This window comes from Triticum aestivum, chromosome 4D (assembly GCF_018294505.1).
Source record: "Triticum aestivum cultivar Chinese Spring chromosome 4D, IWGSC CS RefSeq v2.1, whole genome shotgun sequence".
NCBI lineage: Eukaryota > Viridiplantae > Streptophyta > Magnoliopsida > Poales > Poaceae > Triticum > Triticum aestivum.
In genome coordinates, this window is record NC_057805.1 from 407,390,322 (window position 1) to 407,462,410 (window position 72,089).

The following is a 72,089-nucleotide window of genomic DNA, read 5'->3' on the forward strand; positions in this document are numbered from 1 at the left end:
AGTAAAAGGTGAGGTGACGATGTGTGTTGGAAGTAGTTCCAAGATTGATATGATCATCATCGCACACTCCCTATACTTTCGGGATTAGCATTGAAACTAAATAAGTGTTATTTGGTGTTTGCGTTGAGCATGAATATGATTTGATCATGTTTATTGCAATACGGTTATTCATTTAAGTTAGAGAACAATTGTTGTTCTGTTTACATGAATAAAAACCTTCTATGGTCATACACACCAACGAAAATGGTTTGTTGGATCTCGATCGTAGTGATACACATATTCATAATAATGAAGCCAAAAGATGTAAAGTTAATAATGATAGTGCAACTTATTTGTGGCACTGCCATTTAGGTCATATTGGTGTAAAGCGCATGAAGAAACTCCATACTGATGGGATTTTGGAATCACTTGATTATGAATCACTTGATACTTGCGAACCGTGCCTCATGGGCAAGATGACTAAAACGCCGTTCTCCGGAACTATGGAGAGAGCAACAGATTTGTTGGAAGTCATACATACAGATGTATGTGGTCCAATGAATATTGAGGCTCGTGGCGGATATCGTTATTTTCTCACCTTCACAGATGATTTGAGCAGATATGGGTATATCTACTTAATAAAACATAAGTCTGAAACATTTGAAAAGTTCATATAATTTCAGAGTGAAGTGGAAAATCATCATAACAAGAAAAATAAAGTTTCTACGATCTGATCGTAGAGAAGAGTATTTGAGTTACGAGTTTGGCCTTCAGTTAAAACAATGTGAAATAGTTTCACTACTCACGCCACCTGGAACACCACAGCATAATGGTGTGTCCGAACGTCATAACCGTACTTTATTGGATATAGTGCAATCTATGATGTCTCTTACCAATTTACCACTATCGTTTTGGGGTTATGCATTAGAGACAGCTACATTCACATTAAATAGGGCACCATCAAAATCCGTTGAGACGACGCCTTATGAACTGTGGTTTGGCAAGAAACCAAAGTTGTCGTTTCTTAAAATTTTGGGGTTGCGATGCTTATGTGAAAAAGTTTCATCCTGATAAGCTCAAACCAAATTGGAGAAATGTGTCTTCATAGGATACCCAAAGGAGACAGTTGGGTACACCTTCTATCACAGACCCGAAGGCAAGACATTCGTTGCTAAGAATGGATCCTTTCTAGAGAAGGAGTTTCTCTCGAAAGAAGTGAGTGGGTGGAAAGTAGAACTTGATGAGGTAACTGTACCTTCTCCCAAATTGGAAAGTAGTTCATCACTGAAATCAGTTCCAGTGATACTTACACCAATTAGTGAGGAAGTTAATGATGATGATCATGAAGCTTCGGATCAAGTTACTACCGAACCTCGTAGGTCAACTAGATCAAGATCCGCACCAGAGTGGTACGGTAATCCTGTTCTGGAGGTTATGTTACTAGACCATGACGAACCTACGAACTATGAGGAAGCGATGGTGAGCCCAGATTCCGCAAAATGGCTTGAGGCCATGAAATCTGAGATGGGATCCATGTATGAGAACAAAGTGTGGACTTTGGTTGACTTGCCCGATGATCGGCAAGCAATTGAGAATAAATGGATCGTCAAGAGGAAGACAGACGCTGATAGTAGTGTTACTATGTACAAAGCTAGAATTGTCGCAAAAAGGTTTTTTGACAAGTTCAAGGTGTTGACTACGATGAGAGTTTCTCACTCGTATCTATGCTTAAGTCTGTCTGAATCATGTTAGCAATTGCCACATTTTATGAGATATGGCAAATAGATAAACAAAACTGCATTCCTTAATGGATTTATTAAAGAAGAGTTGTATATGATGCAACCAGAAGGTTTTGTCAATCCGAAAGGTGCTAACAAAATATGCAAGCTCCAGCGATCCATCTATGGACTGGTGCAAGCATCTCGGAGTTGGAATATACACTTTGATAAGTTGATCAAAGGATATAGTTTTATACAGACTTGCAGTGAAGCCTGTATTTACAAGAAAGTGAGTGGGAGCACTACAACATTTCTGATAAGTATATGTGAATGACATATTGTTGATCGGAAATAATGTAGAATTATTCTGCAAAGCATAAAGGAGTGTTTGAAAGGAGTTTTTCAAAGAAAGACCTCGGTGAAGCTGCTTACATATTGAGCATCAAGATCTATAGAGATAGATGAAGACGCTTGATAAGTTTCTCAATGAGTACATACCTTAACAAGATTTTGAAGTAGTTCAAAATAGAACAATCAAAGAAAGAGTTCTTGCCTGTGTTACAAGGTGTGAAATTGAGTAAAGACTCAAAGCCCGACCACGGCAAAAGATAGAAAGAGAAGGAAAGTCATTCCCTATGCCTTGGCCATAGGTTCTATAAAGTATGCCATGCTGTGTACCAGATCTATTGTATACCCTACACTAATTTTGGCAAGGGAGTACAATAGTGATCTAGGAGTAGATCACTGGACAGCGGTCAAAATTATCCTTAGTGGAATGAGGATATGTTTCTCGATTATGGAAGTGACAAAAGGTTCGTCGTAAAGGGTTACGTCGATGCAAGTTTTGACACTAAATCTAGATGACTCTAAGTCTCGGTCTAGATACATATTGAAAGTGGGAGCAATTAGCTAGACTAGCTCCGAGCAGAGCATTGTAGACATAGAAATTTGCAAAATACTTACGGATCTGAATGTGACAGACCCGTTGACTAAACTTATCTCACAATCAAAACATGATCACACCTTAGTACTCTTTGGGTGTTAATCACATAGCGATGTGAACTAGATTATTGACTCTAGTAAACCCTTTGAGTGTTGGTCACATACAGATGTGAACTATGGGTGTTAATCACATGGTGATGTGAATTATTGATGTTAAATGACATGGCGATGTGAACTAGATTATTGACTCTAGTGCAAGTGGGAGATTGAAGGAAATATGCCCTAGAGGCAATAATAAAGTATTATATATTTCCTTATATCATGATAAATGTTTATTATTCATGCTAGAATTGTATTAACCGGAAACATAATACATGTGTGAATACATAGACAAACAAAGTTTCACTAGTATGCCTCTACTTGACTAGCTCGTTAATCAAAGATGGTTATGTTTCCTAGCCATAGACATGAGTTGTCATTTGATTAACGAGATCACCTCATTAGGAGAATGACGTGATTGACTTGACCCATTCCGTTAGTTTAGCACCCGATCGTTTAGTATGTTGCTATTGCTTTCTTTATGACTTATACATGTTCCTATGACTATGAGATTATGCAACTCCCGTTTACCGGAGGAGCACTTTGTGTGCTACCAAACGTCACAACGTAAATGGGTGATTATAAAGGTGCTCTACAGGTGTCTCCAAAGGTACTTGTTGGGTTGGCGTATTTCGAGATTAGGATTTGTCACTCCGATTGTCGGAGAGGTATCTCTAGGCCCACTCGGTAATGCACATCACTATAAGCCTTGCAAGCATTGTGACTAATGAGTTAGTTGCGGAATGATGTATTACGGAACGAGTAAAGAGACTTGCCAGTAACGAGATTGAACTAGGTATCGAGATACCGACGATCGAATCTCGGGCAAGTAACATACCGATGACAAAGGGAACAACATATGTTGTTATGCGGTCTGACCGATAAAGATCTTCGTAGAATATGTGGGAGCCAATATGGGCATCCAGGTCCCGCTATTGGTTATTGACCGGAGAGGCGTCTCGGTCATGTCTACATAGTTCTCGAACCCGTAGGGTCCGCACGCTTAACGTTACGATGACAGTTTTATTGAGTTTTGATGTACCGAAGGAGTTCGGAGTCCCGGATGAGATCGGGGACATGACGAGGAGTCTCGAAATGGCCGAGACGTAAAAATCGATATATTGGACGACTATATTCGGACTTCGGAAAGGTTCCGAGTGATTCGGGTATTTTTCGGAGTACCGGAGAGTTACGGGAATTCGTATTGGGCCTTAATGGGCCATACAGGAAAGGAGAGAAAGGCCTCAAAAGGTGGCCGCGCCCCTCCGCATGATCTGGTCCGAATTGGACTAGGGAAGGGCGGCGCCCCCTTCCTTCTTTCTCCTTCTCCCTTCCCTTCTCCTATTCCAACAAGGAAAGGAGGAGTCCTACTCCCCTTCTGGCGCGCCTCTCTCCCCTTGGCCGGCTGCCTTCCCCTTGCTCCTTTATATACGGGGGCAGGGGGGCACTCCATAGACACAACAATTGATCCTTGAGATCTCTTAGCCGTGTGCGGTGCCCCCCTCCACCATATTACACCTCGATAATACCGTTGCGGAGCTTAGGCGAAGCCCTGCGTCGGTGGAACATCATCATCGTCACCACGCCGTCGTGTTGACGAAACTCTCCCTCAACACTCGGCTGGATCGGAGTTCGACGGATGTCATCGAGCTGAACGTGTGTAGAACTCGGAGGTGCCGCGCGTTCGGTACTTAATCGGTTTGATCCTGAAGACGTACGACTACATCAACCGCGTTGTGTTAACGCTTCCGCTGTCGGTCTACGAGGGTACGTGGACAACACTCTCCCCTCTCGTTGCTATGCATCACCATGATCTTGCGTGTGCGTAGGAATTTTTTTGAAATTACTACGTTCCCCAACACCAATATGAGCATCCTGGTTCCGCTGTTGGTTATTGACTGGAGATGAGTCTCGGTCATGTCTACATAGTTCGCGAACCCGTAGGGTCCGCATGCTTAACGTTAGGTGACGATCGGTATTATGAGTTTATGTGATTCGATATACCGAAGGTTGTTCGGAGTCCCGTATGAGATCACGGACATGACGAGGAGTCTCGAAATGGTCGAGACGTAAAGATCGATATATTGGAAGGCTATGTTTGTACATCGGAATGGTTCCGGGTGAGTTCGGACATTTACCGGAGTACCGGGAGGTTACCGGAACCCCCCGGGAGAAGTTATGGGCCTTATGGGCCATAAGAAGGAAGAACACCAGCCCACAAGGGGCTGGTGCGCCCCCTTTGGGCAGGAGGCCGAATTGGAATAGGTTTGGGGGGGGGGGCTTTCCTTCTCTCCTATTCCTCCTTCCCTTCCTCTCCTACTCCAACTAGGGAAGGGGGGAATCCTACTCCCGATGGGAGTCGGACTCCCCTAGGGCGCACCATTGAGAGGGCCGGCCCCTCCCCTCCTCCTCTCCTTTATATACGGGGGAGGGGGCACCCCATGGAGACACACAAGTTGATCAGTTGATCTTTTAGCCATGTGCGGTGCCCCCCTCCACCATAATCCACCTCGGTCATATCGTAGCGGTGCTTAGGCGAAACCCTGCGTCTGTAGCCTCATGATCACCGTCATCACGCCGTCGTGTTGACAGAACTCTCCCTTGAAGCTCTACTGGATCTTGAGTTCGAGGGACGTCATCGAGCTGAATGTGTGCTGAACTAGGAGGTGCCGTGCGTTCGGTACTTGGATCGGTCGGATCGTGAAGACGTACGACTACATCAACCGTGTTGTCATAACGCTTCCGCTTTCGGTCTACGAGGGTACGTGGACAACACTCTTCCCTCTCGTTGCTATGCATCACCATGATCTTGCGTGTGCGTAGGATTTTTTTTGAAATTACTACATTCCCCAACAGTGAGTGGGTGTTGGAATAAGTAGAGGGGGTCCACGTGGGGCCCACGAGGCAGGGGGCGCGCCCCAGGGGGTGTGTGCGCCCTGTTCCCTCATGGCCAAATGGTGGCCTCCCCTGGTGTGTTCTCAGTGCCAGAAATTCTTAAATATTCTACAAAAAATAGTCTTTCATTTTCAGGACGTTTGGAGAACTTTTATTTTTGGGGTATTTTTATTGCAAGCATAATTCAGAAAACAGACAAAAAAACTATTTTTACTTTATTTAATCTAAATAATAGAAAGTAAAAGAGGGGTACAGAGAGTTGTGATTTCTAACTTCATCCATCTCGTGCTCATCAAAAGGAATCCACTAACAAGGTTGATCAAGTCTTGTTAACAAACTCTTTTCGAATAACACGAAACCGGAGAATTTTCGAATAACACTAGGTTACCTCAACGGGGATATGCATGTCCCCAACAGTAAGAATATCATATTTCTTATTGACAGTAGGAAGAGGGAATTCAAAACCTCCAATAGTAATCGTTGAATTTTTTTCCAATAGAATTGATACTGTGGACTTGAGGTTGTTTCCTCGAAAAGTGTACCGTATGCTCATTACCATTAACATGAAAAGTGACATTGCCTCTGTTGCAATCAATAACAGCCACTTCAGTATTAAAAAAGGGTCTACCAAGGATAATCAACATACTATCGTCCTCGGGAATATCAAGAATAACAAAGTTCGTTAAAATAGTAATGCTTGCAACCACAACAGGCACATCCTCACAAATACCGACAGGTATAGCAGTTGATTTATCGGCCATTTGCAAAGATATTTCAGTAGGCGTCAACTTATTCAAATCAAGTCTACGATATAAAGAGAGAGGCATAACACTAACACCTCCTCCAAGATCACATAAAGCAGTTTTAACATAGTTTCTTTTAATGGAGCATGGTATAGTTGGTACTCCTAGATCTCCTAGTTTCTTAGGTATTCCACCTTTAAAAGTATAATTGGCAAGCATGGTGGAAATTTCAGCTTATGCTATCTTTCTTTTATTTGTAACAATATCTTTCATACACTTAGCATAAGGATTCATTTTAAGCATATCTGTCAAACGCACACGCAAAAAGATAGGTCTAATCATTTCAGCAAAGCGCTCAAAATCCTCATCATCCTTTTTCTTAGATGGTTTAGGAGGAAAAGGCATCGGTTTATGAACCCATGGTTCTCTTTCTTTACCGTGCTTTCTAGCAATGATGTCTCTCCTATCATAATGTTGATTCTTTGATTTTGGGTCATCAAGATCAACAGCAGGTTCAATCTCTACATCATTGTTATTGCTAGGTTGAGCATCAACACGAACATCATCATTAACATTATCACTAGGTTCATGTTCATTATCATATTGTGTTTCAGCATCAGAAATATAAATATCCTTGGGATTCTCAGTTGTATCAACAACAGGTTCACTAGAAGCATGCAAAGTCCTATCATTTTTCTTTTTCTACTTCTTAGAAGGACTAGGTGTATCAACATTAGTTCTCTGAGAATCTTGCTCAACTCTCTTAGGATGGCCCTCAGGATACAAAGGTTCCGGAGTCATTTTACCCCCTCTAGTCGTAACTCTAACAACATTATCACTTTTCTTATTATTTAATTCATTGAGAAAATCATCTTGAGCTTTAAGCACTTGTTCTACCTGAGTGGTAACCATAGAAGCATGTTTACTAATAAGTTTAAGGTCACCTTTAACTCTAGACATATAATCACTCAAGTGTTCAACCATATAAGCATTACGTTTCAATCCTCTACCAACATAAGCATTGAAGTTTTCTTGCTTAACAATAAAATTATCAAACTCATCCAAGCATTGGTTAGCAGACTTATTATGAGGAATATCACCTTCATAAAAACTATAGAGAGAATTTACCTTTACTACTTGTGTCGGGCTATTAAGACCATGTATTTCTTCAATAGGTGGTAAATTCTTCACATCTTCAGCTTTAATACCCTTTACTTTCATAGATTTCTTTGCCTCTTGCATATCTTCAGGACTGAGAAATAGAATACCCCTTTTCTTCGGAGTTGGCTTAGGAGTTGGTTCAGGAAGTGTCCAATCATTATCATTACTCAATATATTGTTTAATAGCAATTCAGCTTCCTCAACACTTCTTTCCCTGAAAACACAACCAGCAGAACTATCCAGGTGGTCTCTGGAAGCATCGGTTAGTCCTTTATAAAAGATATTAAGTATTTCATTTTTCTTGAGATGATGATCATGCAAAGCATTAAGTAATCGGAGAAGCCTCCCCCAAGCTTGTGGGAGACTCTCTTCGTCAATTTGCACAAAATTATATATTTCCCTTAAGCCAGCTTGTTTCTTATGAGCGGGGAAATATTTAGCAGAGAAGTTATAAATCATATCCTGGGGACTATGCACACAACCAGTAGCAAGAGAATTAAACCACGTTTTAGCTTCACCCTTTAATGAGAATGGAAATAACTGAAGGATATAGTAGTAACAAATTTTTTCCTCATGAGTGAATAAGGTGGCTATATCATTCAATTTAGTAAGACGCGCCACAACAGTTTCAGATTCATGGCCATAGAAAGGATCAGATTCAACCAAAGTAATTAACTCAGGATCGACAAAGAAATCATAATCCTTATCAGAAATACAGATAGGTGAAGTGGCAAAAGCAGGGTCGTATTTCATTCTAGCATTCAAAGACTTTTCTTTCAGCTTAGCTAACAGTTTCTTAAGATCATACCTATCTTTGCAAGCAAAATGGTCTGAAGCAGTTTCTTCATCCATAACATAACCCTCAGGCACATCAGGCAATTCATATCTAGGGGGAGAATCTTCATCATCACTTTCATCAATATTATCTGTTTCAATAATTTCATTCTCTCTAACCCTAGCAAGTTGTTCATCAAGAAATTCACCTAATGGCACTGTATTATCTAGCATAGAAGTAGTTTCATCATAAGTATCATGCAAAACAGAAGTGGCATCATCAATAACATGCGGCATATCAGAATCAATAACAGGAGTAGGTGTCGCAAGTTTACTCAAAACAGAAGGTGAATCAAGTGCAGAGCTAGATGGCAGTTCCTTACCTCCCCTCGTAGTTGAGGGAAAAATCTTGGTTCTTTCATCTTTCAAGTTCCTCATAGTGATCAACACATATAAATCCCAAGTGACTCAAAGAATTGAGCTATGCTCCCCAGCAATGGCGCCAGAAAATAGTGTTGGTAACCCACAAGTATAGGGGATCGCAACAGTTTTCGAGGGTAGAGTATTCAACCCAAATTTATTGATTCGACACAAGGGGAGCCAAAGAATATTCTCAAGTATTAGCAGTTGAGTTATCAATTCAACCACACCTGAAAGACTTAATATCTGCAGCAAAGTATTTAGTAGCAAAGTAGTATGGAAGTAACGGTAACGGTGGCAAAAGTAACAGTAGCAGTTTTTGCAGCAATCATAACAGTGGCAACGGAAAAGTAACTAAGCAAAGATCAATATGTGAAAAGCTCGTAGGCAATGGATCAATGATGGATAATGATGTCGGATGCGATTCCTCAAGAAACAGTCATATCATAGGGTGACACAGAAGTAGCCCCAGTTCATCAATGTAATGTAGGCATGTATTTCGAATATAGTCATACATGCTTATGGAAAAGAACTTGCATGACCTCTTTTGTCCTACCCTCCCGTGGCAGCGGGGTCCTATTGGAAACTAAGGGATATTAAGGCCTCCTTTTAATAGAGTACCGGAACAAAGCATTAACACTTACTGAATACATGAACTCCTCAAACTACGGTCATCACCGGGAGTGGTCCCGATTATTGTCACTCCGGGGTTGCCGGATTATAACACATAGTAGGTGACTATTGACTTGCAAGATAGGATAAAGAACTCACATATATTCATGAAAACATAATAGGTTCAGATTTGAAATCATGGCACTCGGGCCCTAGTGATATCAATCTTAGAACATAATGGATACTAGGGATCAAACCCTAACAAAACTAACTCGATTACATGGTAGATCTCATCCAACCCATCACCGTCCAGCAAGCCTACGATGGGATTACTCACGCACAGCGGTGCACATCATGAAATTGGTGATGGAGGAAGGTTGATGACGATGACAGCGATGGATTCCCCTCTCCGGAGCCCCGAACGGACTCCAGATCAGCCCTCCCGAGGAAGATTAGGGCTTGGCGGCGGCTCCGTATTGTAAAACGTGCTGAATCCTTCTCTCTGATTTTTTCTCCTCGAACGTGAATATATGGAGTTGGGGTTGAGGTCAGTGGAGTCCCAGGGGGCCCACGAGGCAGGGGCCACGCCCCTTGGGGGGGCTGCACCCTCGTGGACAGGGTGTGGCCCCCATGATGCTGATTCGTTCGCCATTATTTGTCATTAATTCCAAAATGTGTCAGTCCGGGTCGCCCCCGTGGATTTTCAGGTCATTCCAAGAACTTTTAATTCTGCACAGAAATAACACCATGGCAATTCTGCTGAAAAGTGCGTCAGTCCGGGTCAGTTTCATTCAAATCATGCAAGTTAGAGTCCAAAACAAGGGCAAAAGTGTTTGGAAAAGTAGATACGTTGGAGACGTATCATTACCTCACAGTCGTTAGATGCAGATCTAATGGTCAGAAACGACGGATGGCAGACACACCACCATCACCAACTGAGTCTTTTATAGGAGTAGGAGTAGAGAAAATTGTATAAATTGTAACATTTGGTTCTGCTCCTTGGCACGATCGATAGATAGAAATAATGATTGGAAACGCTAGGGCGGGGCTATTTCCGCCAGATAAGCAGGGTACGTAGTAGCTAGGTTGGCGAATCGTCGGTTTGGTCACATGCGTTCCGACATGTTCTAGTGTTTCTAGCAAGATGCCCGTGCGTTACACGAAGTTGATGGAAAAGCTAAGCACAACTTATAAATTGACGGATGGAGTACTAGTTACAGTAATGCATATAATTAAGAAAGGGATCGCACATGTCGGTATTGACTGGAACGAGAAAGCAATATCACAATAAGAATTAAGGCCACGATGATGCAATCGCAGTGGTGGCTATAGGAGGCAAGAAGAAAGATGCATCCATCAATGTACGACCTCCTCCTCCTCCTCAACTTAGTGCGCCGAGCCACTGACCGGCGGCTAAGGAGCGGTGGCTTTTGTGGCGAGGTTAAGGTGCTTCTGACCAAAGGCATCCAAGGCTTCCAGCCGGTTGAGGAAGGCCAACGTCGTAGCGTCCTCAATGGCCTTGTAGATACCTATGTACACGATTTGCTCGTACACATGGATGTGTAGGTCGACGAATTCTTGCAGGGCGAGGTGCCTCATAGAGAGCGCGACCTCTAGGTGGACATTCTTCGTGGCGTCGGCGGGCAGTCGCAGGGCCACCAGTTCTTGAAAGAGGTTCTGGCCATGGAGGTCGATTAGGGTGGCAGCCAATGAGGAGCCCGGGCTAGAGGAGTACGGCGATGTCGTCCACGAGCTTCTTGAGGACGGTGACCTTGTTGGTGGTGGCAACGATCATTTGGTCCAACTGAGAGTCGTAGTTGGCGTCGAAGGCGGCCATCCACTAGCCGGTCGCGAACACCGTCTGGAGACGATCCTCGGCGCCATGCCGAAGGCCGGCGTCATGGACCATCTGGCACAGCCGCTGGCCGCTCGCGCGCATCGCCACCATGGGTCTGGAGTGAGCACTTTTGCGCTTAGTGTAGGTGCTTGGGAAAATGCTTCGGTGCGTACGATGTGGTAGATGCATTGGAATGGAGGGGCGCCTTTATATGAGTGAAACTACGTTGCATTCACATTGTGAAGCCTCTTTTCCCGGTCCTCCTCCCATTACACTACAAAAAAAGACACATCCATGACATTTTGGGCCGAACGAGAATTTTTTCTGTCATACTTATGACACTTCTATGACGATAATTGTGACAAAACCTGGTATCATCATTCTTTTGCAAGTCGTTGCCTCCCCATGAACACGGCGACGACGCAGTTTCTCCGTTCCGACCCAGCCATGTACACGACGCATTCCGTTGCCTCCCCATGAACACGACGACGACGCAGTTTCTCCGTTCCGACCCAGCCATGTACACGAGCCCTGGCTGTAAGTACGCGCGAGTAGGCGTTTGAGACCCGCCCGTATGTACGTACGTGGCCGTATTTACTTTCTTGCACCCTGGCCGCTGTACGTACGTGTACATGCTACGTGCACGTCTCTACTACGACACGTGCACGCATATGCGTACATGTTCGCGACCAGAATGACACCGCTACGTACGCTTCAACCAGGTGGGTCCCGACTGTCAGGCACTTCCTTGCGCGTGAAGATATAGCTGGTGGGTCCCAGCAGTCAGGGGGGCGAATCGTTTTTTTTGCCCGGACACACTTCCTTGCGTGCGAAGATGTAGCTAGTGGGTCCCAGCTGTCAGCGGGGAAACGTTTTTTCGCGAAATACGTGGCCCGTCCGGTGGGTCCCAGCTGTCAGGTGCAGGAATAATTAATTTGTGCGTAATAAGGAGGCACTTCCTTGCGGGTGCTGTGGACCCAGCTGTCAGCCTCTCCACGTACAGTACTCTTCCGACGGAAGTCGGTCGTTGACCACATTGACCACGCCGCGCCGAGAGCACAAAGGCGGTGGACGACGGCGAGGCCTAGGAAGGGGACGACGTGGAGCCGGGGAAGACGCGGCATTGGATGCCCACGCAGAGAGGAGTACGAGGGTTCACTAGTTCGGCTGCGGTGTGAGGCTACCATCGTCGCAGAATAACAAGGGGTGTGGGTGAGTAGACGGATGGCCAGGCCAGCGGTGGGAGTAGTAGGGGCGGTGAGGCCTCCGCGGCATCACAGCCGGCCACGGGAGGCAGGAGCACGCGGCACAACCGCGCTGGTTTGGGCGGCTGGAGCAAGAAGACCAGAGGTTGAAGAAGCACTACGGCCGTTGGATGGACATCGTACGGTCAGTGGAGCTAGAATCGTTCATATATTGACTATAAGTTGACAAAGTCCTCCATCCCCGTCAACTTAGTTGGCCCACAAGTCAGCCTCCCACTGTGGTGGGTCCCAGCTGGTAGGGGGGTATTCATTTTTTGTGCGCAATAACGAGGCACTTCCTTGCGTGCGAAGATATAGTTGGTGGGTCTGACCTGTCAGCAGAGGGAACGTTTTTTCCGCGAAATACAGAGGCCCTTCCGGCGGGTCCCAGATGTCAGGTGGAGGATTCATTATTTTGCGCGTAATAAGGTGGCATTTCCTTGTGTGCGGCCGTGGACCCAGCTGTCAGCCTCTGCACGTACAGTCAACTTCTGATGGATGTCGTTCGTTGACCACGTTGACCACGCCGCGCCGAGAGCACCAGGGCGGTGGACAACGGCGAGGCCTACAAAGGGAATGACACAGAGCCGGGGAATACACGGCAGTGGCTGCCCACGCGGTGGAGAGCACGAGGGTTGACTGGTTCGGCTGTCGTCGCCGGAAAATAACAGGAGGTGTGGGGTGAGTAGAGGGATAGACAGTCCAGGGATGCGAGTATATGATGGGGCTGTGAGGCCTTCCCGGCAGCAAAGCCGGCCACGGGAGGCGGGAGCAGGCGGTTTCGACGGCGCTGGTTTGGGCGGCTGGGGCAGGAAGATCAGAGACTGAAGAAGCACGATTGCCGTTAGATTGACATCTAACGGTCTGACGCTGGTAGAGTCGATTGTTGACTAAGTTTCTTTTTTGAGAAACCTTGTGTACGCATGAACTTAGTAGGCCCACAAGTCAGCCTCTAAATCTGTGGCAGACAACATAGAGCCCATTTGCTATTTTTTAATAATTTGCAGCCCATTTGCTAATTCTTAAGTAATTTATTACAGCCCATTTTCTGCCCAGGACCACGGTCAAAAAGTTCAACCTTATTTTGCATATTTTGGTGGAGTCCGAACTTTTGTAATCCCGAAATGATAAACATTTTTTTAAGAACTTATTGATTTGCCAAAAAAATCGTTTTGTTTTTGTAAGCAATTAAGACGTGGGACAATTGAGTTGGTTTAAGGGAAAACCAGTGGTAAAAATAGCAGCGCTGGGAGGGAAAACAACAACAAAAATAAGGATGTAAATATGAAAAGGGAATTTTATGTATTTTCAATATAATGATACGTGTATATGAACTAGTAAGACTATAGGTAGAGATTAGAAAACGGATGTAGGACATGCGTTTCAAGAGGAATAATAGAACTGGGATGTGTGTTTGATTCAGTAAAAAAAACTGCCTACGGATGTTGCAAGACAAAATATAACTAACACTGGCGGGCCAGAGGCCGGTAGATACTTGTTAGATCTTTGTGCCCCGTTGTCGTCATGGGCTGAGCCTGTTAAAAACAAAACCAAGCCTGGGAAGTCTACAGCCCAGTTGAAACTTGCTCGACCTGAAAAAATAATATACGTGCTCAATAAACAAGAGAATTCTGCAAGTATAGACTGATAACTGGGATGCAGCAGGGATATAGTTTTTTCATCGTGATAATAAGTGCATGCACTTGTTTCGAAAAATTTGGAGAACTGGGAATTCAAACGGCAGGTGCTTATGCTACCCATCAAATAGAAATCAGGTGCCTGAAATTTCGTTTTGAAACAAATGATTCAGCTTTATATCCACGTCGACCCTCGGCATGATGGTTGGAAGCAAATGCCAAGTTCATACCAAAAGATCATTAACAATAATACCAACTTGCAGACGACAAGGTAGTACAAGTACCAATACCAAACTAACTTATAATCTTTTTACTACTGGCCCTAGTGTTCGTCTGGTAGAAAATCTTGCAGAGGACCAGCTCCTGCTCCTTCTCTTGCTCCAGGTCCCTGAGGTGGTGCTGGTGCATCATCCATTAGGTCCTCTGCTGGTCGAAGTTCTTATTGGTGTGCAGCACCAGAACCTTTTTGCTGCCCGTCTGTCGGCCGTTGACCATCACCGACAAGGTATTGCCAGTGTTGTGCCACATCGCGTGCATGCCGCACTCCGACTGTATCTTGCAACACGTACATGTGCCCCTTTTGAACGCCCTGGAATGGCGCTGGAAGAAATGCTTGCTTAGGCCACTCAGTGTGATACTTGCAGTATTATTGAATACAGGTTTTAGTGTACGTAGTTGGCATTTTCATAACATCTTTGGCATCTTGCAGTCACTTGTTTCACTTTTTATTAACTGTCAAATTGTAATTGCTTCACCAGGTCTGCGTCTAAAAAGAAAAATAGAGCTATAAACAAAGGAATATGTTTGTGCAACTAGACGACCAATCGGTGTCTTACATGGAAGTTTCTCAGGATGGGTGTAGCATATGCCGTGCTCACTGTCGATGATTGGTATGAACAAATCGATGAGAGGGTGAGATCTCGCGCTGTCAGCACTCACTTTGGCCTCAAGGTGCTCGATCAGCTGCTGATCCGTGGGATCGAACTTGACGCAAGCCGGCAGCTCCGGCCAATCCTTCTTCGACTTGCATCGATTAATTCCAGTTATATGGTACTCAATGTATGATCAATCGACTGTTTTAAGTGAATGATGAAAGATTTCGACAGATAAGTGGTACTCCAAATCTGTAGTCGAGAATACCCGAACACGCCGCTGGGATTCTTGTTATATATATATCACGCAGAGGTGAGTTAGGATGCACTTGATCCCAGAAAGGTATCTATCCTTCAAACCAGAAGAGTGCTTCAAACTAACAACAGTACATAATATCCAACAAAAGAGGGTCGTGCTACAGCAGCAGAATACATGGCTCAGTCTAGATATCAGTACGAATCAAGTTGTGCATATTTGCTGTTGGCATGAACCACATCGCCTCATGTCGGGTTTGCAAAAGCCATCCATCGCATGGAAGCTTGATGCCTTTCACACACTGAAGATTATCTGGCAACAAGCTGTGTCGATGAATCTTTGGATATGGTGATTCATGAAACCCATGGTATGATGTGTAAACACAGTCCCCCCTGGCGAATGGAAGTTGCATAGCATGGTAATCATCGCCGGTGATATGATCGATGATTGGTTGGATGATCGGATAATTGAGCCCGAGGAACATGGAGTGGTTGCCGAGGCTGTAAAACCGCCTCCAGGTGAATACGCCTGGCCCAACGAAGCTGGGATCTTTCTCGAACACGAAGCAGCCAGATCCATCAAGGTCACGAATGCCCCAGGCATTGTACTACATGTGGTTTGATGTAATGGTATGGTCAATTTGGTACGTGCGAATGAGCATCAAATGACCGCCGTCAGCTGAATGAGCGATAAACCACCACCCATCGGCTGGTATGATTCCAGGTCCTGGAATCATGAAGGCCAGCGCATTTGCGTCTGCTGCAACAATTCAAATTGGAGACCAAAAGGAAAAAATAAACAATCATGTTCAAAGTATGTGTGGAATTAAGATTATTATAACAGTGACACATATCATAGACAGAGAATTGCAATGCCATGGTCATAATCATACCCCAAGTTAAATAAATAAGCCAATGGCTTTCATATTCTAGCAATATGTCATGGTTCAAACATCATGTAACAATGAGAGGAAAACAGCTATGACAGAGCCTACTCATATTCTACCATAGCACTTACTACTACTGTTCTCATATCAACTCTAAGCAATAACATGCTTTGTTATAAAAATCTTGGAAATGAGAGTAACATATAGCAATCCTGATGTTATGCTCATAATATCTATTCTAACAATCATTAGATGCCAATTGTTCTCATATCAACTCTAACAATAACATGTGTGGTCATAAAAATCTAGGAAATGAGAGGAACATATAGCAATTATGTTGTTATAGACATACTATATATTCTAAATTTGTAACAATGAACAGGCAGTCGTATTCATAAGGTAAAGATGAGATGAGATAGAACAATTACACGACGATAGATTCCACCAGTATAGGCAGCCAATCTGTGCGTCGACCGCGTAAACGATGCCATCATGCACTATAGCATCAAACAAAAATGTTGCCTCAACAGGATTGACGATGAGCCATAACCATGTATGGCGACCGGATTCTAGATAGACTAATCCCATGTTGAACAAGGCAATGAGCTTGTAATCCATGTAGTCTTCTGATGGTGTGGGCACTTCGCAGATTACAACTTTTAGCAAACAGAGGTCGAGCCAAAAGCTTGACGCGTCTCGTGGGTAGTAGGAAGGAGTGTCCGGCGGGCCGCGAAGCTCGATGGCGGCGGTATCCAATGATGGAAGGGTGATCTCTTGCTGGGTGTAGATATCCAACGCCACGGACTACCGGATTGGTGGATGAGGATGATCCAGTTGGCCTTCATGCCCGCCCAGTAGTGGCCGCGCATGAAGGACAGGTGGACGGGTAGTGGTAGCATGTCGAGGGGCACCACGGCAATCTCCGTAGGATCGTCAAGTCGGTGTTTGGGCCACCTGCGAGGATCGGGCATCAGCAAGCACGATTTCTTGAAAAGAGCCAGCCGGTTGTAGACGAGTAGACGATACAAAGACACCGAGCATGCGGCCAGACGGACGGTGCTAAGTAGGTCCATACGATTACAGATCTGCTCCAAGAGAACATCGGGGAGGGAATTCCAATCGCGGCAATGCGTGTCAGTCGGTTCTGCCATTGGGGTTTTCGGTGCCTGCAAGCCAGCGGGGAAGTGGATTCGGTCGGGCGAGCGAAGAAGCTTCTCCTCGTGTGGCCGAGCAGTGAGCGGGGGGACATGGTACGCGTGAGCTACCAAGGAAGATAGCGCGGGCGGGCGAGCAGTGAGCGGGGGGAAATGGTGTGCGGCCGACGGTGGGGAAGAGAGGTGGAAGAAGAAGAGAGGAGGAAGAAGAGTGGAAGACGGGGAAGAAAGTGCATTAAATCTCAGTTCTACTAGTACTACTACTAGGATATACTGTCCTTCGGAGTGTAAATAGTTACACCGATGACATGTGGGTCTACCACGAGAGGGCCCATATGTCAGTTAATGGAGGACAGAAGCGTGCTCTATTGGCAAACATGATGGCAGTACTGGGTAAGGCTGATTTAGTAACACCAACACGCTGGTTCAGCTTATTAATTAAGTGTCCCATCTGCTGCTGCGTGTATTGTCACTTCACGCGAAGACTAGTTGAATAGTTCTCTCTAACCGAGATGGGGAATAATGGATCGCGAAGACTTCCTTTCTATAATATCCCTATCCCTCTACGCTCACTTCACTCATTTTGCTCCGTACGTAGTCACTTGTTGAAATCTCTAGAAAGACAAATACTCCATATTTGGGAACAGAGGGAGGATTTTACTCCGTATTTGGGAACAGAGGGAGTATCACCATATGGAGGGAACAGAGGAAGCTTGAAATATGAACATGTCAATGGGAGGGAGTAAGCCCCATGCATGCATGCATGCATGCAACATGCAACACTCACACGTACACAAGGACACACGCAACACTCACGCACCCATGCGGCACACAACACACGACGCAACATACACGCTCATGCTCAAGTGCTCAACCTACTCCCTACGTCCGTGAAAGACTGTACATTTAGAGATTTACACATTGACCAAGGCATAATTAACGCCCAAAAGTAGCAGACTTATGTGTGCATGCGACCATTGACAGAAGAAGATTAAATGAAGGTCGTTGCATGCTGTAATTAAGGCTAGACATGTAGCCTATACCTAGAGCACAAATTGGTGCATTAGTCAATCAATATCGATTTAGACTAAAGGCTAAATGCATTGGAAGTGTAGATGTACTACACTCTTTGTTTTTTAGCTGATTTCTTTGCTCTGCCAACTGACAGGTGGGACCCAGAAACCAGGTGACAATTTAACTAGTCAACAAAGTGCCACGTCGACTATGTGGCCGGTCAGAAGGGTGCAATACGGTGCTCTACGATGAGCTAGTGATCGTATAATCACCACAAAACTATATATAGTGACCATAAAGAGCGTATTGTTACATACGTTGACGGCCAGTGTATTTTTCTCGTTTCAAATTAAGCCATATTAACTGGAAAGGACACAGTATGGACTAGTACTAGTACTGCTTTGATGTGTCCCGTCAATTTGCCGAACGAGGAGAATCTTGCTTACCACGACTCTCCCTCGCCCACGCGCGCAGTGGTTCGCAGGATGAGGAGAGGGTTTTGACTACAGCGCCCTCTCCCTCTCCCTCACCCTCGCCCTCGCGGTGGACGTGCAGCAGTTCAATCGGTGTCAGATTGCTAGAAGCATATTGTACTGTATTATCATCATTGTTGGACCTTCCGAAGAGGCGAAGAGCTAAGTGCAAGGTTCACACGAGTATGAACTGTTGAACCTCCCGAAGAGGCAAAGAGCCAAGCGCAAGGTTTTATAGGAGTTGTCCTCCTAGTAGGAGTGTACTACAACTATAGCGAACAATGCTACTGTATGATGCCGCCACGTCATGTATACCCAAAGCTGTGCCTCCTTTTTTTCTCAAAGAGCATGTTGGAGCCCGTGCAACAACCACACAAGTTGCACGTACACATAACACATTTACTAGTAATAAATTCTAAAGGAAAAATGCCCAGTATGCCACACAAGTTCATCTCCAATTCATGTGTATGCACGACTAGTCTACATATATTCACAGCGCTACCGTTTACAATTTACCGTACTCCACTTACACGTTATAGATGGGCTACATGTCCTCCTCCAGGTTCCAGTCCCAGGTGTTCTTCATGGATGGCACGATCCATAGCGGTGGGTAACGCGAATCATTGTCGTAGCTTTCTAGTCCGGTTCCACACCATGGAGATTCATCCAAGCTGAAGCGGCATAAATCAGGGATAGCGTGTCCCAGCATGTCGTTCATCCGGCGGTGCGCACTGAAGACACAACCATGCTTCGTGAACGGAAGGCCTTCCGTGTCGTGCACGGAAGGTGGCATCCGTTTCACAATTGGGTAGCTGTCCCCAATGAAAAGCGACTACTTTCCGAGAGTGTTCCTCGGCACCCACGTAGCATCACGGGGGTCGAACTCGGCGCCGTTCATCTGGTACATGCGGCATCTCAGATCTGGACACATGGTGACGTACATAGTCAAGGTCCATGCATAATAATGTTGTGGTCAAATATGGCGGTCAGTAATACTGTGCAGCAAATAGCACAACTCTGGTATAGAGGAAGTAAAATAACCGGCTTATTATATATAGCCACTCTTGGCTACATGGATGAGATAGTAAGACATGGAAAAACAAAAATGGTGGCAGCTAGTGGGTTCAAGTCTTCGAGGGCCTAGCTAGCTATACGCGTCCTCCAAGGTAAAAAGTACTCCTACTAGTACTAGTAAGTAGAGTACTAGTACAACAATGAAAGAGAAGGCGAGAGGGTTAAAAATGGAATACCTGGGTAGATGGTGACGGTCTGATCGTGGTAGATTGTGTGAGCATGTTGCACATCTGTGGTACCATGGGTAATGACTGCTAAGATAGTTGATCGCAATATGCCAAAGTCAGCTACAAGGTTCCATGTTAGACCGAATCGCGGATGCAAATGCACATCCAGGATCGGCGATCTTATTTTGATCGGGGGATGACTGGTCCCTGCAAAATATTGGAGTACCGTTAGGGATGGTTTGTGCATTCCGTTTGTAATCTCCCGCACCGTAGGATGGCAACCTGTTAGTGTACAAAAGTAGGGGCACACCTTTGTACCCCTTTACTTGTGCACGGCCAGTCAGAGCTGCGCGCCACGGCCACACTAAGCAGGGCAGAGGAAGGGAGCCGGAGAGAAGCCGAATCACAAGATGGCCGAGGCAACGCGAAGACCAAGAACACAAAGAAGAAGAGGGACTGAGTAGGTTCCCCCGGCAAGACCCTTGCAGGGGCAGCCCCGGCAAGATCCTTGCCGGGGCAGCTCGCCCACACCAACGAAGTGAGCCGCCCTTGAGCCCACAGGTTCCAACGCAACCAACTACGTTGGGACCAGGGCTCGGGAGGCGCCTCCGTGGTGGCACCCAGATCTTTGTCAAGATCATAAACACACAAGATCAGATGATGACCAGAAGACGGGGACCCTCGGCGAGAACCTTGCCAAGGAAGGCGACAAGACCGCCGGCAAGATCCTTGCCGGGGACGATTGCGCACGACGGCAAGACCCTTGCCGGGCCCCCGGCAAGGCCCTTGCCGAGGATATCAGTGGGGCCACTGCCAGGCCCGCACCAGCCAAGTTTCTACCGCCGTTCGCATGCAGCTGCCAGCTCGACCAGTTGGGCTGGCACCTGCGTGGCAACATGCAGCTTCCAAGACAGATCTGCAAGTGCCTGCGGGACGGCGTGCAGATCTTCATGAAGACCCTACCATCGCACCACCTCAGCTGCTTGCCTGCCTATGTGGTGCCGCATGCGTTGCTGGCCAGGGCGCGTGTCGAAGCGAAGAGGAGCGGCGACGGACGGGACGGGCCTCGCTCCCCGCCCCCGATAAAGCTAGGGGACACCTCAGCGACACATTAAATGCGTCTTGTCCTGTAATACGAGCGATAAGCTCACAGTACTTTAGGCCTTTCCACCTCCTGTGTGCCACTGTGGCAGCCCCTTTCAACTACAAAAGGAGGCCCATGGCATACTGGAGAGGGATTCGGCTCTTTGGAACTACACAGCCACCATAGCTAGTTCGAGAGCTCAAGAACTCTCTCAAATACACACCAAAGCAGGACTAGGGTTTTACGCATTCTCGCGACCCAAACCTGGGTAAACGATCCTTGTGCTGACGTTAATCCTGCTCTTCTCACAACCCCGCACCCTAGAAACTGTAGTAGGGATTCTTGTGATCCCATAGGTGTCGTTTCCCACCGAGACATCCTTGGCACGCCAGGTAGGGGGCGCAATTGTGAGAATCTGGTCTAGCAGTTAACCTAGCATGTTCGGCATCACCATGCCTCTAAGGAAGAGAACGACCAGGAGAAAACGGCGCCGCCTGCGAGCGCGAATGACGCCAGCGCGGCAACAGAAAAGCTAAGTCATTCAGAGCCTTAGGCTATTTCCTTTTATACATAAGGTTATCGTCCTCGGAGATTCCGCCTATGTATGGAAAACCTGCACGCAAAGGAGGCCTCCCGCAATTGGCAATGCCCTTGTTCTGTTTCGAGTCCGCTCAACAGCTCAAGCGGCCGCGTCGAGAGTGGCAGGGTAACCTTCCACAGCCTGGCAACGCTCTCGATTCTGACTCGAGTCAAGCTCGACAGTTCGAGCGGCCGCATCGGGGGCGGTGAGGTGGTTTGCCCGGCAGCAAGCACACCCGGCAGGCCAATGGGGATCCGTCCTCAAGACGCCGCCCTGGGTTTACGCGCCGGCAAGCCTACCCAGTTAACGTTTGGTGGACATACAAAGGAAAATCGAACAGGAAAATAACATGCATAATATCAAAAGTGCTGCTGAGTTATCTTACATCAGATTGTTGCTGCAGTTCTAACTAAAGATAGAAATTGTCTTGGTCTGCAGCGGCGAAAAGAAACGGGGTGCCTAATCCCAGTGCTGGACCTCCACCCTCTGGATTCCGTCGATGCGTCTGATGACGGGCCTGATACGCTCCTCGAGCGCCGTGATGTCCGCATCCTCCGGTAGGCTCTCTAGCGCAATTTCGAAGTCGAGGCCAGGGTTCCAGTGCACCACCTTGGCGAGGACCTTGGTCATGGCACCCCGGCAGAGCCTTCGGGAGTCATCAGCCAGAGAGGCCTCCCAGTTGGAGTGGAGCTGCTCTAGGGCCCCGAGGACACCCTCGAAGAACAAGGTCAGCTTGGCATTGGTGGTCCCGCTGCGCTCTGGGGCGTACCTCACATTTGGCATCCCCATGGTAGCCAGCTGCGTGGTGATCCCGCCGACAACGTCCTCTAGGCGGCTGATCCATCGATTCTCGCCCTCCATGAAATCCTTGTGGCTGGCGGCTTCGTTCCTCCGCTACAGCTTCTCGGCCTCCAAATCCTTGGCTAGGGTCTCCTCCCGAGCTTTGGCCTCTGAGAGCATCTCCTCGAGGCCCGCCAGGTTCATCTTGAGGTCTTTGATGGATTTGTTGGCCTCGGAGAGCTCCCCGGCCCTGCTGACGGCCGCGCCCTGCGCCTCCGTCCGGGCGCCGTTGAGCGTGTCCTTCTCCTGGGACAGCTTCAGGACTTGCTCCTTCAGCCCGTCCCGCTCCACCTCCAGCTCCTTCACCTTGACGGCATGAACCAGAGCCTGGGCATCGAGCATCTCCTTGTGCCTCTGCTCCAGCCCTTGGGTCCGCTGCGCGACAAGCTTCTCCACCTCCTCGTCCTTGGCACAGAGTTTGGCGTCAAGGTCCATCTCGCGTTTGGCGAGGTCTTCCTCCTGGGTCCGGGCGGCCTAGGCTGCAACGGCCAAGCCCTCCGCCGTCTCCTGGGCCTACTCGATGTCAGCCAGCTTCATGGTGAGCTCCACGTAGCGCTTGGCAAGCTCTCCCCGGGCGGCCTTCAACTCTTCGCTAGCTTGGCGGAACCAAGTCTGTGCCTCGGCGACGCGCACCTTGAGGTCCGCCTCCACCTTGTCCATCATTGCCATCCAGGACTTGGCCTTGTCCAGGCGGGCGTGGTGGAGCGCCAGGAGCTTCTGGAAATTGGCACCCATGGCCTGGAGGAGCCGCTCCTCCTCAGAGCCGTCGCCACCGGCGCTCGGCTCATCGACGACCTCGAGCCCGGCGGCGGCAAGCACCTCTTCGTCGAACACCTCTCCCTCGACGGGCGCCCTAGAGCTGAATGCCCCTGGGAGGTGGACGAAGAGGTCGTCGGTCACCCGCAGATACCTGCCGGAGCCGGAGGCAGCAGAGGTGGAGGGATGGTCATCGACCACCTCTTCCTCGGTGGAGGCCTTGCGGGCCTCTCCGGCACACCCCTTGTCGGGCTCCCCGGCAGGCCCCTTGGCGGCGTCTTCGGCAGCACCCTTAGCGGACTCCTCGGCTGCGACCTTCTCGGCCTCTGCCGTGGTGTCACGACCGGTTTTTCAATAAAATAATTATTGAGAAACCAATCCCTGTTACGGACCAGTGAGGAAGAATTCCTTCTCACTGATAGACAATACATTGGTCACAGAAGAAAAAGTACCAGGAGTACTAAATATAATACAAAGTTGAGCAGAGACTGCCCAACAATTCATTACATACACGCCGATAAAACAACGCGGCGGATAGGGTGGCAAACTTCTAACTCACGATAATAACGGTGGTGGAAATATCACTGCAAAGCGAGTGACATGATTCCAGAAAACTACAACTCATCGAGCGTCGGAGTGAGGCTCGAGAAGACTTATTGCGGGTGGCGGAAGCGTAAACGATACAAGTGACCAATATCCGGGATCGCGCAGGACTGACTGGGACTCCTCTAGGCGTCGGACGCGCTATCAAACTCTTCATCCAAGAGATCGCCTTTGTCAACATCTGGCCAAATCAACAAGCCAGGTGAGTACTATGAAAGTACTCGCAAGACAGTTCGGACATAAGGTATAAAAAATGCAAACATGAAGCACATGAATAAGTTAACCAGTGCGATCAGACACCGAGATAATAAATACTGGGTGCCAAGCGAGGGTCTGAATGACGCCTCGAGCGGAAACTGCAGAATAGTAATACTGGTGCCAAACGAGTGTCTGAAAGACTCCTCGAGAGGAAAATGCAGAATAATAATACAGGTGCCAAACGAGTGTCTGAAAGACTCCTCGAGAGGAAAATGCGGAATAAAAATACAGGTGCCAAACGAGTGTCTGAAAGACTCCTCGAGCGGAAAATGCAGAATGATAATGCCACAGTCGGGCGTCGGGGCGACACCACATAAAGGGCTTATAACAGAAAGTAAAGACAGTGCATGCCGCAGTCGGACGTCTGAGCGACATCACATAAAGGGCTTATATCGAAAGTGAGAAACGAGTACACGCCACAGTCGGACGTTTGCGCGACGTCACATAAAGGGCTTATATCACAACTCATTAATACAATAGCTCGGAGACATAAATTATCACAAGCATGAGACACAAAATAAAGTTAGTCCATCAACTGGAATAACAATAAATCTGAGATTTTACCGCTTGAGCTTGTTCACCGGGGGCAAGATTTTCACACGGATAGATTTGGATGTAAAGTCTACATTACTGATCATGGATACGATGATTTGGGAAGAATTGACTCTGCAGAGTTTGTACTTAACCCTAGCCAACAGATTTCAGTAGTCACGGGGACTAGTTCCGTCTACGGTGTTCTGGAAGGAACACGTCTAACCAGTACACACCCAATTTAACCATCCGAAGCCAGGGATCACCCTCGGCAACATTCAAGAAAAACCTTGAGTCGGGGAGGCTACAACCTCGCGTAGCATGCGATCAAATTTCTATACGCGCGCTATAAGGGGGTGCCCCCCTCTCGGTCCCAACCGGAAACACCCATGCCCCCTGACCGAATGACTGGCTTTAATCCTGGGCCAAGGTACCATCATCCCGGCCTCTCTGTTTGGTGTGTACACGGAAAGAGGTTACCAACTTACTAAACCGTATCCTGGCAATGAGACATGTGGTAGCACGGAAAGGGGAAGGGACGATAACACGGCTCCAACCATGTTAACGTCGGAAAAGTCGGATGACACAAGGCTGGCATGCTACAACAGTACCACCTTGCTTCCCTTCATGTCACCACATGATTAGGCCACCTCTCATCAGAGGTCATCGCAACTTTGGAACATGCGGGAAAAGATCGATAACGTGGCTCCAACCACGTTAACGTCGAAAAGAGTCGGATGACGCAAGGCTGGCATGCTACAACAGTACCACCTTGCTGCCCTTCATGTCACTACATGATTAGGCCACCTCTCATCAGAGGTCATTGCAACTTCGGAACAACCGGGTCGTTGCCTTACCAGCAACGAGGTATTTATCGACACTCACATGCCACGCACAAACTTTCACATGAACATGCAAAACATCTGCCATATCAAATGTTCAAACATGCTTGCCTGGTTCAGAGAAGTCGGAGTCTAGCTCGGCGAAGTTCGCGGCTCCGTCCCCTCTCCCGGAACCTACGGCAATCACGAAACGGGGTACTAACGTGAAAACCAACACATGCACATAAACTTTGCCAAATATTTTTCAAATAACTCCCATAAAAAACTAGACAAAATTTGGAGATTGACAGAAAAAGAATCACTCAAAAATACCTTTTCATTAAAAAGTTATAAGGTTTTCTGTCCAGGGACCTTTCTGTAATGAAACAGAAAAGTTCCAGGGTTTTAACTAAGAAAACAGAAAACGCTTCGGCTGGGAATGCGCAAGCGCAAGGAGAAAACGTATTTTGCCCGAAGGCGCCAACAGAAAACGGTTCAGGGAAATAAAACAGAGGCTGACACGCGGGGCCCGCATGTCAGGTTTGAAAGCTCGCCGGCGCCCGAAGACGGCGGTGGACGCCGGTGTCGAACCACGGCGAGTTAGGAGAAACGGAGGGTACCAAGAGCTTCAGTGTCTTCTTCCGCGTCGGTGGGTGGTGGACTCGTCCAACGGGGAGCACCACGTCGACGGCGACACTATCTCCGGCGGACGGCGGTTCGGGTGAGGTTGGGGAACTCCGGTGGAGGGCTGCAAAGTACGAATTGAGGCGCGGGTCAGAACGGGTGATGCAAGGAGAAGCTACTGGCAAGAGAATGGGGGCTGCGGAGCACACACGGGGGCGAATCGGGCTGGATCCCGTGGCGGATCGCTGCGGCCGGAGTCGAGGAAGGAGACCCCCTCGCGGCTCTTCCAGTGGCTGGGCGTGCTCTAGGGGAAGTGTAGGGCTGGTGGGTGCTCGAGTTGAAGCTCGGGGCCCCTATTTATAGGCAGATCGACGGGGTGGCCGTGAACGGAGAATCTCCGGCGAGCGATTACGGCGGAGCAGTGGGTTGGCAGGGGGTTTGAGCGGTCGAGCAGCATCAGTGGATGTTACTGGACTCGATTTGCAGCTGAACGGGGTTGGTCTTGGCGTAATGGCGTCTGCCCACGGTGAGGTGACCGCACGGGCTCAACGGCGGCAGAGAGCGCGCTCCGCGCCCTGCGGTTCACGACGAGAGCGGCAGCGCGTTCGGGGGAGTGGACGGCCACGCGGCGGGCTCCGGTGGTTTGGGCGGCAATGGGTGGAGTCGTCGGCGCCGTGTCTCCCGCTGGCGTCCGCAAAGCCGCCGCCGGCGTCGGTCACGGGGCGGCGCACCTTCTGCTGCTCGTCGCCGACGCCCGCAAGATGCCAGGCACTCGTGCGGTGCAGGAACAAGTGGGCGAGGACGAGGAGCAAGGCGACGCGAGGGTACTGGCGAGATCGACGCCCGTTTCTGAAGAAAACGACAGCAGCCACTGCAGTGTTGTCTGAACTTAACTGAAACTTGACAGTGACCAAGCATTGCAGGTGTTCGACAGTAGGTTTTGGTAAAGAGATAAATTTTTCTGGAGTGGTAACTTGGTGAGATGATCACTCAAAGCACCCAGGGGCTGCATGAATTTACTTGGAATTTTTGGAGAAAGTTTTGAATGAATTTCACCAAATTTGGCAAATCTGGTCCAAACTTGCAGCTGATGTAGTTTGAAATTTTTGACCTGGAGACCAGTGGATCTTCATGGTTCCAGGTTGAGGGTTCAAAGGACTAGGAGGGTAAAAAGGTTTGGTGGCAAAAATCAAAACAGAAAAAGGAGTTCCTTTGTAAATCTCCAAGTGCTATAAGAGAAGACAAAAATTTATTTGAATAGAATTTGAATGGAAATGATCACATGAGGAGGTTCAACTTGCTGGATTTGATGCAAATCATGATCCAAAGGTGAGGGAAGGGTTAGGAGAGAGGATTTGCACTAATGCCATGGCAAGAAGGAATAGTTGAAAGTGGCAAAGGACTTTCCAAAAGCCATAGTGCAAATTCAAGAAAAGGTTTTCAAAAGTTATTCTCTCAAATGAAAAACATTTTGTCTTGAGCCCAAATGAAGAGCAAGAACTCCCCAGGTCAAAGGCAGATCTTGGGTGAATTCAAATAAAATTTTGCCATAAAGAAAAAATATTTGAGAGTGAGAGTTCTCTTGAAGATAATTTTTAAATCACTCCCTTCAAGTCAAATAAAATCTTTTGAAAAATCCAAATAAAAACATGGGTGTCACAACACCTACCCCCTTAGGAAAAATCTCGTCCTCGAGATTTCTGCTGATCCTCAAATAGATATGGATACTCTGCTCGGAGGAAATCTTCCCTTTCCCATGTGGCTTCATCCTCGGTGTGGTTGCTCCACTGGACCTTGAAAAACTTTGTCGTTTTCTGACGGGTCCTCCGTTCAGACTCTTCTAAAATCTTTACTGGCCTTTCTCTGTAGGTGAGATCTGGTTGCATATCAATGTCCTCATGAGGTACATGTTTCTCCGGGTTACTCACACATTTCCTCAACTGCAAGACGTGGAATACGTCATGGACGTCTGACAGCTCCTTGGGGAGGTCTAGTTGGTAGGCTACTGTGCCTCTTCGTGCCTTTACACAAAATGGTCCAATAAACCTTGGGGCTAGCTTCCCCTTAATTTTGAACCGTTGCAGACCCCTCATAGGAGATACTCGGAGGTATACGGAATCACCAGGTTCAAAGCTGACCTCACGATGCTTCTGATCATAGTAGCTCTTTTGTCGGCTCTGTGCTGTCTTGAGTCTGTCCCTGATTTGTTTAACTTTTTCCTCGGCCTCCTTAAGCATATCTGGGCCGAAGATACGGCTGTCACCTGTTTCTGACCAATTCAATGGGGTACGACACCTCCGTCCGTACAATGCTTCAAAGGGTGCCATTTGCAAACTGGTTTGGTAACTGTTGTTGTACGCAAATTCGGCATACGACAAACTCTCTTCCCAACTGGATCCATAGGTGAGCACACAGGCTCTTAGCATATCCTCTAGGATTTGGTTTACACGTTCTGTTTGTCCATCTGTCTGAGGGTGGTATGCTGTACTGAAAGCTAGTTGCGTGCCCAGAGCTTGTTGTAGGTGATCCCAAAATTTGGAGACGAATTGGGTGCCTCGGTCTGATATTATAGTCTTTGGGACTCCGTGCAAGCAAACTATACGGGAGAGATAGAGTTTTGCCAGTCTTTGTGTGGAGTAGGTAGTCTTCACGGGAATGAAGTGAGCAACCTTGGTTAGTCGGTCTGTGATGACCCAGATGGCGTCATTCCCACGCTGTGATCGGGGTAATCCAACAATGAAGTCCATTCCGATTTCATCCCATTTCCACTCCGGTATCCTATTAGGCTGGAGTAGCCCTGCTGGCTTTTGGTGCTCGGCCTTGATGCGCTGACATGAATCGCAACAAGCAATGAATGTGGCTATATCTCTTTTCATACCGTGCCACCAAAATCTTTCCTCAATGTCCTTGTACATTTTGGTTCCTCCAGGATGTATCGAGTATGGAGCGGTGTGGCTTTCCGTCAAGATCTGTTGCTTGAGTTCCTCAATGTTAGGTACGCAAAGCCTGTCCCGGTACCATAATGGTCCTTCACTGTCCGTGACGAATTCTGAAGTCTTACTACGGTTCATTTTCTTCTTTATGCCTTCGATACTGGGAAGTCCCTGTTGAGCCTTCTTGATTTGTTCCACTAGGGTGGGTTGTATCTCCAGGTTTGATATGGTGCCCTCAGAGACTAACATCATGTTGAGCCGAGTGAACTCTCGCTGAAACTCAGGCCTCAAGTTTTGCTGACCGTCACTGTCCGGGCTGGGGTTTCGACTAAGGGCATCGGATATTTGTTTTTGATGGTGACCATATTGAGGGCTCGATAGTCTATGCACAGCCTTAAAGTCCCATCCTTTTTTTTGGCGAACAACACAGGCGAACCCCAAGGTGAGGAGCTGGCTCGAATAAATCCTTTGTCCAATAATTCTTTTATCTGCTTCTTTAACTCCACCAATTCTGAGGGTGCCATTCTATATGGCTTCTTATAAATGGGAGCGGTGCCAGGTGCTAGTTCGATGCTGAATTCGATCTCTCGGTCTGGTGGCATGCCTGGTAGTTCTTTCGGGAACACATCAGGGAACTCGCATACCACTGGCACTTTTCTTAATTCTGCGATGTCCATCTTGTTCAGTTTTGGTTTCTGTGATCGTGGCCTTTCTTGAGCGGAAACTCTTATAGTCTTGCTGTGATGGTGAGTGAGAATCACTGTCCGATTGAAACAGTCGATGAATCCTTTGTTGGTGGTCAACGAGTCCATTCCTAAAATGACATCCAGTCCTTTACTTTCCAACACGATGAGATTCGCGTGGAATGGTAGTCCTTCGAACTCAATGACCACTCCTTGGCAGTAACCCTGAGCAATTTGCTTATTTCCGGGGGACTTGATGATCATAGATTTTTCCAAGGGGGGTATCGGAAAACCATGTTGCGAAACAAAACTCTTCGAAACGAACGAATGGGAAGCTCCAGAATCAAACAAAACCGTGGCAGGTACTGTGTTGACAGGGAACGTACCGAGCACGATGTCTGGGGCATTCTGCGCTTCTTCCCTGGTCACATGGTTCAAGTGACCCTTCCTGTGGTTGTTGCTGGGATAGAAGTTGTTGCGCTTGGGGGCTGGATTGTTTCCATCATTGTTCGGCTTGGGTGCCGAGTCTCTTGGCCTCGGGCACTGTTTAGCATAATGCCCTTGTTGACCACAAGCATAGCAGGTGACCCCTGGACGGTATGTGAACTCCTTGTCTCTGGCATGAAATTGTCCGACGGGTCTTGGCTCAGTAGTTGTGGATCTCCTCGTGTCTGTCATTGGGACCTCAGTCTTGCCTCGGTTGCTGCGGGCAAGAGTCGTCTTGTCCCTCTTCCGCTTGCGGATATCTTCCAGACTACGGCGCTCATTCTCCAGGGTGATGGCCTTGTCCACCAGCGTCTTAAAATCCGGAAAGGTGTGTACAATCAGTTGGCATCTTAATGCTGGTGCCAGGCCGTCCAGGAATTTTTCCATATTCTTGTTTTCTGTCATTTGCTCGTCGTAGGCATAACGAGACAGTTGGGTAAACTGGCCGTTGTATTCTGTGACGGTCATGCCTCTTTGCTTCAGGTCATCAAACTCTCTCTTCTTGATCTTTAGGATGCTCCTGGGAATGTGTGCCCCACGGAAGCCTTCCTTGAATTCTTCCCAGGTGATGTTGTGTTCCCTGGGATGCATGTGTAGGAAGTTTTCCCACCATGCTGCGGCTGCTCCAGTAAGGTAGTGTGGCGCATAAAGCACCTTCTCATGATCTGAGCATTGAGCGATAATCAGTTTCCTTTCAATCTCGCGAACCCAGTCATCGGCTTCCAGTGGCCTGTCGGTGTGAGCAAAAGTTGAGGGGCGAGTCTTCTGTAACTCAGATAACTTGGAATGTGGTTGATAGGGTTCACGGTGGTTTCCCATATTGATGACATGGTTCATCATCTCCTGGTGCTGTTGCTGGCTTTGCTCGAAGAGACGGCATACTTGAGATAGTGCCGCTTCGCTGTCCTGTTGGCTGGACTGACCCTGAGTGAAATTGTTGCTCGTCTGTGTTCCGTAAACCTCTTCTGGCTGATTGGGCATAGAGCGAGTCCAAGGGCGAGACATTTTTCCAGTCTCGGGTATCATTTGCAAAACCCATGAGAAAAAAACTGCGTAGCGCAGGAAAACCCTTGCAAAGGAAATAATCAAAAAGGCTTCAAGGTTTTCAAAGAAACACAAATAATTTTTCATGGAGGAGAAGTGCTTAACATAAAACTTCCATGGAAAAAGCAAACACACGATACAGCACTCAGGATGCGCGTACACAATCCTGACATGTTATTAAAAACTAGCGTACTACTCCGGAAGGCAGCAAACACACCAATACAAACTAGCGTACAGATAAAAACAACACATCATACAAGCAGGCATAACACGCGGCTACTCGGTGCTCTCAGTCGGAGATGGTGAAGATCTCCTTCCCCTTGCCGAGGGCAAGGCTCAGCGGTCCAGGAGAATCAACCTCCTCCTCTCTAGCTGGCTCCTGGCGTGCGACGCTGCGCTGCGGTGATGGTGCGGGGGCGACTCGTGGTAGAGCGCGTGCGGCAGGCGGTGCGGCTCTGACTGGAGTAGGAGCGATGACTCGGTCGAACTCCTCAGTGGTAGGCAGACGGCGAGCAGTGGCCAAAACGGCCGGTGCATACGAGGCTGAAGACGAGACGAATGTCAGAGGCGGCGCCATGTGGAGAAGCTCCTTCCTGCTGGCAGGACCGCCCCGGACTAAGTCCATGCGGGCAGCCACAAGATCATCTACGAGGTTGTCGAAAGACTCCTCCAGAGCCTTGAGATACTCTACAACCATCTCGATGGCTTCATCTCGCTCTCCCCGATGGCAGGCGAACGCATAGTGGCTGGTGTAAGGCACATGGCATGGGAGGTAGCGGTAGCGACGAGTCTTCATCGTAGGAAGGATGTCCCGAAGGCGAGCTATCGCCTCACGGGCAGCCATCTGCATGGCATGCCTCCCCGTAGGCATGGCCCTTCCCGTAAAACGGAAATGGCGAGCAGCAGATCGTCCTCCCCTGAATTGCACCACAGCCTGGTGCATAGACACGTTGTCACTGAGCTTGTGCTGATAGAGTGTGAACTCCGGGCGAGCTGCTGGCCCGATCGCGAGCTTGGTGATGGAGACGAGGAGCTTGACAAACCCCTCGGGCACGTTGGTGAACACTCGATTCTCACAGCTGCTGCCAGCCATCTACAAAAGTAGGCAAAAATTCTGAGTAGTCATGTCATAAATTTTATGATGACCAACAGAAAATAGCTACAATTGCAAAATGCTGAAGAAGCACTAAAGACGCTAATAACCGATTAGCGATCGCACCTAGTGGCTTCCTACAGTCAGCCTGGCTCTGATACCAAGCTTGTCACGACCGGTTTTCAATAAAATAATTATTGAGAAACCAATCCATGTTACGGACCAGTGAGGAAGAATTCCTTCTCACTGATAGACAATACATTGGTCACAGAAGAAAAAGTACCAGGAGTACTAAATATAATACAAAGTTGAGCATAGACTGCCCAACAATTCATTACATACACGCCGATAAAACAACGCGGCGGATAGGGTGGCAAACTTCTAACTCACGATAATAACGGTGGTGGAAATGATTCCAGAAAACTACAACTCATCGAGCGTCGGAGTGAGGCTCGAGAAGACTTATTGCGGGTGGCAGAAGCGTAAACGATACAAGTGACCAATATCCGGGAACGCGCAGGACTGACTGGGACTCCTCTAGGCGTCGGACGCGCTATCAAACTCTTCATCCAAGAGATCGCCTTCGTCAACATCTGGCCAAATCAACAAGCCAGGTGAGTACTATGAAAGTACTCGCAAGACAGTTCGGACATAAGGTATAACAAATGCAAACATGAAGCACATGAATAAGTTAACCAGTGCGATCAGACACCGAGATAATAAATACTGGGTGCCAAGCGAGGGTCTGAATGACGCCTCGAGCGGAAACTGCAGAATAGTAATACTGGTGCCAAACGAGTGTCTGAAAGACTCCTCGAGAGGAAAATGCGGAATAATAATACAGGTGCCAAACGAGTGTCTGAAAGACTCCTCGAGAGGAAAATGCGGAATAAAAATACAGGTGCCAAACGAGTGTCTGAAAGACTCCTCGAGCGGAAAATGCAGAATGATAATGCCACAGTCGGGCGTCGGGGCGACACCACATAAAGGGCTTATAACAGAAAGTAAAGACAGTGCATGCCGCAGTCGGACGTCTGAGCGACATCACATAAAGGGCTTATATCGAAAGTGAGAAACGAGTACACGCCACAGTCGGACGTCTGCGCGACGTCACATAAAGGGCTTATATCACAACTCATTAATACAATAGCTCGGAGACATAAATTATCACAAGCATGAGACACAAAATAAAGTTAGTCCATCAACTGGAATAACAATAAATCTGAGATTTTACCGCTTGAGCTTGTTCACCGGGGGCAAGATTTTCACACGGATAGATTTGGATGTAAAGTCTACATTACTGATCATGGATACGATGATTTGGGAAGAATTGAGTCTGCAGAGTTTGTACTTAACCACAGCCAACGGATTTCAGTAGTCACGGGGACTAGTTCCGTCTACGGTGTTCTGGAAGGAACACGTCTAACCAGTACACACCCAATTTAACCATCCGAAGCCAGGGATCACCCTCGGCAACATTCAAGAAAAACCTTGAGTCGGGGAGGCTACAACCTCGCGTAGCATGCGATCAAATTTCTATACGCGCGCTATAAGGGGGTGCCCCCCTCTCGGTCCCAACCGGAAACACCCATGCCCCCTGACCGAATGACTGGCTTTAATCCTGGGCCAAGGTACCATCATCCCGGCCTCTCTGTTTGGTGTGTACACGGAAAGAGGTTACCAACTTACTAAACCGTATCCTGGCAATGAGACATGTGGTAGCACGGAAAGGGGAAGGGACGATAACACGGCTCCAACCATGTTAACGTCGGAAAAGTCGGATGACACAAGGCTGGCATGCTACAACAGTACCACCTTGCTGCCCTTCATGTCACCACATGATTAGGCCACCTCTCATCAGAGGTCATCGCAACTTTGGAACATGCGGGAAAAGATCGATAACGTGGCTCCAACCACGTTAACGTCGAAAAGAGTCGGATGACGCAAGGCTGGCATGCTACAACAGTACCACCTTGCTGCCCTTCATGTCACTACATGATTAGGCCACCTCTCATCAGAGGTCATGGCAACTTCGGAACAACCGGGTCGTTGCCTTACCAGCAACGAGGTATTTATCGACACTCACATGCCACGCACAAACTTTCACATGAACATGCAAAACATCTGCCATATCAAATGTTCAAACATGCTTGCCTGGTTCGGAGAAGTCGGAGTCTAGCTCGGCGAAGTTCGCGGCTCCGTCCCCTCTCCCGGAACCTACGGCAATCACGAAACGGGGTACTAACGTGAAAACCAACACACACACAGAAACTTTGCCAAATATTTTTCAAATAAATCCCATAAAAAACTAGACAAAATTTGGAGATTGACAGAAAAAGAATCACTCAAAAATACCTATTCATTAAAAAGTTATAAAGGTTTCTGTCCAGGGACCTTTCTGTAATGAAACAGAAAAGTTCCAGGGTTTTAACTGAGAAAACAGAAAACGCTTCGGCTGGGAATGCGCAAGCGCAAGGAGAAAACGTATTTTGCCCGAAGGCGCCAACAGAAAACGGTTCGGGGAAATAAAACAGAGGCTGACACGCGGGGCCCGCATGTCAGGTTTGAAAGCTCGCCGGCGCCCGAAGACGGCGGTGGACGCCGGCGTCGAACCACGGCGAGTTAGGAGAAACGGAGGGTACCAAGAGCTTCAGTGTCTTCTTCCGCGTCGGTGGGTGGTGGACTCGTCCAACGGGGAGCACCACGTCGACGGCGACACTATCTCCGGCGGACGGCGGTTCGGGTGAGGTTGGGGAACTCCGGTGGAGGGCTGCAAAGTACGAATTGAGGCGCGGGTCAGAACGGGTGATGCAAGGAGAAGCTACTGGCAAGAGAATGGGGGCTGCGGAGCACACACGGGGGCGAATTGGGCTGGATCCCGTGGCGGATCGCGGCGGCCGGAGTCGAGGAAGGAGACCCCCTCGCGGCTCTTCCAGTGGCTGGGCGTGCTCTAGGGGAAGTGTAGGGCTGGTGGGTGCTCGAGTTGAAGCTCGGGGCCCCTATTTATAGGCAGATCGACGGGGTGGCCGTGAACGGAGAATCTCCGGCGAGCGATTACGGCGGAGCAGTGGGTTGGCAGGGGGTTTGAGCGGTCGAGCAGCATCAGTGGATGTTACTGGACTCGATTTGCAGCTGAACGGGGTTGGTCTTGGCGTAATGGCGTCTGCCCACGGTGAGGTGACCGCACGGGCTCAATGGCGGCAGAGAGCGCGCTCCGCGCCCTGCGGTTCACGACGAGAGCGGCAGCGCGTTCGGGGGAGTGGACGGCCACGCGGCGGCCTCTGGTGGTTTGGGCGGCGATGGGTGGAGTCGTCGGCGCCGTGTCTCCCGCTGGCGTCCGCAAAGCCGCCGCCGGCGTCGGTCACGGGGCGGCGCACCTTCTGCTGCTCGTCGCCGACGCCCGCAAGATGCCAGGCACTCGTGCGGTGCAGGAACAAGTGGGCGAGGACGAGGAGCAAGGCGACGCGAGGGTACTGGCGAGATCGACGCCCGTTTCTGAAGAAAACGATAGCAGCCACTGCAGTGTTGTCTGAACTTAACTGAACATTGACAGTGACCAAGCATTGCAGGTGTTCGACAGTAGGTTTTGGTAAAGAGATAAATTTTTCTGAAGCTGTAACTTGGTGAGATGATCACTCAAAGCACCCAGGGTCTGCATGAATTTACTTGGAATTTTTGGAGAAAGTTTTGAATGAATTTCACCAAATTTGGCAAATCTGGTCCAAACTTGCAGCTGATGTAGTTTGAAATTTTTGAACTGGAGACCAGTGGATCTTCATGGTTCCAGGTTGAGGGTTCAAAGGACTAGGAGGGGAAAAAGGTTTGGTGGAAAAAATCAAAACAGAAAAAGGAGTTCCTTTGTAAATCTCCAAGTGCTATAAGAGAAGACAGAAATTTATTTGAATAGAATTTTAATGGAAATGATCACATGAGGATGTTCAACTTGCTGGATTTGATGCAAATCATGATCCAAAGGTGAGGGAAGGGTTAGGAGAGAGGATTTTCACTAATGCCATGGCAAGAAGGAATAGTTGAAAGTGGCAAAGGACTTTCCAAAAGCCATAGTGCAAATTCAAGAAAAGGTTTTCAAAAGTTATTCTCTCAAATGAAAAACATTTTGTCTTGAGCCCAAATGAAGAGCAAGAACTCCCCAGGTCAAAGGCATATCTTGGGTGAATTCAAATAAATTTTTTGCCATAAAGAAAAAATATTTGAGAGTGAGAGTTCTCTTGAAGAAATTTTTTAAATCACTCCCTTCAAGTCAAATAAAATCTTTTGAAAAATCCAAATAAAAACTTGGGTGTCACACGTGGCGTCCTTGGCGACATCCTCGATGATGGCGCCTATGTCCTCCTAGTCCGCCGATGGACGATCTGGACACCAAGAGGGGAATGAGACGAAGCCAAGACCAAGAATTAGCAAGAAAAGAAAGAGAACAGGGACGAAAGGCGAGCGGCTTAGCAATGCCGGGCTGGGGAGCAGAGGTCCCCTCCCCGCCAACATTTGGCGCCGAGGCAAAGCCACCGGCACCCGAGTTCTCGTCCCCCTCCTCCATGTGCATGGGCTCGGTGCTTGGCGCCCTTGTCGGGGACACCCCTCGGGGCGGCGTGGTCGATGGGGGCAGCATGTTAGGGGTAGCCCTTTGTGGCTCCTCCTGCTGCTGTCCTCCTCCTGTGACTACGGCAAGGTCAGCACCAGGAGATCGTGCCCCCCAACACATGTTGACGAGGGGTGAGTGATGAACTTACGCAGGGGGCTGTGCCGGGGGCTGCTGTCCGGGCTGCTCAGCACCGCCAGTGGTGCCCTCCAAGTACCCGCCGGGGGCTGATCGCCCGCCGAGGCTTTGGCCCTCTTCACCCTCTGGGCCTGCGTCTCTGCATCCCTGCGAAGATGAAAACAAGTCAAGACAAGCGGTACAGATTGAGGGGACGGAGGTGACAGAAAAGAGCAAGACACTTACTCGTCATCCACCTCCTCCTCTGCTGCTTTCCTCTTCCTCCTCGGGCTGATGGACCCGAAGTCAAAGGTGACCCCCGCGTCTACGTCTGCCAGAGGAGGGGAAGGAGGTGGCGTCTGAACGCGCTTCGCCGAGGAAGAAGCGGATGCCTTCTCCTTCGCCACCGCAACCGTCACCACTTTCTTCGCCGCCGCAACCCTCGTCTGGCGTGCAGACATCCCCTGGGCCTGCCGCAGCTGTGCGGCCCTGCCGGGCCGGACCGGCTCGCTTGAGGTGGCCCGCCGCAAAACCCGTCCTCTCCCCGTGGCTGGAGGGTCGACGGCCACGGCCTCCTCCTCCTCGGCCTCCTCCTCCTCCGACTCACGGACCACGCCTTTGACGAGAGGAACCCCGGTGCCGGCGCTGCTGGCCTCCCCGGCGGCCTCCGCCCACTGGGCGAGCTCCTTCTCCTCCGCTTCCGCCGTGGCCTTGTCCTCCACGCCGCCGGCGCTGCCGGCCTCCTCGGCGAGCTTCGCCTCCGCCGCCCTAGCGGCGATGTAGTCCAGCTCCACCTGCGAGGTGTCCTGGACAAGCCGGGCTCCGCGGTGACATACCCCTCGTGTAAGGTGTCGAAGAACTCCTGCACTTGGATGTCCTCCAGCTCGGCCCAGTTCGGGTCAAGGCCATGGGCGTTGAAGTACGGCATCATGGCAATGATGTCGGTCCGGCGAGAGTTGTTGCTCAGCAGGACCACTCCTGCCGGCAACCTGAACAGGAGCCCCTTGGCAACATTGCCGGCCTTCGTGGTGGCCCTCGCGGCCTTGCCGGTCCGCTCGACCTTGCCATCGTGGTTCACGTCAAGCTGGAAGAGCCGCTGGCAAAGATGGGCGTGCCTCATCACCGTGAGGTTGTGGTCGAGGTCGGGGCGGAGCCTCATGATATCAGCGGCATTCGTAAAGAGCCAGGCCGACCTCCCCTTGTTATGCAGCAAAGCGATTCAGCGGCAGATGAAATCCGCCCCGATCATCTCGAGGGTGAGCCCGGCCTCAGTGAGGCGGAGAATCCTGGTGGTGGCGACCGTAAGCTTCGCGTCGTCAGCATCGACATCACTCCAATCGCTTCTACGGACCGACGGCGCCTTGGGGACCCGGCAAAAGTCCGGCGGGTCCTTCTCCTCAATCCAGCACCACCGGCCCCACCATTCTTCCCATCTCTCCTTCATGGCGCCCTTCGGGTACGCCCCCTTGGACCTTGGGATCCAGGTGACGCAACCGGAAATGGCGCCCCCCGGTTGGATCCGAGGGGAGAAGTAGTGGCGGAAGAGCGCCGTGTTGGGATGCACCCCGGCGAAGCCCTCGCAGAGGTGCGCGAAAAGAGCCATGCACGCCACGACATTTGGAGTAAAATCCAAAAGATGGAAGCCGTAGGTGTGCATGACGTTGCTAAAGAAATCGGAGAAAGGGGGACAGAGGCCGCAGGAGAAGTAGTCGACAAAGAAAGGGTACCGATTTGGGGCGGCCTCGGTGCAGTTGGCGGGGATGACGCGCGTGGCTGGATGCCACGTCGTCTCTCCCCCCATCTTCACCCCCCATAGGGGCTTGAAGTAATCCCGCAGTTCGATCGCGTCGACCGTCGAGGGAAAGTAGGCGAGCTGCGTCCGCCGAGCCGCCAGCGCACTCTCCGGCGGCTCCGTCGCTCCGGCGTCCGTGGCTACTCCCTTGCCTTTGGTGGATTTGGGCGCCATGACGGCTGGGGGCAACATGAGACAGAGGATGGCAGAGGCGTAGCAACGGTGAGCGAAGGCAAGAACCCAAAAAGGAGGAAGAAAGGGGGCGGCGGCTCTGAGATTGGAGAAGACGCAGGGAGGGGTGTAAAGTGAGCAGTGTGCCCGCGGTTATTCCTTTTTACGGGGAAGGCGTGGGCCACCTCCTTTCCCATTAACTGCGATGTGACGCATGCGTGCGGGAACCACCCCACGCATGCCACCCATGTCACGCACGGCCCCCCACGTCGCACGTCCAACGTGGGTCGTAGGGGAGCGCATCGGACGAAGAGTTACTGCGGTGAAAATCCGCCCGCCGGCCCGCGCACCGTTCTGGGCCTGGCCCAACGACGTGTCGTGCTTATGTGTGGCCCAGGCCCGGGGGCTCTTGTTGGTGTACAAAAGTAGGGGCACACCTTTGTACCCCTTTACTTGTGCACGGGAAGTCGGAGCTGCGCGCCACGGACAAACTAAGTAGGGCAGAGGAAGGGAGCCGGAGAGAAGCCAAAGCACAAGATGGTCGAGGCAAGGCCAAGACCAAGAACACAAAGAAGCAGTGGGACAGAGCAGGGTCTTGCCGGGGCAGCCTCAGCGGCCCCGGCAAGATCCTTGCCAGGGCAGCTCGCCCACACCAACGAAGTGAGCTGCCCTTCAGCCCACAGGTTCCAACCCAACCAACTACGTTGGGACCAGGGCTCGGGAGGCACCTCCGTGGTGCCATGCAAATCTTTTTCAAGATCATAAACACACAAGATAAGATGAGGACCAGAAGACAGCGACCCTCGGCGAGATCCTTGCCGAGGAAGGCCACAAGACCCCCGTGTCGGTGTACAAAAGAAGGGGCGCACCTTTGTACCCCTTTACCTGTGCACGGGCAGCCGGAGCCGCGCCTACGGACACACCAAGCAGAACAGGGGAGGTGAACCAAGGTAAAACCAAAGCCCAAGACAGCCAGAGCAACGCCAAGACCAAGGACGCAAAGAAGCAGAGGGGCGGAGCCGTTTCCCCCGGAAAGACCCTTGCCGGGGATGGCCTCAGCAGCCCCGGCAAGACCCTTGCCGGGGCAGTGCGCCCAAACACCAACAGAGCGAGCCACCCTTGAGCCCACATCCCCAACACCATCAACCACGTTGGGCCAGGGCTCGGGAGGCACCTCTGTGGTGGCATACAGATCTTTGTGAAGACAAGGAACACTCAAGATCAGAGGAGAATTAGAAGACGACGATCCTCGGCAAGATCCTTGCCGAGGAAGGGCACCAGACCCCCGGCAAGATCCTTGCCGGGGATGACAGTGCGCCACGGCAAGACCCTTGCCGGGCCACCCGGCAAGGCCCTCACCGAGGACGCCAGCAGGTCCACTGCCAGGCCCGCACCAACCAAGTCTCCGCCGCTGTTCACAAGCAGCTGCCAGCCCAACCAGCTTAGCAGGCACCTGCGTGGCAACATGCAGCTCCCAGGCCAACTCATCAAGCGCATGCGTGGCGGCATGTAGATCTTCGTGGAGGCTCCACCATCGCGCCACCTCAGCTGCCTGCCTGTCTACGTGGCGCCACACACATCGCTGGCCAGGGCACGTGTCAAAGCGAGGAGGAGCGGCGACGGACGGGACGAGCCTCGCCCCCGTCCCCGATAAAGCTAGGGGACACCTCAGCGGCGCATTAAATGCATCTTGTCCTGTAATATGAGCGATAAGCTCGCAATACTGTACGCCTTTCCACCTCCTGTATGCCACTGTGGCAGCCCCTTTCAACTATAAAAGGAGGCCCACGGCATACTGGAGAAGGATTCGGCTCTTTGGAACCACACACCCCACCATAGCTAGTTCGAGAGCTCAAGAACTCTCTGAAATACACCCACCAAAGCAGGACTAGGGTTTTACGCATCCTCGTGGCCCGAACCTGGGTAAATGATCCTTGTGCTGATCACTAATCCTACTCCGGCAACCGTAGTAGGGATTCTTGTGATCCCATAGGTGTCATTCCACTCCGACATCTTTGGCGTGCCAGGTAGGGGGGCGCAATTGTGAGAATCTGGTCTAGTAGCTAGCCTAGCGTTTCTTCATCGCCATGGCTCCCAAGAAGGAGACGGCCAGGAGAAAAGAGTGCCGTCTGCGAACGCGAAGGATGCCAGCGCGGCGACAGAAAAGCTAAGTCGTTCAGAGCCTTGAGTTATTTCCTTTTATACATAAGGTTTTCGTCCTCGGAGATCTTGCCTATGTATGGAAAACCTGCACGCGAAGGGGCCCTCCCGCGATTGGCAACGCCCTTGTTCTGTTTCGAGTCCGCTCAACAGCTCAAAGCGGCCGCGTCGAGAGTGGCGGGGTAGCCTTCCGCACTTGGCAATGCTCCCGACTCTGACTCGAGTCAAGCTCGACAGTTCGGGCAGCCGCGCTATGGGCGGTAAGGTGGTTCGCCCGGCAGCAAACACACCCGGCAGGCCAATGGGGATCCGTCCCCAAGACGCCGCCCTGGGTTTACGCGCCGGCGAGACTACCCAGTTACGTAGGGTGGACATACAAGGAAAAATCAAACGGGAAAATAACATGCATAATGTCAAGAGTATTGTAGAGTTATATTACATCAAATTGTTGCTGCAGTTCTAACTAAAGATAGAAACTGTCTTGGACATGAACCTGCAGCGATGATAAAAATGGGGTGCCTAATCCCGGCACTGGCCCTCCACCCTCAGAATTCCGCCGACACGGCTGATGATGGGCTTGAGGCGCTCCCTGAGCGGCGCGAGGTCAGTATCCTCCGGCAGGCTCTCCAGCGCGGCATTGAAATCGAGGTCGGGGTACCAGTGTGCCACCCTGGTGAGAACCTTGGTCATGGCACCCTGGCAAAGCCTCCGGGCCTCGTCGGCCAGCGAAGCCGCCCGGTTGGCGTGAAGCTGCTCCAGGGCCCCGAGAACGCACTCAAAGTACAGGGACGAAAGGCAAGCGACTTACCAGCGCTAGCGCCAGGCTGGGAAAAAGAAGTCCCTTCCCCGCCAACATTTGGCATCGAGGCAAAGCCGCTAGCGCCCAAGTTCTCCTCCTCCTCCTCCGTGTGTGTGGGCTCGGTGCTTGGCACCCTTACCGGGGACGCACCTCGGGGTGGCGTGGTCGATGGGGGCGGCGTGTTGGGAGTAGCCCTCTGTGGCTCCTCCTGCTGCCGCTCTCCTCCTGCATACCCGGCAAGCTCAACACCAAAGTATCGTACCCCTGACACATGTCGACAAGGGGAGGCTAGTGAGCTTACGCTGGGGGCTGGACCGGGGGCTGCTGTCCGGGCTACTCAGCACCACCAGTGGCACCATTGAAGTACCAGCCGGGGGCTGGCCGCCCGCCGAGGTCTTCGCCGACTTCACCCTTTGGGCCAGCGTCTCCGCGTCCCTGCCAAGATGAAAAGAAGTCAAGACAAGCGACACAGATTGAGGAGGCAGAGATAACGGGAAGGAGCCAGATACTTACTCGTCGTCATCCTCCTCCTCTGCTGTTTTCCTCTTCCTCCTCGGACTGAGGGATCCGTAGTCGAAAGTGACCCCCGCATCGGCATCTACCGAAGGAGGGGAGGAGGGCGGAGTCTGCGTGCGCTTGGGCGAAGAAGAAGCAGATGCCTTCTTCCTTGCTGCCGCAGCCTTCACCACCTTCTTCGCCGCCGCGGCCCTCGTCTGACGTGCGGACTCCTCCGGGGACTTTGGCCGCCGCGCGGCCCTGACGGGCCGCACCGGCTCGCCAGAAGTGGCCCGCCGCAGGACTCGCCCTCTCCCCGTGGCCGGAGGGTCAACAGCCCCGGCCTCCTCCTCCGGTGACTCATCGGCCGCTTCCTCAACCAGAGGAGCCTCGGTACCGGCGCTGCTGGCTTCCCCGGCGGCCACCGCCCATCAGGCGAGCTCCTCCTCCTCCGCTGTCGTCACGACCTTGTCCTCCACACCACCAGCGCTGCCGGCCTCCTCGGCAAGCTGCGCCTCCCTCGCCCTGGTGGCGATGTAGTCCAGTTCCGCCTGGGTGGTGTCCTGGACGAGTAGCCGCTCAGCGTCGGCGTTGATGTACCCCTCGTGCAGAGCGTCAAAGAACCGCTGCACCTCGACATCCACCGGCTGTTTCTAGCTCGGGTCAGGGCCATGCGCGTTGCAGTCCGGCATCATGGCGATGATCTCGGTCCGGCGCGAATTATTGCATAGAGGGACCACTCCCGCCGGCAGCTTGAACAAGGGCCCCTTGAAGACCTTGCCGGCCTTCGCAGCTGCCCTCGTGACCTTGCCGGTCCGCTCGACCTCGCCGTCGCGGCCCACGTCGAGCTGGAAGAGCCGCTGGCAGAAATGGGCATGCCCCATCACTGTGAAGTTGTAGTCGAGGCCGGGGCAAAGCCGCATGATGTCGGCGGGGTTCGTGAAGAGCCAGGTTAGCCTCCCCTTGTTGTGCAGTGGAGCGATCCGGCGGCGGATGAAGTCCGCCCCGATCATCTCAAGGGTGAGCCCGGCCTCGGTGAGCCGAAGGATCCTGGTTGTGGCAACCGTGAGCTTCTCGTCGTCGGTGTCGACGTCGCTCCAATCGCTTCTGCGGACCGGCGGCGCCCGGTGAAGTTCGCAGAACGTCGGCGGGTCCTTCTCTTCGATCCAGCACCACCGGCCCCACCATTCTTCCCACCTCTCCTTCATGGCGCCATCCGGGTATGCACCCTTGGACCTTGGGATCCTGGTGATGCAACCAGAAATAGCGCCTCCCGTATGGATCCGAGGGAAGAAGTAATGGCGGAAGAGCATCGTGTTGGGGTGCACCCCAGCGAAACCCTCGTAGAGGTGCGCGAAAAGGGCCATGCACGCCACCGCATTCTGGGTAAAATCCAAGAGGCGGAAGCCAAAGGTGTGCATGATGTCGCTGAAGAAATCGGAGAAGGGAGGACAAAGCCCGCAGGAAAATAGTCAACAAAGAAGTGATACCGATTTGGGGCAGCCTCGGCGCAGTTGCCGGGGATGACGCGCGTGGCTGGATGACCCAATTTCTCTCCCCCCGTCTTCACCCCCCAAAGGGGCTTGAAGGCTTCCCGAAGCTCGAGCACGTCAAATGTCGAGGGGAAGAAGGCGGACTGCATCCGCTGCACCGCCAATGCATCTCCGGCGGCTCCGCCGCTCCGGCGTCCTTAGCCACACCCTTGCCGTTGGCGGATTTCGGCGCCATGGTGGCTGGGGGAGAAGGGCAAAGCAGATGGCGGCAGGAACGCAACGGCGGCGAGCAAGGGCGAAGCTTAGGGAAGAAGAGGAAGACGAGCGGAGGCTTCCGAGATTGGGATTGCACGGAGGGTAAAGGAACAGTGCGCTCGCGATTATCCCTTTTTATGGGGAAGCCGCGGGTCGCACTGCCCATTTACTGCGATGTGACCCATGCGTGCGGGAATTGCCCCACGCATGCTGCCCAAGTCACACGCACCCCTCCACGTCATGCATTCAACGCGGGTCGTGGGAAGCGCAGCGCGCGGAAAGTTTAACCGCGGTAAAAACCGCGCCGCCTGCCCGCGCACCGTTTTGGGCCTGGCCCAACAACGTGTCGCGCTTATGCGTGGCCCAGGCCCGGGGGCTCCTGTCGATGTACAAAAGAAGGGGCGCACCTTTGTACCCCTTTACCTGTTCACGGGCAGACGGAGCCGCGCCTACGGCCACACCAAGCAGAACAGGGGAGGTGAACCAAGATAAAACCAAAGCCCAAGACAGCCAGAGCAACGCCAAGACCAAGGACACAAAGAAGTAGACGGACGGAGGAGTTTCCCCCGGCAAGACCCTTGCCGGGGACGGCCTCAGCAGCCCCGGCAAGACTATTGCCGGGGCAGCACGCCCAAACACCAATAGAGCGAGCCACCCTTGAGCCCACTTCCCCAACACCATCAACCATGTTGGCCAGGGCTCGGGAGGCACCCCTCTGGTAGCATGCAGATCTTTGTGAAGACAAGGAACACTCAAGATCAGATGAGAATTAGAAGACGACGATCCTCGGCAAGACCCTTGCCGAGGAAGGCCACCAGACCCCCGGCAAGATCCTTGCCGGGGACGACAGCGCGCCACGGCAAGACCCTTGCCGGGCCACCCGGCAAGGCCCTCACCGAGGACGCCAGCAGGGCCACTGCCAGGCCCGCACCAACCAAGTCTCCGCCGCCGTTCACATGCAGCTGCCAGCCCAACCAGCTGAGCAGGCACCAGCGTGGCAACGTGCAGCTCCCAGGCCAACTCATCAAGCGCCTGCGTGGTGACATGCAGATCTTCGTGGAGGCTCCACCATTGCGCCACCTCAGCTGCCTGCCTGTCTACATGGCGCCGCATGCATCGCTGGCCATGGCGCGTGTCGAAGCAAGGAGGAGCGGCGACGGACGGGACGGGCCTCGCCCCCGTCCCTGATAAAGCTAGGGACACCTCAGCGGCGCATTAAATGCGTCTTGTCCTGTAATACGAGCGATATGCTCGCAATACTGTACGCCTTTCCACCTCCTGTATGCCATTGTGGCAGCCCCTTTCGACTATAAAAGGAGGCCCACGGCATACTGGAGAAGGATTCGGCTCTTTGGAAAAACGCACCCCACCATAGCTAGTTCGAGAGCTCAAGAACTCTCTGAAATAAACCCACCAAAGCAGGACTAGGGTTTTACGCATCCTCGCGGCCCGAACCTGGGTAAAAAATCCTTGTGCTGATCACTAATCCTACTCTTCTCGCAACCATGCGCCCCGGCAACCATAGTAGGGATTCTTGTGATCCCATAGGTGTCGTTCCACGCCGACACCCCAGCAAGATCCTTGCCGAGGACGACTGCGCGCGACGGCAAGACCCTTGCCGAGGATATCAGCGGGTCCACTGCCAGGCCCGCCCCAGCCAAGTTTCTACCGCCGTTCGCATGCAGCTGCCAGCCCGACCAATTGGGTTGGCACCTGCGTGGCAACATGCAGCTTCCAGGCCAGATCAGCAAGTGCCTGCATGGCAGCGTGCAGATCTTCGTGAAGACCCTACCACCGCGCCACCTCAGCTGCTTGCCTACCTATGTGGCGCCGCATGCGTCGCTGGCCAGGGCGTGTGTCAAAGCGAAGAGGAGCGGCGACGGATGGGACGGGCCTCGCTCCCCGCCCCCGATAAAGCTAGGGGACACCTAAGCGACGCATTAAATGCGTCTTGTCCTGTAATACGGGCGATAAGCTCACAGTACTGTAGGCCTTTCGGCCTCCTGTGTGCCACTGTGGCAGCCCCTTTCGACTATAAAAGGAGGCCCATGGCATACTGGAGAGGGATTCGGCTCTTTGGAACTATGCAACCACCATAGCTAGTTCGAGAGCTCAAGAACTCTCTCAAATACACACCAAAGCAATACTAGGGTTTTACGCATTCTCGTTGCCCGAACCTGGGTAAACGATCCTTGTGCTGACTGTTAATCCTGCTCTTCTCACAACCCCGCGCCCCGTCAACCGTAGTAGGGATTCTTGTGATCCCATAGGTGTCGTTTCCCACCGACACAACCAGATGAAACAAGTCCCCCGGCTTGTCACCGTGAAGATGCGTCCTAGATGGCGCATGGCGTCATCGAACATGCGGGGGTACATACCTGCTGCCGCCAACATGCGCCAGCCTCTGCCGTTACTGCCTCTTGCATTGATGGCAATCCTTATGTCGAACACCACGATGAGATAGTAATCATCGTAGCCGCGTCGCTTTGTCGGCGGGTCTGCAAATACTATCTTCTTCAATCTCATGTAGGCATCATCATACGTATTCAAGCCCAGCCAGTCCGGAAAGCCGATCCCAATGGTGGAGAAGGGGTCTACCAGAACGGCCGCACTGCTGTGGATGTTCTGCAAAATGATGGTGGTATCCGGCTGGAGGTATGCATGCAAAACTTCGTTGGCACCGACCCATACCTATATATAAGACGATGGGCAGCGGAGAAATTACGGGATGGAAATGGAATAACAAAGTACTACATGATCAAACTCCATTACTGACCTGCTCATCGGACAAAATCCAACTACCTCTCAACGTCGGCAACTCTAGCGGAGTCAACGTGCAACCATGGCCAGGGAGCGCTGGACTGTTCAAAGGATTGTCCCATAGAAGAACCTTCTCCTCGAGGACGCATGGAAGACCAACAAGCATGGCCTTTTCCCAAGCCTGTTAAAGCATCGTCTTGAAAAAGTTGGTGCAGGAAGCACCGAGTCTTGCGGCAGTGAGGACGTCAGAACGGCGTGCGATTTCTCCTAGAGGATCATCGTCCAAGGTCTCCCAGTCTCGACGAGGAGGAGAACCGCCTGGCGAATCCATGGGAGCAGCGACAAACTGCCTTCTCTTCGGGGGGAGGGGAACTGGCGAGGAGGAGATAAGAGCGTAGTAACCGCAGGGCCTCGTCCCTTCCAACTGTAGATTGTTCCTTAGCAAAGGGGTGAGGCTATTATTTACTACTAGTACTAGCATTATGGGACGTTATGGGATTGCATTATACTGTAAATAATAGCACTAGTAAGAAATTTTTGGTACTAGCTACTAGTTTTTGGCGTGGATTAAGAAATTTTGGGTATGTTTTTGCTATTTTTTGTACACGCCAACTAGTGTCAAAAAACGTCTTACATTATGTGACAGAGGAGTACGTACTCGTACTCGTACTGTAGCAGTACAAGTACTACTTTCTCAACTAGTAGTGCGATGTCCTGTACTTCTAGCATAGTGCACCAGTTTCGAACTCCTTAATCTCAGGGCCAAGGAGCTACAGTTGGAAGTGGAGGGTACTACTGTTCTCTAAAACCATCGTTGTACTATCAATGTTGGGAAAGTACACCTGCGTAGTGGCCTAGTGGGTACTCTCAGTGCTCTATTCAGCCGCTCCTCTCACGTAGCTGGCCTACTCAGCCACTCCTCTCACGCACACACTAGCAGCCTGTTTATCAGCGACGGTTACTGCGGGGGTAGAACATTTGAGTTATTTGATACAGCGAGACTAGGATTTTCGCTTCCATTTGTGGAGGTGTAATGGATCTCGTCGAACTTTGTTAGTAGTTCCTTCTTTATGAATGAGATGAGGCAAAGCTTTTGCCTCCGTTTAAAAAAACATGTCAAGAGGAATTTCTTTTATAGTAGAGTCGATAATGGAGTGAAGTCCATGCGTGCAGCCACAAGTTATAGAGTACTAGTAGAGCACTTTACGTACATAGCCATATTGCACAGTTCCCAATGCCCCGCCGGGCTTTTCCGGCTCCTCGGGCTTAATTGGGAGGCGCTAGTTTAAATATGCTACTAGCTGATGAGGAAGCTGCAAGCGAGGTGCGGCTAGGGTGAGCACGCGGGCCACGAGATGCTGGGAAGGAAAACCTGTTCACGTGGCTAGGCTATCCAGTGCACCCAGATTATGGTGTCGCACGTCCGTTTGGCTGAAAAACTCAAACTACCCGTGTAAAATATTGGCTCGCAGCGAAGTTACTATTTAAAAAAAGGCCGCTGTGTGTTCGGCCAGGATCGAACCCACAAAACGAGGTATAGACTCCCGCGACCACTAGTAGTACTCGTTGGAGTAAAACGCAACCTAGAATCGCCTTTTGTCGCTAGTAGTACATTGTTCCTTACATGAAACCCCTAACAATGCAAGAAACCACTAATAATACCAAGAAACTACTACCACTTGCATACGTGGCAGACTTAAGATAAGACTACCTTATCAACCATCGTACATGCTCTGACCAACCAGCCCTACCAAGACACGACTACTCTACAAAGTGCCGTTATAGGCACGTTTCAACCCATGGCCCTGTTTGGATACATTTGTTGTCAATCTAACCCTGCCATCCAAACACCACTTTGGTTAGAGTTAGTTCAGGGTTAGAATCTAGCTCTAACCTCTGACTTAGAGTATCCAAACAGGGCCCATGTGGCCCATTAAGTCAACGCCTTCTATTCGACCGGGCATTATGACTTGTGGGACCTACATGTCAGTCTGCACAAAAATCCCCGAGTGACCTCCTACCTCCGGCCCGTCCAACTAGTCATCCTCGGCCATGGGACGCAGCTACCGCTGCCGGCAGAAGGCGAGGTCAAAACCGCCGGTGGTGCGGAGCCCATCTTGCGGCAGCCCAGATGCCAGCTCCGTCCGGCGCTCGTGGCCGCTAGCTAGCCAAGATAGCTCCATCCAGCTGCTTGTCCGCAAGGTTTGCTAGCTAGATTGGCACGGCGGCGCGGCCGCTTCCTCGCGCGCGCCGCGCTAAGGCCAGCCATCTGGCTCGAGCGAAGGCCATCGCGGTGGCTTGCTCGCTCGTGAGTCACGCTCGGGCCAGCTTGCCAACCCGTGCGGAGGCCAGCGCGGCGTCCGGCCCGTCCGGCGGAGCGGCGGCCTACTCGCTCATCACCGGTGCCACCGACGAACACGCATCAGTACTGTTTGAAGTAATGTTCTGGAAAATTAATGATTTGAGGGGGAATAACAGGATAGAAGGTCAGATGTGGGTCCCTCTTGTCAACGGTCAAACAGAATGTGTTGGTTTATGCTGCCTTGTCAGCACGGACGTGTGGGCCAACCCTGTCATAAATGGGTTTAAACTAACCTAATCGGTAGGAGTACTAGGTAGTAGTTTTTGGCATGGATTAAGAAATTTTGGGTATGTTTTTGCTATTTTTTGTGCAATAGATTCTTCCTAGGGCTGGTTGAAAGTGGTAGTTTTTTGTTAATTACTCTACATATTGTAAGTAGTAGTGAAAGTTAAGCTTTGGAAGCCAATAAGCAAGGCTAGTTACATAGTGCATATGTGTACATTATTGAAAGTAAATATCAACCATGAGTGACTAATATCTTGATGGAAAACTCGAAATTATGGAATACTAGGAAAAAAATTTGCATGGTTGGAAATACGAGCAATGTTCATGTGCGTTGCAACGAATCGTAATTAGAATAATACTTATTCACAAACTTGATACAAAACACTCTAATTTTGATATACATATATCACTAGAGATATATTATGTTTCAATTAGAATATATTCCTTGGGCTGTTTTGGTGAGGTTAGGGAGGGATGTGATAGGTTTGAAGATACTCATTATGGGTTTTTCTGCAAATTGGTAGACAAGTGGGATGTTGGTGAGAAAAGGCAACAAATTACTTCACAGTCGTTAGATGTAGATCTAATGGTCACAAACGACAGATGGCAGACACACCATCATCACCAACTTAGTCTTCTGTAGGAGTACTAGCAAGATCCGTGCATTGCACGGAACATCAAGATGCATTTTTTTATAAAACACTTGTTGTGATTGACCCATGCGGGAGTAATCCCATGTCTAAAAACTAATGATATCTCGAGAAATAGGAGATAAGGTGAAGAGGAGTGGGGCGTGGTGGTGATTGGTGGTCGGACTGAGCGGAGGTATGGGGATTGACGATGCCGGCAGCGGCCACCAGGCCAGTTTGTTCCAGAGGCTTCCTTTCTTAATTGCTCAACAATGAGGTTTTTGGAGATAAGGATGAACGAGGGAAGGCCTTGTCTGCAAATGTGGAGAGGGGTGCGGGTATCTTTTAGTTTAATTTCCATCCGTCAGATATAGATCAGACGGTCTATATTGCAAGATGGCACACGTACCATCATCACCAACGCAGTTTTTTATAAGAGAAGAAATATAAGTATGGAGATACAAACGTATTATCGATACTTGCTTCCGTAAACTAGCATCTACATTCTATTCAACGCCTCAGCATGTGGGGCCTTAGCACAATGACTTCTCGACTGTGTAAAACAAAGGTTTTCCCGTCACCGATAAGGAGGGGTGACGGCGGCGTGCTTTTTGGCTTGCTCTAGTCCTAGTAGTCATACTAGGTGGTCTAAGCATGTGTAGATTTATTCTTTTTAACTTCTCGTGTTTGCCGTACTGCCACGACTGTTGATGAATAGACGGTAAATTATTCACGGGGAAACCCTTGTTGAGCGTGTTTGCGAGAGAGAGAGAGAGGGACCGTGTGCGTGTGTGATATGTCTAGAGACTGAGGCAATGATAACAGATTATTTGTGTCTATGTGTGTGGAGGATAGAGAGAGACATGTACATGAGGCTTTGTGTTGTGTAACGTGGAGACACATATACATAATTAGAGAGTGAGTGTGTGAGATATACGTGCGGACATGGGGAGAGATGAGGATCCAGATTAATGGGTGTTTGTGCGTGTCTGTGTGTGTTTGTGCACGCGTTTGTGTGTGAGAGGGAGTGTGTGTATGTGGAGTAGAGAGACCACTAATGATGTAAGCCTAGTATAGGGGAAGGGGGAATGGTGTGACATGTGTAGTAGCGGGATAGCATGGGTGCGGGCGGGGGGAACAGACTATTTCGAAGAGACATCAAGTGTGTGTGGGAGAGGGGTGTGAGAGCGAGAGAAAGAGAGAGCTAGCGATGGAGAGAGAGAGAGAGGAAGAGAGGGGGCGAGAGGGGGTGTGTTTGTGTCCATAAACAGCGTATAGATAGGGAGACAATGTTGATGTTGTTTGAGATTGGCCTATGTACGGAGACGCAAGGGAAGAGAGTCATCGGGTGTGTGATAGGGACTTCATGAGAGATAACAATGTGCGAGATCGAGAAGATGATACATTAGGGAGCTATGCAAAGAGTCACGACATATATGTATACACGGAAGGAGCTGGGGTGGGTCCGCATGTGGGAGAGATAGAAAGAGGAGAGTGGTGCACAAGGAGACAAAGTGTGCTTGTTTGCAGTGGAGGTGGTGTGCGAGGTGAGTGTGCGAGAACCACATAACTAGGGAGATAGACGGTTGGGGGTGACGTTTCGTGTGTATGGGAAAGATACACTCTACATAGTGCATGTGCTTGGGAAAGAGAGATGCCAGGAAACCTAGCTAGAGTGTGGGGGAAGAGATGTGTGCATGCCCGAGAGACAAAGTGATAGAGACCTATATTTGGGTCCGGACTTTAGAAGAGAGAGGGTATTAATGTGCTCGTGTGTTTGTGTTTGGGGGAGAGAATGACTTCTCTGTGTGTGTGTGGGGGGGGGTGGCTTCAGATAAAGAGTGAGGTGTCTATATTTGAGGGACTTTAGCGTAATTGAGATATACATGATCAATAATGTGTGCACTCATGGTTGATCAATTTGTTTCACAGTTTGGACTATGAGATAACGATACTTTTGAACATGCGTGATATACCTTGATGTACCCGAATTACAAACCTAATATTGGAATTTTGGAATTCGACTCCATCATTAGCTTTTGTAATTCATTTAAACGGAGGTACATTTTTAAGCCGGGATTTCTTGATTTCAAATTAATATATCAAACCTAGAGATATACACATACGGGCATGTTCAAACTTTATAAACATCCACTTTATTCATACACATACACGTTTTTGCTTTTGTCATCATATTTAGGATAAAAACATTTGGAATTTCATTTGAATTGGACCGTATGATGGTATTAGCTTGTAGTAGCTCAATGATCCATATTTGAATTGAATGGACAATATAAGTTTCGAGTTGGAGACATTGATTTTCAAAACTTGCACTTTTTTTTTTGCGTGCAAAACAAACAAAATCACGGCCATGATATCATAGTCGGCCGTACAAGAGCAGAATATAATTTCAGGCGCCAAATGCTTTCAAACTTCCCGCTCACAACGAAATATCTCGCGCCCGAAAGTTCGGCCCTGCGATATTCATGTTTTACCCCTGCCACATGAACGGAAAAGGGCTGCATTGGTAACTCCATTGTTTTCCCCTCTTTGCCCCCAACATTCTTCCCAGAGCCCCTCCCCTTCCCCTCCCCGACCGCCCCCCCCCGCCCCCCAACCACGGCAAGCCGCCAAATCTAGTCCTTCGCCGCAGCGGTGGACCTCACACCCCGACGGATCTACCTTCCGCACCTTGGAACCCCCAACTTCCAACTCACCACTTCACCGGAGCCGCTTCAGCGACTGGCTTGTCCACCGCTCCAGATCTGGTTGACCGCCATCATGGTCCACCGCACCGGATCTGCTTAACCGGCGCCCTCGTCCACCACAGTGTAGGACGTTCACTGACTCCCTCGTCCGCCCCTTCGCTGGCCCTTCATACAAGCCCTCGTCCACCGCAACAGATCCGTCTCACCGAAAGCACTGTACAACGCGCCCGCCGAAGCCTTCGTCCACTGCACCGGACCCGCTCCACGGATGCCATATTCAACTCCACCGGCCCTGCTTTACCGACGTCGTACCCTCATCAGGTTATTTCAATTTGTACTCCTTCGGTTTTTCTCTTTATCGTGCAATTGTTCACTTACCACAGATGAGCTTTCTTGTATGTCGATAGGCGCCGCAACCATAGCACCGGAGCCGCTTCAGCGATGGCGACAGCCGGCCCAAACTCAACCACAACATGAGCACCATCGATGATCCTTAGCTATCAAGTATGACAACGATACCCATACGCCACCGAGAATCAGGTACTATTATCCAACGGCCGGCGCCTACGTTAACTTTCTTAGCATAAGCACCGCACCTTTGAATTTCTTCAGGGCATCATTCAGTTATTCACGAGACGTGTTATTCTGCTTGCACCTATAGGGCCATACTTCTGGCAGTGAACATGTTACATGTGCTAAATTACATAGCAGTGCACATATAGTTAAAATGCTTAAGTTTTGTCCTAAGTATTACTGTACTTCCTAGATATCACTGCCTACTATTTTACTTCTTGAATGCTATATTTATGATAATGGTGTTGTTCTGATGCCACCTGTTGGTTCCATCAGACTGCTTAATATTCTCTATGCTTAATTACACATCAGCAAACTAGCATGTGGTTCAGCTGCTTTTTGTTCGTTTTACCGTAAATTTTCTGATGCTAGCTATTACATCACTACTCCGAGCCTCTGTTCATTACTTTTTTGTGTGTTCTTGATCTTCCCAAGTTGCATGACTAATTTCATGCATCTATTAATTATGGAGCTGCCAACCCCATCAAGCAAAATATTTGTTCTTTTGGGGCTGGCACCTCGAACAAGCATAAAAATAGAGGGAAGCCGATATATTGTCATGTATGCACACACCCTTCTTTCATTAGTTTAGATGAACCATTGATGATCAATTCGGACCAGTGCATGCGATTAAAATTAATTTTACCTAAATAGAGGGTGCAGAATAAACTACAACAACTAGATATGCAACCACAGGATGCTTACGATATCTTCAAAGAACATTGCAACAGCAGCGAGGCTTCACAACAACATATGGTAAGCCAGTGTGTTTTAGTACATGTGAAATGTAATGCGAGTGGGCTGCTTTCTTGGCTTATGCCCTCAACCTGTAATCCTAAAAAATTACAAATAGTTTAGTTGTCTGCTTTGCTGTATTGCTTGATTCGAATGCTTGTTTGTTGTTACGCTATACCTGAGTTGGCCAATATGTCACCAGTGCCTGCTGTACTACCGTAAAGAAATGCATGCCTAGTTCATTTGAGTCCTTAACTTTTCCTCTGAACTTCATCACAAGACTGTCTTCATAGTTTATATGAGGCCACACTGTTAAGTGCTTTCTCAGATTGTTTCAACTGCTTAGATCCCTTGGCAACTTAATTATAGCGGTGGTACACTCCCTTTCAACTTTCATCTTACCATTTTAATTTCTTTTCGGCTGATGCTGCTTCGAACCATTTAAATATAGGTTGCCATGCTCGGCAATAATTCGTATGTCGTTTACCATGTAAGCTTACTGCCTGGATCATGCGATAACTATCTCTTACTTATGTCCAGCAGAAACCTTTCTGGATGCCATTCACACTAGGGCACAATGTACAACCCCAGAATCTATTTGTGGAAGCAGTGCGCCATCCATGTTACCAGATGGTAGCAGTTCATAGGCAACACCGCCGGAGAGCAGTCTGAGCACAGATATTATAGTTCTTGAGGCTCTACTAGAGGCAGAAAGAGATGGTGTGGCTGCCATGAATGAGGTAATCTTTATCTTGAGGCTGGAAATTATGGAATTAGCGGCACGCATTATGCAAGCAACCCAAGAATTGGAGGAAGTAAGAATGTTGCATTTGAAGACGGAGGAGGTCCTACTGTTTCTCCTATCTGAAGCCTAGGGTAATCCCTCTTCTTATGTAGGTACCAGTTGAAATTATCATTAGATTATTGTACTTGCATGTTGTGTCATGTCTCTGAATGGATTATGTTGTAAGACCCCCTATGTTGTCCATGTGTTGTAATGATCCGAATTTTTTAGGGAGGTAATCCTCAATACTTGTATGATTGACATAAGGTGAACTTTTTTTGTGTGAGCATATTGTATTGGATGAAATAACTGTTTGACTCAAAGTGTATCCAACCTACTGAATTCGAAGATCACGACATTTCTAAATCATAATCATATATAAAGGTGGAATAAATCTTTGTTGTGGTTTTGAAGAAATAAATAACAAAACATAGAATTATCTATGGATATTTGTAATCGAATACAAATTGGATTTGAATTTAGTTTGCCAGGGCCCAGGGAAAACGTGAATGCTAATTCTCCCAAGTTTTGAACGAAGCGGCTAAACACCCACTATAATTTGTGGGCTGGCCGAATGTCACGACCGGTTTTCCAATAAAAATATTTTTTGAGAAACCGATCCCTTTTACGGACCAGTAGAGAAGAATCCTTCTCACTGGTAGCCAATTTCTTGATCACAGAAGAAAAACCAGGAGTACTAAATATAATACAAGGTTGAGCGGAGACTGCTCAACAATTTATTGCAAGCACGCCGATAATACATAAAGGCGGATAGGGTGGCATAACTACTGACTCACAATAAAAGCGGTGGTGGATATGTCACAGTGAAGTGGGTGACATGACTCCTGAATCTAACAGCTCATCGAGCGTCGGAGTGAGGCTCGAGGATTCTTATTGCGGGTGGCGGAAGCGTATATAATACAAGTGACCAATATCCAGGATCGCACGGGACTGACTGGGACTCCTCTAGGAGTCGAACTCACTATCAAACTCTTCATCCATGAGATCTCCTTCGTCAACATCTGGCCAAATCAACAAGCCAGGTGAGTACTATGAAAGTACTCGCAAGACAGTTTGGACATAAGATATAACAAATGTAAACAGGATACATATTAACTGATTAATAAAGCGTACTCAGACAATGAGATAGCAATGCATGGGAAATAAAAGGGAAGTCGGGCGGTAGTCCTCCCGAAATCCCAATGTAATACTGAAGGCCAATCGAGTGTCTGAATGACTCCTCGAAAGGATACAAATGAAATAACAATGCCGCAGTCGGGCGTCAAGGCGACACCACATAAAGGGCTTATAATGGAATATAAAAGACAGTGCGTGCCACAGTCGGACATCTGAGCGACATCATGTAAAGGGCTTATATCAAAAAAAAATAACGAGCGTGCCACAGTCGGACGTCTGAGCGACATCGCGTAAAGGGCTTATATCAAAAGTAAATGACAAGAGTGCCACAGTCGGACGTTTAAGCAACATCACATAAAGGGCTTATATTGAAAGTAAATGACAAGAGTGCCACAGTCGGACGTCTGAGCGACATCACATAAAGGGCTTATATTTCATAACTTGATATTTCAGTAGCTCATGAATTTAAATCATTTCAAGGGAATATTCAGGTACGAGATAAATAAAAGGTTAGTCCATCCACAGGAATAATAATTCAACCGGGTTTACCACTCAAGCTTGTTCACCGGGGATTTCCACGAAAACTGACACAGGGACTGACATGGATATGGATATGCTGGCCACGGTCTTTGACCATGGACACGATGACTCGGAAGGATTTGACTCTGCAGAGCTTGTACTATTTAACCACAGCCAACGGATTTCAGTAGTCACAGGGGACTAGTTCCATTTACGGTGTTTTAGGATAAACACATCTAACCAGTACACACCCATTCAACATTCCGATGCCAGGAATCACCCTCGGCAACGTTCAAGAAAAACTTTGAGACGGGGAGGCTACAACCTCGCGTAGCATGGGATCAAATTTATACCGCGCGCTCTAAGGGGTGCCCCCCTCTCGGTCCCAACCGGAAACACCCATGCCCCCTGACCGGATGACTGGCTTTAATCCAGGGCCATGGAACGCTCATCCCGGCCCCTCTATTTGGTGTGTACAAGGAAAGAGGTTAGCAACTTACTAAACCGTATTCTTTGCAGAAAACATGTGGCAGCACGAAAGGGGAAGAACGGTAACGTGGCTCAGTCCACGTTAACGTCGGAGTTTATCGGATGACGTAAGACTGGCATGCTACAACAATACCATCTTACTACCTTTCATGTCACCACATGATCAGGTCATCTCTCATCAAAGATCACAGTAACTTCGAAACACATGGTTAGTTGCCTTGCAAGCAACGTAATACTCACCGATGCTCATATGCCATGCACAAACCATTCAAGCAACCATGCAAAACACCTATCATATCAAAGGTTCAAACATGCTTGCCTGGTTCGGAGAAGTCGGAGTCTAGCTCTGCGAAGTTCGCGGCTCCGTCACCTCCTCCAGAACCTACGGTATAATGAAACCGTATACTAACGTGAAAATCGTTGCGTGCATAAAAATTGTTCCAAATTTTTTCCAAATAAATACTATAAAAAACTAGACAAAAATATAAGACTGACAGAAAAAGAATCAATCAAAAATCATCTTTTATTAAAAAGATATAAGGGTTTTAGTCCAGGGACTGATCTGTGATGAAACAGAAAAGATCGAGGGACTTGTTTGAGAAAACAGAAAACGGTTCGGTATGAAATACGCCAGCCCAGAGAGAGAACACATTCTGCCCGAAGGCGCTTTCAGAAAACGGTTCGAAGGGGAAAAGAAGAGAGGCTGACGGGGGGTCCCACCCGTCAGGTTCAAAACTTTCAACGGAGCTCGCCGGCGCCCGAAGGCTGCGGTGGTCGCCGGTGTTGAACCACGGCGAGGCAGAGTGATCGGAGGGTACCTACAGGTTTAGTGTGTTCTTCCGCGTCGGTGGGTGGTGGACTTGGCCGTCGGAGAGCACCACGTCGACGGTGACACTATCTCCGGCGGACGGTGGTCCGAGCAATGTTGGAATGCTCCGGTGGGTGCTGCAAGCTTCAAATTGATGCGCGGGTCAGGGATGTGGATGTACTAGGAGGCTACTGGCAAGAGCTGAGAGGTAGCGGTGCACGCACGGGAGGGAATCGAGCTGGATCCCGAAGCGGGTCGAGGCGGCCGGAGTTGGGGAAGAAGACTCCCTCGGGGCTCTTCCAGTGGCTTGGCGTGGTACTGGTGGTGTGTAGAGGTGGTGCGGGTTCGAGTTCGAGCTCGGGGCCTCCTTTTATAGGTGATCCGAGGGGGTGGCTGTGAACGGGATAACGCCGGCGAGAAATTACGGCGAGGCAGAGGTTGGGCAGGGGGTTTAGGTGGCTAGGCATCAACGTGGAGGATCACTGGCGCCGTTTCTCTGCTCAAACCTCGGTCGGGCTTGCGTAATGCACTGGCCCTCGACGGAACGGCCGTACGGGCATGGCGGCGGCAGGGAGCGCGCTCCGCGCCTACTAGTTCACGACGACTGACCTGCGGCGTGCACGGGTGTGTGGATGGCCACGCGGTGGCCTCTGGTGGCTTGGGCGGCACTGGACGGCGCCATCCACGCTGCGCCTCTTTGGCAGCCGCAAAGGGCGCTGCTGCCGTCGCTCACGAGGTGGCGCACCTCCACCAGCTCATCGCCGACGCCCGCAAGATTCCAGGCGATCGTGCGGTGCAGGGATAAGAAGGAAGCATAGGGCGCAAGGCGCCACCGCGGCTACTGGCGAGATCGAGATAGGTTTCTAAAGAAAACGACATCGGCCACTGAAACTGCATCTCTGAATTTTCTGAACTTGACAGTAACAGTGCCCTTCAGGTGCTCGACGAAATGATTTGGCATGAAGATTTTTTTTCTAGAGCTGGGACTTGGTGAGATGACCTCTCGATGCATCCAGAGGCTGCCTGAATTTTCTCAGATTTTTAGGAGGAGAAAACAAATGAATTTCATCAAATTTGGCAAATATGGTCCAAACTTGCAGCAAGCACAATTTGAAATTTTTGAACTGGAGACCAGTGGATCATCATGGATCTTGGTTGAGGACTCTAAGGACTAGCCAGGGAAAATGGTTTGGAGGAAAAACTCAAAGGAGAAAAGGTAGTTCCTTTGTAGATCTCCAAGAGCCAGAGTAGAAGGCAGAAAATATTTTTGATAAGAAATAAATGGAAGGAAAATCATGGGGAAGTTCAACTTGCTGGATTTGAAGTATATCTTGACACAAAGATGGGAGATGGCTTTTGGGAGGGGATTTCCACTCATGTCATGGCACGAGGAGTTTTTGAAAGGGAAAAGGATCACTCCAAATGCCATAGGGTATTTTAAAAAGATTTTCAAAAACTTTCCCCAAATGAAAAAAACATTTGTGTTGAGTCCACATAAGATGGAAAAACCTCCAAGACCAAAAATCAAGTCTTGGGTGAATCCAAACAAAATACTTGTCATAAAAGAAAATCTTTGAGAGGTAGAGTTCTTTAGAAGAAAAATTTAAATACCCTCCTTCAAATCAAATAAAGATTTTGATAAAACCAAAATAAAATTTTTGGGTGTCACAACACCTACCCCCTTAGGAAAAATCTCGTCCCCGAGATTTCAGCTGATCCTCAAATAGATGTGGGTACTCTGCCTGAAGAAAATCCTCTCTTTACCATGTTGCTTCATCCTCGGTGTGATTGCTCCACTGAACCTTGAAGAATTTAATCGTTTTCTGACGGGTACTCCTTTCACACTCTTCCAATATTTTTACTGGCCGCTCTCTGTAGGTGAGGTCTGGTTGCACGTCAATGCTCTCATGAGATACATGCTTTTCCGGGTTGCTCACACATTTCCTCAACTGTGAGACGTGGAACACGTCGTGGACGTCTGACAGCTCTTTGGGTAGGTCTAGCTGGTAGGCTACTGTGCCTCTTCGTGCAACTATACAGAAGGGTCCAATAAATCTCGGGGCTAGCTTCCCTTTAATTTTGAACCGTTGCAGGCCCCGCATAGGAGACACTCGTAGGTATACGTAATCACCGGGTTCAAAGCTGACCACACGATGTTTTCGATCGTAATAGCTCTTTTGTCAGCTTTGAGCTGTCTTGAGTCTGTCCCTGATCTGTTTAACTTTCTCCTCGGCTTCCTTGAGCATGTCTGGGCCGAAGATACGACTGTCACCTGTCTCTGCCCAATTTAGTGGGGTACGACACCTCCGTCCGTACAATGCTTCAAAAGGTGCCATTTGTAAGCTGGCTTGGTAACTGTTGTTGTACGCGAATTCGGCATATGGCAGGCTTTCTTCCCAACTGGATCCATAGGTGAGAACACAGGCTCTCAGCATGTCCTCTAGGATTTGGTTCACGCGTTCAGTTTGTCCATCAGTCTGGGGGTGGTACGCTGTACTGAATGCTAGTTGAGTGCCCAGAGCTTGCTGTAAGTGATCCCAAAATTTAGAGACAAATTGAGTGCCTCGGTCGGATATTATAGTCTTTGGGACTCCATGCAGACAAACTATACGGGAGAGATAAAGCTTAGCAAGCTTCTGAGTGGAGTAGGTCGTCTTCACGGGAATGAAATGTGCTACCTTGGTTAGCCTATCTGTGATGACCCATATGCCATCATTTCCGCGTTGTGATCGAGGTAGTCCGACGATGAAGTCCATTCCAATTTCATCCCATTTCCACTCAGGTATCCTGTTTGGTTGTAGCAGCCCTGCTGGTTTTTGATGCTCAGCTTTAATGCGCTGACACGAATCACAACAAGCAATGAATGTGGCTATATCCCTTTTCATACCGTGCCACCAAAATATTTCGTGAATGTCTTTGTACATTTTGGTTCCACCAGGGTGGATCGAATATGGGGCAGTGTGGCTTTCGTTTAGGATCTGTTGGTTGAGTTCCTCAATATTTGGTACGCAAAGTCTGTCCCCGTACCATAATATTCCCTCATTGTCTGTGACGAACTCTGAAGCCTTGCCAAGGCTCATTTTTCTCTTTATACCTTCGATGCTGGGATGTCCATGCTGAGCCTTCTTAATTTGTTCCATTAGGGTGGGTTGTATCTCTAGATTTGATACGTTGCCCTCAGAGACTAACACCATGTTGAGTCTAGCGAACTCCTGCTGAAACTCAGGCCTCAAGTTCTGTGGACTGTCGTTGCCCGAGCTGGGGTTTCGACTAAGAGCATCTGCCACTACATTTGCTTTCCCTGGATGGTAGTGAATGCCGACATCATAGTCCTTGACCAATTCCAACCAGCGTCGTTGTCATAAATTGAGCTCTGGCTGTGTGAAAATATATTTATGGCTCTTATGGTCCGTATATATTTCACAACGATTTCCCAGTAGAAAGTGCCTCCACTCTTTGAGTGCGTGGATGACTGCTGCTAGCTCCAAGTCATGAGTAGGATAATTTTCCTCATGCTTCCGTAGTTGCCTGGAAGCATACGCGACAACTTTGCCGTCCTGCATCAATACGCACCCGAGGCCCTTCTGGGATGCGTCACAATACACTTCAAAACTCTTGTGTATGTCTGGCACAACCAAGACCGGTGCTGTTGTTAGTTTCTTTTTGAGTTCTTGGAAGCTTTTCTCGCACGCTTCAGTCCATACAAATTTCTTGTCTTTCTTGAGTAACTGTGTCATTGGCTTTGCCACAGTGGAGAACCCTTCAATAAACCTTCGGTAATATCCAGCCATTCCTAGAAAACTCCGTACATCTGTCACGTTGGCTGGTGGTTTCCAGTCAAGTATGCCTTTGACTTTTTCTGGGTCTACGGCCACGCCTTCTTGGGTCAATATATGGCCTAGAAAACCAACTTGTCTTAGCCAAAATTCACACTTGCTAAATTTGGCGTACAATTGATGTTTCCTTAATTCTCCCAATACAATTCTGAGATGTTTAGCATGTTCTTCTGGTGTCCTTGAGTATACCAGAATATCATCAACGAACACCACAACAAATTTGTCCATAAACTTCATAAACACTTTGTTCATGAGGTGGACGAAATATGCGGGGGCGTTCGTCAGTCCAAACGGCATTACTGTGAACTCATATAATCCGTATCTGGAGGTGAATGCTGTCTTAGGGATATCTTCTATCCGTACTTTTAATTGGTGATATCCCGACCTTAAATCAATTTTTGAGAACACGTTGGCTTGGGTGAGCTGGTCAAATAAATCATTTATCCGTGGCATCAGATATTTGTTTTTGATGGTGACCATATTGAGAGCTCGATAGTCTATACACAATCTCAGTGTCCCATCCTTTTTCTTGGCGAATAATACTGGTGAACCCCATGGTGCGGAGCTGGCTCGAATAAATCCTTTGTCCAGTAATTCCTTTATTTGCTTCTTCAATTCTACCAACTCTGAGGGTGCCATTCTATAAGGTTTCTTATAGATGGGGGTGGTGCTAGGTGCTAGTTCAATGCTGAACTCTATCTCTCGGTCTGGTGGCATGCCTGGTAGTTCTTCTAGAAATACGTCGGGAAACTCACAAACCACTGGAACTTTTCTCAATTCTGAAATGTCCACTTTGTTCAACTTTGGTTGCCGTGACCGTGGTCTCTCTTGAGCTGTAACCTTTATTGTCTTGCCGTGATGGTGAGTGAGGATCACAGTCCAATTGAAACAGTCAATAAATCCCTTGTTGGTGGTTAACCAGTCCATCCCTAGGATAATATCCAGTCCTTTATTTTCCAACACGATGAGATTAGCCTGAAACTCTAATCCTTCAAATTCAATAATCACTCCTTGGCAGTAACTCTGAGTGATCTGCTTATTCTCGGGGGACTTGATGATCATAGATTTTTCCAAAGGAAGTATCGGAAAACCACGTTGCAAAACAAAACACTTTGAAATGAACGAGTGAGAAGCTCCAGAATCAAACAAAACCGTGGCAGGTATTGTGTTGACAGGGAACGTACTGAGTACGATGTCTGGGGCATTCTGTGCTTCTTCCTTGGTCACATGGTTCAGGTCACCCTTCCTGTGATTGTTGTTGGGATTGAAATTGTTACGCTTGGGGGCTGGATTGTTCCCACCATTGTTCGGCTTGGGGGCCGAGTTCCTCGGCTTTGGGCACTGCTTGGCATAGTGACCTTCCTCTCCACAATCATAGCAAGTGACCCCTGGGCGGTACGTGAAGTCCTTGTCCCTCGAATGGAACTGTCTGGTTGGCCTTAGAGCAGTAGTCGTGGATTTTCTCGCTTCATTCCTCTGAACATCAATCTTGCTCCGGTTGTTGCGAGCAAGAGTCGTCTTGTCCCTTTTTCGCTTATGAATATCCTCCAGACCGCGACGCTCATTCTCCAAAATAATGGCCTTGTCAACCAGAGTTTTGAAATCTGGGAAAGTGTGTACGACCAGTTGGCATTTTAGTGCTGGCGCCAGGCCGTCCAAATTTTTTTCCATCCTTTTATTCTCAGTCATAAGCTCATCGTAGGCATAACGAGATAGCTGGGTAAACTGACTGTTCTATTCCGTCACTGTCATGCCTCTCTGCTTGAGATCATTGAACTCCCTTTTCTTGATTTTTATGATGCTCCTGGGGATGTGTGCCCCACGAAAGCCTTCCTTAAACTCTTCCTAGGTGATGTTATGTTCACTGGGGTGCATGTGTAGGAAATTTTCCCACCATGCGGTAGCTGCTCCAGTGAGGTAGTGAGGTGCATAAAGCACCTTCTCATGATCTGAACATTGAGCAATAATCAATTTTCTTTCGATGTCTCGAAGCCAATCATCGGCTTCAAGCAGCCTATCAGTGTGAGCGAACGTTGGAGGGCGTGTCTTCTGTAGTTCAGACAACTTGGAGTGCGGTTGGTATGGCTCACGTGATTTCCCATATTGATGACGTGATTCATCATTTCTTGGTGTTGCTGCTGGCTTTGTTCGAAAAGGCGGCATACTTGAGATAAGGCTGCCTCGCTGTCCTGTTGACTAGACTGCCCCTGTGTGAAGTTGTTGCTTGTCTGTGTTCCATAAACTTCTTCGGGTGGATTTGGCATGGAACGAGTCCACGGGCGAGACATTTTCCACTCTGGGGTATCATTCGCAAAACTTATGAGAAGAACTGTGTGGCACAAGGAAAATTTTGCAAAGGCCAAATTTTTTAAAAGACCTCAAGATTTTTCAAGAAAATATTTGATTGCGCACGGAGAAGGACCGCTTAGTACATATCTTACACACGATACGTAATCATACGATACAGCACTCAGGATGCGCGTACACTAGCCTGGCATGTTATTTAGGCTAGTGCACTTTGGGTCCTACATGATGCGCACACAACTACTACAAACCTATGTACATATAAAACATATCATACATGCAGACACATTGCGCGGCTACTAGGTGCACTCAGTCGGAGATGGTGAAGATGTCCTTCCCCCTGCCGAGGGTAAGACCCAGCGGTGCAGGAGACTCAACCTCCACCTCCTCCCTAATAGGCTCCAGGCGCGTAGCACTGCGTTGAGGAGATGGCGTGGGTGCGACAGGCGGTGCAGCTCTGACTGGTGTGGGAGCAATGACCTGGTCGAACTCCTCAGTGGTAGGCAGACGGCGAGTGGTGGCCAAAATGGCGGGTGAATAGGATGCCGAGGACGAGACAAATGTCAATGGCGGTGCCATGTGGAGAAGCTCCCTCCTGATGGTAGAACAGCCCCGAACTAAGTCCATGCGGGCAGCCACAAGGTCGTCCACGAGGTTGTCGAAAGTTGCCTCCAGAGCTTTGAGATACTCAACAAGCATCTCGATAGCTTCATCTCGCTCTCCCCTATGGCAGGCGAATGCATAGTGACAAGTATATGGCACATGGCATGGGAGGTAGCGGTAGCGACGAGTCTTCACCGTAGGAAGAATATCCCGAAGGCGAGCTATCGCCTCACGGGCGGCCATCTGCATGGCATGCCTCTCCGTAGGCATGGCCCTTCCCACAAAACGGAAGTGGCGAGACGCAGAACGTCCTCCCTTGAATTGCACCACGGCCTGGTGCATAGACACGTCGTCGCTGAGCTTGTGCTGGTAAAGCGTGAACTCCGGACGAGTCGCTGGCCCGATCATGAGCTTGGTGATGGAGATGAGGAGTTTGACAAACCCCTCGGGCACATTAGTGAACACCCGAGTCTCGCAATCGCTGCCAGCCATCTACAAAAGTAGGCAAGAATTCTGAGTAGTCAAATCATAAATTTATGATGACCAATAGAAAATAGCTACATTTTGCAAAATGCTGAAAAAGCACTAAAACGCTAATAACCGATAAGCGATCGCACCTAGTGGCTTCCTACAGTCAGCCTGGCTCTGATACCAAGCTTGGCACGACCGGTTTTCCAATTAAAATATTTATTGAGAAACCGATCCCTTTTACGGACCAGTAGAGAAGAATCCTTCTCACTGGTAGACAATTTCTTGATCACAGAAGAAAAACCAGGAGTACTAAATATAATAGAAGGTTGAGCGGAGACTGCTCAACAATATATTACAAGCACGCCGATAATACATAAAGGCGGATAGGGTGGCATAACTACTGACTCACAATAAAAGCGGTGGTGGATATGTCACAGTGAAGTGGGTGACATGACTCCTTAATCTAACAGCTCATCGAGCGTCGGAGTGAGGCTCGAGGATTCTTATTGCGGGTGGTGGAAGCGTATATAATACAAGTGACCAATATCCAGGATCGCACGGGACTGACTGGGACTCCTCTAGGCGTCGGACTCACTATCAAACTCTTCATCCATGAGATCGCCTTCGTCAACATCTGGCCAAATCAACAAGCCAGGTGAGTACTATGAAAGTACTCGCAAGACAGTTTGGACATAAGATATAACAAATGTAAACATGATACATATGAACCGATTAATAAAGCGTACTCAGACAATGAGATAGCAATGCATGGGAAATAAAAGGGAAGTCGGGCGGTAGTCCTCCCGAAATCCCAATGTAATACTGAAGGCCAATCGAGTGTCTGAATGACTCCTCGAAAGGATACAAATGAAATAACAATGCCGCAGTCGGGTGTCAAGGCGACACCACATAAAGGGCTTATAATGGAATATAAAAGACAGTGCGTGCCACAGTCGGACGTCTGAGCGACATCGCGTAAAGGGCTTATATCAAAAGTAAATGACAAGAGTGCCACAGTCGGACGTCTGAGTGACATCACATAAAGGGCTTATATTGAAAGTAAATGACAAGAGTGCCACAGTCGGACGTCAGAGCGACATCACATAAAGGGCTTATATTTCATAACTTGATATTTCAGTAGCTCATGAATTTAAATCATTTCAAGGGAATATTCAGGTACGAGATAAATAAAAGGTTAGTCCATCCACAGGAATAATAATTCAACCGGGTTTACCACTCAAGCTTGTTCACCGGGGATTTCCACGAAAACTGACACAGGGACTGACATGGATATGGATATGCTGGCCACGGTCTTTGACCATGGACACGATGACTCGGAAGGATTTGACTCTGCAGAGGTTGTACTATTTAACCACAGCCAACGGATTTCAGTAGTCACAGGGGACTAGTTCCGTTTACGGTGTTTTAGGATAAACACATCTAACTAGTACACACCCATTCAACATTCCGATGCCAGGAATCACCCTCGGCAACGTTCAAGAAAAACTTTGAGACGGGGAGGCTACAACCTCGCGTAGCATGGGATCAAATTTATACCGCGCGCTCTAAGGGGTGCCCCCCTCTCGGTCCCAACCAGAAACACCCATGCCCCTTGACCGGATGACTGGCTTTAATCCAGGGCCATGGAACCCTCATCCCGGCCCCTCTATTTGGTGTGTACAAGGAAAGAGGTTAGCAACTTACTAAACCGTATTCTTTGCAGAAAACATGTGGCAGCACGAAAGGGGAAGAACGGTAACGTGGCTCAGTCCACGTTAACGTCGGAGTTTATCGGATGACGTAAGACTGGCATGCTACAACAATACCATCTTACTACCTTTCATGTCACCACATGATCAGGTCATCTCTCATCAAAGATCACAGTAACTTCGAAACACACGGTCAGTTGCCTTGCAAGCAACGTAATACTCACCGATGCTCATATGCCATGCACAAACCATTCAAGCAAACATGCAAAACACCTATCATATCAAAGGTTCAAACATGCTTGCCTGGTTCAGAGAAGTCGGAGTCTAGCTCGGCGAAGTTCGCGGCTCCGTCACCTCCTCCGGAACCTACGGTATAACGAAACCGTATACTAACGTGAAAATCGTTGCGTGCATAAAAATTGTTCCAAAATTTTTCCAAATAAATACTATAGAAAACTAGACAAAAATATAAGACTGACAGGCAAAGAATCAATCAAAAAGCATCTTTTATTAAAAAGATATAAGGGTTTTAGTCCAAGGACTGATCTGTGATGAAACAGAAAAGATCGAGGGACTTGTTTGAGAAAACAGAAAACGGTTCGGTATGAAATACGCCAGCCCAGAGAGAGAACACATTCTGCCTGAAGGCGCTTTCAGAAAGGCTGACGGGGGGTCCCACCCGTCAGGTTCAAAACTTTCAACGGAGCTCGCCGGCGCCCGAAGGCTGCGGTGGTCGCCGGCGTTGAACCACGGCGAGGCAGAGTGATCGGAGGGTACCTACAGGTTCAGTGTGTTCTTCCGCGTCGGTGGGTGGTGGACTTGGCCGTCGGAGAGCACCACGTCGACGGTGCCACTATCTCCGGCCGACGGTGGTTCGGGCGATGTTGGAATGCTCCGGTGGGTGCTGCAAGCTTCAAATTGATGCGCGGGTCAGGGATGTGGATGTACTAGGAGGCTACTAGCAAGAGCTGAGAGGTAGGGGTGCACGCACGGGAGGGAATCGAGATGGATCCCGAAGCAGGTCGAGGCGGCCGGAGTTGGGGAAGAAGACTCCCTCGGGGCTCTTCCAGTGGCTTGGCGTGGTACTGGTGGTGTGTAGAGGTGGTGCGGGTTCGAGTTCGAGCTCGGGGCCTCCTTTTATAGGCGATCCGAGGGGGTGGCCGTAAACGGGATAACTCCGGCGAGAAATTACGGCGAGGGAGTGGTTGCGCAGGGGGTTTAGGTGGCTAGGCATCAACGTGGAGGATCACTGGCGCCGTTTCTCTGCTCAAACCTCGGTCGGGCTTGCGTAATGCACTGGCCCTCGACGGAACGGCCGTACGGGCACGGCGGCGGCAGGGAGCGCGCTCCGCGCCTACCAGTTCACGATGACGGACCTGCGGCGTGCACGGGTGAGTGGATGGCCACACAGTGGCCTCTGGTGGCTTGGGCAGCGCTGGACGGCGCCGTCCACGCTGTGCCTCTCTGGCAGACGCAAAGGGCGCTGCTGCCGTCGCTCACGGGGTGGCGCACCTCTACCAGCTCGTCGCCGACGCCCGCAAGCTTCCAGGCGATCGTGCGGCGCAGGGAGAAGAAGGAAGCACAGGGCGCAAGGCGCCACCGCGGCTACTGGCGAGATCGAGATAGGTTTCTGAAGAAAACGACATCGGCCACTGAAGCTGCATCTCTGAATTTTCTGAACTTGACAGTAACAGTGCCCTTCAGGTGCTCGACGAAATGATTTGGCATGAAGAAGTTTTTTTTTCTGGAGCTGGGACGTGGTGAGGTGACCTCTTGATGCATCCAGAGGCTGCCTGAATTTTCTCAGATTTTTAGGAGGAGAAAACAAATGAATTTCATCAAATTTGGCAAATATGGTCCAAACTTGCAGCAAGCACAATTTGAAATTTTTGAACTGGAGACCAGTGGATCATCATGGATCTTGGTTGAGGGCTCTAAGGACTAGCCAGGGAAAATGGTTTGGAGGAAAAACTCAAAGGAGAAAAGGTAGTTCCTTTGTAGATCTCCAAGAGCCGAAGTAGAAGGCAGAAAATATTTTTGATAAGAAATAAATGGAAGGAAAATCATGGGGAAGTTCAACTTGCTGGATTTGAAGTATATCTTGACACAAAGATGGGAGATGGCTTTTGGGAGGGGGTTTCCACTCATGTCATGGCAAGAGGAGTTTTTGAAAGGGAAAAGGATCACTCCAAATGCCATAGGCTATTTTAAAAAGATTTTCAAAAACTTTCCCCAAATGAAAAAAACATTTGTGTTGAGTCCACATAAGATGGAAAAACCTCCAAGACCAAAAATCAAGTCATGGGTGAATCCAAACAAAATACTTGTCATAAAAGAAAATCTTTGAGAGGGAGAGTTCTTTAGAAGAAAAATTTAAATACCCTCCTGCAAATCAAATAAAGATTTTGATAAAACCAAAATAAAAATTTTGGGTGTCACACCGAAGCAAGTGTTTGCGAGATGGAAATTACTGTCCACCCCTGACACTTACATCCTTATCGACCGAATTTACACTGCTGTCGATAGGGGTAGACTAGTAACTTCAATCAGACATGACACGACGGCCTCTGAGCCCATTCAGACACGGTGGGCGCCGAACATGGGCGGCAAAACACATTTGATTCAAGCTTGTCCGAAAGACATGTGTCTCTCCCTCCATTTCCCCATTCATACACGGTGGGCGGCAAAACAAACTCCCCTCGCCGAAATTGATGTAGGCTAATATTTTAAATAGGGGCAGATGTGTAACTTCCCTCAGACTGACACAACCGCCCTACCTGTCAGCCCCGTTCATACAACCTGGGCGCCAACCGTGGGCGGCAAAACACCCTCTCCTCGCCCGAAATAGTTACCGGCAAATATTTGGGAGATGCGAGATTACCATCCTATCCGCAACCGACGTGATGTCCGAAATTTTAAATGGGGGATAAGTTCATAACTTTCCCAGATTTCAGAGAAGCGCGTTCCAAAGTTTGAGATCCCCCCTCCCCTCCATTTCCCCATTCATACACCGTCGGCGCCACGACAACCTCCCCACTGCGGCCAGCCTCCTCCATCCGCCACCCCATCCTCCACCTTGCCAGAGCCGCTACCCCTACCCCGTCGTCCACTGCAAGAGATAGACGTCTCTCATCGACGACGCTGGACCAGGATCCTTTCATCGCATCCTCTCGCTTCATCGGTGCCGTCGTCCACCTTGTCGTTGCCGCTCCTACGACCGCCACGTCCACGGCAATAGGATTTATCCTCCAACCCGGCCGTCTTCCGTCTAAAGTCTTCTTCCTCGCCGCCGACAGCCATCACACCTACAACACCCTCAACGCATCAGCAGAGGCCTACACGACGTCGGAAGAGAGGTGGTACTCTTCCATATGTGCTTAAGTTATTGATCTCACCCGAAAAATAGATCGTAATTTGTTTACTATACTTTTGTTGTCCGTACCAAATCGTAGTGGCTTACGTGTTGAAATGTGAATCTGATATGATGCTCATTTCACTAAAATAGAGAACATTTAATTGGTCACCTAATGTTCCTATATTCATTTCGAAAAGCATGTGCGCCACCCACTGGTCCAGCTAGTTCCACTTTCCTGATTTTTCTCTTGATGCTTAGGGTTTTCCCCTTTTATCTACTCTACTATGATCTGCGTAGGTGCTTTCTGTCGTACTAGCATTACTCCACCCTTCAAGCTAAACAACACAACACTCAAAATTCGAAAGCTTAGTTGTTCAAATATGATTGTGATATGATACTGATATTAGTTAACAGACACATTTAATTGGTTAGCTAAAGGTCCCACTTGAGTTTCCAAATGCATGTCACGACATATAGAGAGACAGCATAATTGCATTTCTTTGTCACTTCTTGACTGTACTTTTGTCCATACCAAATCTTAGTTGTTATTTCAAAGCAAACATCGGTTGCTAACTACCCTTTGCGCGGTTTCCAGTTTCAGATCTGCCATCCCACTGCCACGGTCAACACTGTACTCATCATGCTTATGCTTTTCCCATTTTATGATTACCACGATCAGCCTACGTGGTTCGTGTCATAATAGCACTGCTCCACCCATCGAGCTAAACAAGCTTAGTTGTACAAATTCATATATGATATTATGCTGATATTAGTAAAACTGAGAGATGTTTAATTGGTCAGCTAAATTTTCCTACTTTAGTTTCGAAATGCATGTGAGCCACATATGGAGAGATCGGAAAGAATAGTATTTCCCTGTGCGCTCTGGTTCATCATGTGTGGCCAACCGACATTGTATTGAAAGACTTGTAATGTCTTCAATCTGCTTGCTCTTCTGCTCTTCTTTAAGATGATCCTCTTCTCTTGCGGTCGACTGGTCAGGTCGAGTTGTTCTCCCTTAGTATATTTTGAATCTGTTAGGTTAGGTCGACTTGTTCTTCTTTACTATATGTTGAAGCTGTATTCTGTGAAGTGTCATCACTTTTGGAGCTCTCATATTTTGAGTAGTAGGCCACATTATATTAATGCACACACCAAATTATAGCATGCATGGCATCTCTTAAAAGAATTGCAGAGATAGCACAAAGGGGTTTATAGGGAGGCAGTATTGGATTAGAATCACTTCTGCATTACAAAGATAATCTCACTTGTTTTTATGTTTTCATATATGTCACATATTGAACATTATCAAAATGAATATGAGAATGGGCGCACGAGAGGAATATTGCGGAACAATCCACTGGCTAACAAAATTAGCATGGTGGAGGATGGCCTATCTTATTCACCCATCAAGGTGCTTGCTCTAACTTGGCAAGGTTGTATTGGTCGCACATATTTTGCATCTGACCTCTTGCATTACTTCTACTTTGATACACAATCTGCTTAGTTTAAGCATCAAATATGAGTATATGCCATACCTATCCATTTTCTGTACCTATTCCATGTGTTGTCATACTATGTTTTTTCAGTCAAATATAGTTCTTTCGTAATAGATGTCCAAAAGGAAGAGGGTGTTTGTACACCCTCAAGGAGTACAAACTAGGTATTTGGAAAAGGTAGTGATACCTGTTAAATCAGATAGACCAGCAGCCACAGAAAACACAGGCCCAACTGTACCACACTTTACCCCTACTCCAGTGGCCAAACCCCTATTAGAATTGCTGGGAGCCCATCGTCAGGTACTGGTAATAATAGAGTCACATCCAATCCATTTTAGTTAATTGCGTGTATGATTCTCCCTCTATAAAAAGTTAATTGCATGTACAGTGTACACGTGACTTGCAGGGTGGCTA